A 72,089-nucleotide genomic window follows, 5' to 3' on the forward strand; every position below is an offset into this window, starting at 1 on the left:
GTATTAATTTTAGGTAAAAGTGTAATTTTGCTCCTGTAGTATACTCAATTTATTACTCTCGTTCCTATCATATTTTCACACCAATTTAACTCTAGAAGTTACTCAATTGCATCATTCTATATCCTACCCTTATCTTAAAACTTTAAATTATAAACCCTAAATCATAACCCTATAACCTTTAAATCATAAACCTCAAACCCTAACTTAGAATTTTAAGTTAGAAACAATATATAAAATTATGTAATTAAATAAATTTGAGGGTTAAATTGATACGAAAATATAATAAGAGTAAAAATGATAAATTAGATATATTACAGGACAAATGTGACCCTTAAGCCTTAATTTTATTAAATATATATTTATCGATATTTTTTATAAATAAAAATATTTTTTATTAATCTAAAAAGAAAAGAAAAGAAAAGAAAAAGCCCATGGCGGTCAATAATTGAAAGAGAGTAGTCGAACTTGTGGGCAACGATGCCTTTTGACTAAAAGAAATTTCTATTATTGGTGCACCAAAACAGAACACAGAAGCTTACTGAAAAAAAAATCGAGGAGGAAATAATTTTAATTTAAAAAAATCAAATTGGAATATTTTCTTGGATTTCACTTTTTGTTTCTTTATAATCTCTTTCGTTGTTTCCACAAAAGAAAAAGATCCCGAAATTTTTCTCGTTTCACTCTTTTGATCGTCGTCGTCATTTGTTTTGAAATCGAACTATTTTTTTTAAAACCGGACAAATTTGCTTTGGTTTATGCCCAGAAATTAAACTTTTGTTCCTCATTGTGTGGTTTTTGATTGTTGTGATCAAAAGTAAGATACGGTTTCACAAAATTCTGTGCCGCATCCACGGATGCAAGATAATCGGCAAGTTCAGAACAATGTTGTGTCGAATCAATCCGCTGATAACGTTGAAGGTAGCACCGATTCTTTCTGCGCTTTTTGTTACTTCAAACCATACACAGATCTGATGCCGCTTCATACCTTTCCCCGTTATTTTTATATTTTAGAATTCCTTTGTTGTGATCAATTTCCATTGTGATCAAAGCTTTTAAATTCTCTTGGAAACGGTAAGTTTCTATTCAATAAATAAAATAAGCAACTTCGTATATTTTAATTTGTAAGCTGTTGTTCTTTAATTGGAGCTTCTACAATTGTTTTTATTTTCTTTCTTTTTTGTTGTAAACTGTAGTAGACAATGGTCATAGATTTTGTTTCAAAGTTCGTTACTTCAATTCTTAAATAGGATCAAGTTCTTTACATGCATTGAGATATTCTAATTTTGATTAGTTTCGAGATCTTTTTTTCTCTCTATGTTTTCAGAAGTTATTTTGCGGTTGAAATTTAATGATAATAATCAAGAGGTGGGTGTTTCAGACTCAGGCTCGTATCCTGATCGTCCTGGTGAACCGGATTGTTCTTATTATTTAAGGACTGGATCATGTGGTTATGGAAGTAATTGTCGTTTCAATCATCCGGCTTATGATACTCAGGTAATGAAGTCTTTGTTCATCTTTTTGAATTGAATTGCATTTACTGACAGATTATTTCAATATCAAAAGCCCTTGGATTCAGATTCTTATATACATAGATATTGCTCTACTGATGTATTGGTTGAATATGTTATTTTTTGGTGCAGGGTGGCCAATATCAGGAAGAACTCCCTTTAAGAGCTGGACAGCCAGACTGTGGGGTATTATTACTTTCTCACTTAAGATCAGTGATCTAAATTGCCTTTTCTGGTAGATGTTTGTGTTGCTATTTTTTGCTGGGGTATGTATCTCTCTCTCTCTCTAAGAAAAGGGAAGACACCTAATGTGGTTGTTTATGCAAATAGATGTTATTTAATTAGGAACATTTTTTTGGGAAATGAATATTGCATGGATAATCGTTCACTTGAACTGTGGAATACATAGCATGCATGTTATTGTGTACATGTGCAAGACTGTTAACATGATATGTGGCCATGGAGTTTTCTGATTGTGCTAGTCATCATTTTGCTGTTGTTTCTATTTTGGGTGGTGTAGTGTTAATGCAGATGTTTTACCAGTGGACAACAGGGACTATGATCTTCTTAATCTAACTAGTGTGCTAATGTTTCCTTTTAACCTGGTGAAGTGATGCAGAACTCTTTTTTCTTTCTTCTAAAGAAAACTGATGTTGTAGCTCAGGGTCATCGTTGATATGTTTGATATAGTGTTAAACTGTTTAGACATTATGTCTAAGCTCTCTCTCTCTCTGTCTTTTGTTTTTTGTTTTATATATTTTTTGTGATCAAGACTATCAAAGCATTTGTTTTAGAAAGCTTTTAATTTAGAAGTTTTCATTAACCTCCTCTGCAGTACTTTTTAAAGACAGGAGCTTGCAAATATGGATCCACATGTAAATATCATCATCCGAAGGACAGAAATGGAGCTGGACCTGTTACATTTAACATTCTTGGTCTTCCTATGCGTCAGGTTCTTTCTTTCTCTCTCCTTTGATGTGCTCACCTGACTTTATGTAGTCTCATGCTAGCTTTATATTTTTCAGGATGAAAAATCATGTCCTTATTTCATGAGGACCAGATCATGTAAATTTGGAGTTGCATGCAAGTTCCATCATCCCCAGCCTACTTCACCTGGGGCTGGCTTACCTGTAAATGGACCTGCGGGATCATCAGTTTTGCCACCGACAGGTGTGCCGTATGCTGGTGGATTACCCACATGGTCATTACCTAGGGCACCTTTTGTTTCTGGCCCACATTTACAAACCCAAAGATACATGCCTGTTGTTGTTTCTCCTCAAAACATAATTCATGCTAATGGCTGGAGCACCTACATGGTAAGTGAATGTTTCTTTTGTTGAGTAATGTTTATCAGAACTTCAGGCTTCAAAATAATGCAGTCAATAAAATCAATTTCTGCAAGGTGCCGTTATTCTAGGTTTTCCTTTTTCCATTATTTGACGGTGTAAAATGAAAAGTATATTGGACGGACTTCTGAAATTGTGAAATTTAAATGTTTCACTTGTCCTAAAGCAAGCTCCATAAAGTTCTCTGCAAGTGTAAACATTGTATTGATCTCCTTGACTTTCAATTCGATTTAACTTTAGATTGCTAAATTAAATGTTGTGTTTCCAAACACTGGATATGAGAATAATGCAAACCTTGGCATTTTTTAAAATGAAGTTGTACTGTCTTGATTATTAAGACCTGAAGATCGGTCCTATTGATTTTTCTGCTTTTGCTATGTTTTTTTGAAAGACTCGTTATATGTGTTTCTTCTTATCAGCTGACATCATTTAATAGTGTTCTGTTTTTAGTGTTCATGATGTTGCTACATCCCATATCCATAACATTTAAAAATGTCTTGTCAGTTGGCTACGAATGGTGCTAGTTAATGACTTGTTCAAACCGGAAGTGAATGTCATTAAGATGTTATGATAAAAATTACCTGGTCTCGATTCCATTCTTTTATATGAATTCACTTACTATTAGAAAATTTTCTTTTCATAATTGTAAGTGTTAGACACCTTAGATGTCTTCATCTTTGTTTACTTGTTGCTTGAGCTGCTTATTGGAGAAGTTCAGAGGGCATGTTTTCTTTATATATGAAATGTATACTTAAAATGATCAACTTTGTTTCAAGTATCTATTATCCAAAACAAACTTAATTGTGTCTTAAATGTGTTACTATATGTTTATTTTCAGAAAAATAAAAGAGTGCGTTGCTATGTATTCTGCAAATTTGTGTTTCCATATTTTATGCACATGTCTATCACCACAAAGTCACATAGATGCGACTCATGGTAGCTTTGCATATTTCATGTACATATCTGACAGTTCCCTGCATCTGCAATGCTTCACACTGCATATTTTTTTATTATTTATTTATCTCTTTTATATGAAAAGAAAAATTGTTCATGGGTAGTTCTTGCCGATTGGAATTTCTTTCCTTATTTTGCCACATTTTATTTTTCTTCGTTACTAATTTAACTCCGATCAGGGAAATATGAGTCCCGTATCTTCTGCTGGTGTTCTTGGATCCAATTATGCTTACAACTCGACGAATCCCGCAGAGTCTGGTTCTAGTGGACAGATGCTCTTGTCATTCACATCTGCTTCTAACTATCCTGAAAGACCTGATCAACCAGAGTGTAGGTATTATATGAACAACGGCACTTGCAAATACGGATCTGATTGCAAGTACCATCATCCAAAGGAAAGGGTTGCAGATTCAGCCATTAATAGTATTGGCTCTCTTGGGCTTCCTTCGAGACCTGTAAGTTTCGTGTCCATTCGGGTTAAACAGGAATTCATGTGCCCATTTCCATTTTATTCACTGTTCACTCTTGCCAAATATTATTTGATTTGTAGTTCTTTTGTATGTAGGGGCAAGCTGTATGTTATAGCTACAGTATGTACGGACTGTGCAAGTACGGGCCAACTTGCAGATTCGATCACCCTTTTGTAGGATATCCTTATAATTATGCTCCAACCCTTCCTTTACCTGTGTTCGATACGTCTCTCCTAGCATATCAAAGAATGTCTCCAGCAGTCCATTTGTCCGAAGCTCCTCCGCCATCAAGACTTCCCGATTGGGCACGAAACACCAACACCGTAAGCAAGAAACGTCAGAACTTGGAAACTAAGAATTCAGATGATCCATCCGAACAGGTTGCTTCTCCACCAAATTCATTGCAGACTTCTTCGAAAACCTCACAAGATTAAAACTGAGTCGATCCATGTCTTGATCATCTTTTTTAACTTGTTTTGTTTTGTTAATTCGGAACCTTGCAAGAAGACTTCCATGATACTGTACCTCCTTCACCCCCTTTCACCTGTGATCCGACAGTGTTGTAGGTTTTCATTTCCTTGAATATTTGAAATGTGCAAAATTCTGGGGGACAGAAGGCATTTTTTGTTTTTGTGGTGAATAAAACGCAGGTGAAAAGTTGTAAGATCCTTTTATCTCTTGGAGTTTATAATCGTCTCATGTTTGATGCTTTATGTTAGTAGACTATCCATATTGTCTACAAGTAATTAGTGTTCTAATGATTTTTTTAAATTATTTATATTAGATCATGCCATACCACCCGTATATAAATATTTATAAAATATTTATGTAATGGGAATATATATTTTCTAAAATAAATAGATATTTAGAATGAAAATATATATTTTTAACTTAAGTGATAATAACTTTAATTGTAAAATATGCCCATGACCACTTAACTAATAGGGGATTATATTTTGATCACTGCTTTTTCTATTTTGCCACTAAGATCATTTAACTATTCAAACGTTATCAATTAAGTAACATGCCATTATTATTTGATAGAATAACTAACACGATAGTTAAAAATATTGATATATTTATACATTTGGTCTTCATTATTTACACATCTAATCAACTATCATCGATTTTAAAAAAATTATGTTTCAATCACTTATGTTATAAATTCATTATATTATTAATTATATGGTCTTCATTATTTACACTAACAATAGAAACAGAACTTGGCTGAGTTTTGGCTTCAAGAAGGAGCTTTACTGGTAACAGAGATTAACGGTTCAATAATCAATATATAATGAACCGATAACGTAAGTTACTGAAACATAATTCTTTTAAAATCAATGATCAAAATTAAACAAACCAAAAATAAAAGACACCATCAATATTGTTTAGCCTTTAATTTAGTTTTATTTTTATGACTTTTATTAATTATATATAAGATTTTATATAAACCATTTTAAAAAGTAATATCCTTATGCAACCGTAAAACCATCAAATCATGTTGTAAAAATTACTCCAGATTAAACCCTAGCTCACAGTTCATCGATGCAGGCAACACAATGGTTCCTTCTTCCAATTCTTCGACTCCTTTAACCATTTCCTTATCTGGGTCTTCCTTCTTTTCTTCTACACCATACCCATCTTCTCGATTTTTCAATAGATCCGATTTTTGTTGGTTTCGCAGTTTCTCTGCTTCTTCTTCTTCTTCTTCTTCTTCTTCTTCTCCTTCTTCTTCTTCTTCTTCTTCTTCTTCTTCTTCTTCACGGGTAAATGTGAGTCGAAAGCATATTTCAGAGATTACCAATTTGATAAGAAGGGGCGATAACGATTTAGAATCCAAGATGGATGCCATGAATGTACGTCTTTCCGAGGTATCATTGAACATCATTTTTGGAACTTTAAATTACCAGAAAGTTTCTGCATTGCGTTTCTTTGATTGGATTCGACACTCCCATCCCGCGTTTTATCAGAACTCTGACATGATTTTCAAACCAAAACAAAATCAGTAGTGTACATGATTTTCAAACCATGGCTAAAAACACAATCTTTTTTGGCGAAATTATGGAACTTAATGTGGTCAAGATGTGCATGAGTGATGAAAACGAAATTCTGGTGAACAGCACGAGAGGGGCACCTCCCAATGTCAAAAGCAGACTTCAATTCAATAACATTTCAGGTCAATCCTAAATATGCTTTTGCATCCGCCGATGATGGTAGGTGATCACTGCTGTGGATTTCCATACACTTACTCTCTGTTTTTTTTTTTTGTATTTTATTTTTGGGTCAATCTTACACCTGGAATTTATGTTTTAAAAATTGTTATGGACTTGGCCATGTTTATAACACCCTTCATACACGGGTTTTTTAGGTCCTATACGACAGGCATAAAATATAATTGAAAAAATAAGATTGTCAGATTTTTAATTTAAGATCTATCATATTTACTAAAGTATTTAAGGAATTCGTTACAACGAGATGACGAGTTTGTTTAAATAATATTTTTTATTTAAACTCGTTACTTCGAGGTGAAGAGTTTTAATAAAATATAAAATTTTTATTAATTTTTATCACATCGAGTAAAAGTTTAAAAAAAAATATTTTTTATTAAAACTCATCACTTCGATATAATAAATTTTCATGCAATATAATAAATATCGTAGATCCCAAATTAAAAATTTTACAATCTTATTTGTCTAATTATATTTTTGGGCTGACGTATTGGGAAAAAACCCTTCATACACGTCTTACAAAAGCTTTGCTCAATGCACTTCTAGGCCCAAAACGGGCATTGACTCAATACTAGGGTTGGCAGCCCTAGGACCGAATGTGAATGTGATATGTCCTCATATTTAATTTACTCTTAGTACGGACGCACAACTTAATAGGTGTCAAATGAATCCTATTATTTTAGAAAAATAATTTAATTTAATTTAATATATAAAAAATATAAAAAATTTGTATACCAATTTTTTTCTTTCTAAAAAGTAATTAAATTTTAAACTTTATTATTAAATTTCTGAATCTATCACGACTCTTAATGTATAGCTATATCTCTCTCTACAAAAGTAAACGGTGCTACTGACCAAAAAACCAAAGATGCCTAACACGTCATCTTATAAGAAAACATGCTGGCTTATTTATATAGCTTGGTCTTGATTACATTGTTTTTTAAAATCTTTGTGTTTCTGTATAGGCTATAAGAGTATGAGCCCTGTAAGTTACAGTGGCCTTACATTATATCATGATGCATACTTATGTCTTTGTAGATGTGTATTTTCAAACTACGTGACACCAAATCTCATTTTTAGTGCCTTTATGTGTGTCTTGGATATGTATTGAGTAGATGACATTGTTTTCTTTCTTTTACTATATCTATAGGTATATTTATGTTATGAATACATATAAAATAATAAGATTATTCGTTTGACACTCAACTCATTAGTTCAACGTTCAGGATGTGTTTACGTTCATAAATACTTGGGAGCGGTTCAAGAAATACTATCATTGTATGTCAAATTCCAATAACTGATCTTTTAAAGTACATCTTTGATTTATATAGAGAGCATATATATTATAAACTCTATATCATATTCTAGTCGTAACTCTATTTTAATAAAACGATGACATAACACGATATACTAATAATTTTAGATCTCATAACTTGTATAATTATCCAACTCGATCCAAATTCGAAATAATTCATCAAACGATAGAGTTAGGCTCTAAATTTCTAATACTTCTATTTTTTCCCTCTCACTTTTTCACTTTTATCTCGATTTATCCCAAAAATTGTCATGTCTCACGGTCAATCACTATCATCGGAGCATCAAATATGCCCCACCACCGTAATGACCATTACCTCCACGGCCAGCATAAAAGGACGAGGATCGTCCTTCACTATGCCCAGGGGCGGATGCACTAAGCCCCATAGGGGCTAAGTGCATCCCCTTATTTAGGAAAAAAGTGAAATTTAGTATAACATGTTAAAGAAAAATGGAAAAAAATTAAAAATTTTGCATCCCCATTATTTTTAAGAAAAGAAATTAAAATTTTAGACCCCATTTATAAATTTCTAAATCCGCCACTGACTACGCCATAAACGATATTGTATTTCTCACTATTTTGGAGACCTCAAGAGTGATATATCAAATTATTGTGCACCGAAAATAGAGATGCTATTAAATAGTAGTTAATTATTTGTGTCATTAAATTCTGGAGCTAACAAACTACTTATTTAATGATAAATAATTTGTTAAATTTTCAAAAGTTCAACTATATTTCAAGTTTATATAATTTTATATATTTGAGATTTATTTTATTTTCCATTTTACTTTTATGAATCGACCTCTTAATAATCATGTAATAAAAAAAATTAATGTTACAATAGACTTGACTTTAATACAAAATAATAATACTACCAATTCAATTTGAACTTAATAATTAAAAAATCGATAAATTATTTCTTGAGAATAAAAATAGAAGAATTAAATTTCACATGCACAACAAGTACAATGATCTAGAGCACATTTTTAATTTTTTAATTTTATATATTCAATTTTTTAATTTAATTTCATATGCAGTTAAATATATATAAATATAAATATATATTAAATTTAAAATCTATTAATGTCATAATCAATATGTGCATGTGAACTTCAAACTTTAATATTTAAGTGCCCAACCATTGCGCCTTTATAAGTCGGTTGGTGTGAATGGATGTATTATATTTTGCCCGCATATTTACTTCTGAAAAATAAATCAACTGGACTAGGAATTTACTTTTTAATCTCGGTGCTGACACACGACAAGAATATACTTTTTTAACTTCATTAAAAAGGGGAATCAAGCCAGTTAAAATCCAGCATTACTAAATAATAAAGCTACTTGCATATTTGGTTTGTAATTAAGGAAAAGGTTTAATATATAAAAAATAAGTGCATGCCTGGAAACATGTTTTGATGATTAAAGAATTTTTTTAATTAAAAAGTATGTGTCTAATGTTCTTTCCGTTACACTTTTAAGAATAATACGTTAAATTTTATCGTTAAAGGACACGTGTCATCCTCATATTTTTTTTTGAAAAATTATTTTAAAAAAGAAACTAAAACTAAAATTATTATTATTATTATTTTTAAAAAGTCCCTATGTTTTCATTCTTTTCACAAATCAACCCAAATACTCCAAAAACCCTAACCCAAATTTCGAAGAACTCCACCCATCGATGGCGAAACCCACTACCAACCATCCCTAACTCAAAGTCCAGTGAAGCCCATCCCCCATCTTCAACCGATTTGCAAGACATTGTTTCTAGTTTTGTTCGTGACTTATAGCGATTTGAGGCTGATTTTTTACCGATGATCGATTTAAGGGTGATGACAAGGGACTTGACAGCTGTGGAGCCCGATGATCGATGGGTATGCGGCCTACGACCGATTTAAAATGTGATTTTAATCATATTCCAGTTAGTATGCTAATGTCTATCTCATATAACTGTTAATTTTTAACGGAAAAAACAAGTTTGTAAGGTATGAATAGTCAACTTGATAATATTATAACTTTTAGTAGTTAGAGGACTCAACAAAATATTACCCTATAATCCAGGGATCATTTCGTAACTTTCAATAGTTATGAGACAAAAAAAATAACATCCTATAGTCGAAGAATCATTTCGTAACTTTCAATAGTTATGAGACAAAAAAATAACACCCTATAGTCGAAGAATTATTTCGTAACTTTCAATAGTTATGAGATCAAAAAAATAACACCCTATAATCGAAGAATCATTTGTAAACTTTACCCTTTGATTAAATAGCTTGTCCTCTCGTTTTAAATTTTTCAGTTTAACCATCAGTATCCGATCTCTTGATTTGTTTATATCGATCGATGTATATATTATTTATTGTGTACTATTTTAAAAATATAACACTTTTCATTTAAATTATTAGAATATTTTTTAATTAATTAATTTTATTTATAACGTTAACATTTGAGTAGATGAAGTTACCTAAAAGATTCAATACCTCATTTTATTAAATAATTTTATAAATAATATACAAAATTTAAAATAGATTTTACGTGATACCATTTAAACTTACATGAGCTGGCATGAACCAACCACTCAATATATAAACATACATATATTGTATTCGACGCTTAAAATTATGAAAAACAACAACGGGAAACGCTAGCTCGTCATCTTCTTGGGAACACCCTTCTTCTCTTTTTCCCAGCTAGCTTCCTGCCCTTTATCATTTCATCTCCTTCTTTTGCGTTAAGTCCTCTTCAACAACAAAAATTCAATCAACCCCTCTCTTCTATTTCCTTGAAACCCGACAAGTTATGAGGAAGAGGAAGAAACACGATGTGCTCTTCAACAGTGATTTCTGGAAATGCAATCCGAGTTTCTCAAGCTTTTTTCTTCTCTTACGGAAACGTACTAAGGATGATCACGACCGGCCACTCGTAGGGCGGGCGTAAGGTTCGGGTTTCTTTTCGGCGGCGTACATGGGAAAGCCAGGCATCTCTTTCTTTCATGCTGTTTTCTGGGTTTGCTTCCAACTTTCTTTCCTCCAATTTTTACCTCATCATGAGAATTTAAAATATATATATGTAACCCTTGTTCTTAATATATTAAGCAAATTCATATTTTTGCATCCACATTCGTACATGATTGCAATTATAAAATTATATACTCTAACCAACTGATATTTATTCTCTGACATTAGATGGTATAAATTAGCACAAACAGTATCTTTTTAGTACGTTGGCTAACGAAATTGAAATTGGGTGAATGAAATAGTTTATGTTTCTAAAAAATGCAAAATAGTATGCCCTGCAGCTCCTAATAACGTAATTGGTTGGTTGATACAGTGTTTAAATCAAAGCTGACGATAATTTAATCAAAGTCGGTACAGTTCATCAGCGGCGGCGTCGCTTTCACTGCTAATTAATTCAACCTTTACCCACCTTAATTAATTAACATAAGCAGCCCCTTTTTATTAATATATTTGTATTTCTTTTAAATTTGAACTTAAATTATAAAAATATAATAGAAAGAGTAGATTATTATATATTGTCATTAACTAGGTTTGATAGGTACATTTAATTTCCATCTTGGGGTCCTGTTCATAGGTACATTAATTAAGCTGTAGGTATCTAGAAAATTATTTCTCCATCTCCGTATTGGTTTCCCTATGAACTAGTTTATTATATTGATAACAAATAAATCTAAAATACAAAATTGCCTATGTACAAAATTTAAAATAAAAAATTTATTTACAGATACAGAACTTTTGCTTTGACATTTTTAATTGTGGCGTTGTTCTGATAGGCGCACTGTAAACAATATTTGTTTACGTGTGAGAGTGTCGGATCCTATCAGAACAAGACTGCTTGCATTGCGCCCGAGGATCAATTTCTTTGACTTTAAATATCTCATGTTCATTTATCCCTATGATTGTATTTAGAAAAAATAACTGACCAAAAATACCTTATAATATATGATTTTAATTAACTTGTTTTGGATTTACCAAAATGACCAACTAAATCACAATGCGATCGATAATTCACAACGCGATCTCCGGTATCGCAAATCAGTTTCCAGATTCGCAACGCGAACTTGGACTATCGCAATGCGAACTTGGACTATCGCAATGCGATTTACATATTCGCATTGCGATAGTCCAAGTTCGCATTGCAATAGTCCAAGTTCGCATTGCGATAGTCGAAGTTCGCGTTGCGAATCTGAAAACTGATTTGCGATATCGGAGATCGCGTTGCGAATTATCGATCGCATTGCGATTTAGTTGGTCATTTTGGAAAATCTAAAAAAAGTTGGTTAAAATCTTATATTATAAGGCATTTTTGGTCAGTGAGATTATTTTCTCTTGTATTTATATATATATATATATATATATATATATATATATATATATAAACGAGCCGAGTCGAGCTAGAATATTGCTGAGTTTAACTCGACTCGAAAACTATGAAATGCAGCTCGATTCGACACGAAAACTCGCGAGCTTAAAATTATAAAATCTTAATATATTATATTTTTGAGCTATTCACGAATTTTTCGAGTCGAGTATCAAGTAGCTCGTTTCGGCTCGTTAAGAATTCGAGTCGAGCTCGAGTCGAGTCCATTCGGTCCGAGTATTTATCGAGCCTTGACCGAGTTGATCTCGAGTAGCTCTCGATCTGTCTCATCTCATTTACAACCCTAATCTTCATAAAAATAAATTAAATTATTTTCATAAAACAGGTTTAGAATAGATGTTATATTGTAATCATTTTAAATTAATAAGAAAAAATTAATATATAAATAATCACGTTTGATTAATATAATTATTTTTTGATAAATTATATATAAGATCACTCAATTATGAGTTTAATGATATATATATATATATATATATATGAACTTTTTAAAAGTTATAAATAGATTAATTAATTAAAATATTATTACAAATAAATTATTGATTGTTAAATATTAAACGAGAATAATGGTATGATTTGATATAATAATAATTTTAATCTTTAAAATTTATATTGTATATCAATTTGATTCTAATTTAAAATAGTTTATTAACTTTGTCAATTAAGTAGTCTTCGTAATAAATGAATTGTTATTGTTCATTAAGGAACCGGTTCGAACACCATAGATGCTAAAGACGTGAGCGTTTAATGTCGAAAGTTTGAGAATTTTCTTTGAACAAATACTATCTTGTACTAACCCAGATTAATAAAATAATAGTTTATTGACTTTAACATTTCATATTTAAAACTTTCACCATTGAAGTCTTTGTATTTATTTTAAATTACTTGTTATTCTTCCATAAATATTATATTACTATTATGTTACTTTTTTGTATAATAATTTAATAATAACTTGTTAGTATTTTATGATTGAATAGAAGTATTCAACTATTGCTTTGATTTGATGTGCTGGCTTATTTTGATAGTATTAAAAAATTAATAAATCGATAAAATTTTAAAATATAAAAAGTTATATTTTATTGAATTATTTCAAATTACGACTAAATTAATAATTTGTATAAGTTTTAAGGACTGAAATTATTAGTGTATTAGGTCACATTATGCATATGTTTTAGTTTTAATTTATAATTATAATTTAATTGAATAGTATATTTATAATTTTTTTAGAAAATAATAAATTTTATTTATCAGTAATCTTTAGAGTATGTGATTAAAAATTCTCAATTCACGCTTTTTTTTTATAGGTTGTGCATTTAATATTTATAATTAAATAATGTTAAAAAAATAATAAAACTTTTATTATTGAACTTATAATTAAGTAATTTGATCACAATTTTCGTTTATTACTCTAGCGACCAGAGTTTTGATGTGCACACTAATATTCTATCCGGGAGCTTCACGGAGAACAATATGCAAGAATGACCCACGACTACCTTTATCCTGAAGCCAAACTACAAACTCATTCCAATCACGTCTGCATAGTCCATCCTCCAATCCGTAGGACCATCCCCCCGCACAGCCTGCACAAATTCACAATTTAAAAACAAGTGATTCCTATCCTCCTCCACGCCCCTATCACACATCACACAAGCATGACAAACTTGCATTCCCCACATCCTCAACCTCGCTTTGGTAGACAATCGATCATCCATAGCCAACCAAGCGATGTAGCTATGCCTTGGACTAGTCAATTCACCCCAAACCACCTTGTGCCAAAACCCAACTTCCCTCCTACCACGGAACAACTCCCAAGCCTCCCTAACTGAATACGGCCCTAAAGGGCCCTCCATATAAAGAAAGCTAATCTCGAAGCTTCAAAAGCTTCCTCCAAACCCAACTATGGCCTTGGCGCAATTGAGATTGCCACACGCACACCCCCTTTAAAACATAAGAGTGAATACACGCAACCCATATTGAGTTAGCCCAAATCAACAACTGCCAAAGATTTCGCATCATACAAGCTTTATTCCAAGCTGTTAACTCCTTGATCCCCAAGCCCCCTCCTCTTTCGGGTGGCACACAACTTCTCAACTCACCCTCGCACCCCTCGCATCTCCCTCCTTCCCCTTCCAAAGAAAAGTGTTGCAAAGTTGAGAGACCTTCTTTAACCGACCGCTTAAAATAAACGGTATAATAACCCTCTATGAACAATCAATCCGGACTATTTAAGAAAAAAAATTAAATAACTTATTAAAAACGATATATAAAAATAATTAAATTATATATATCATTACCACTTTCTTTAATATATGTGTAATTATATATATTATAACAAAATTTTATGTAATTACATAATTTAACAACTAGATAAAATATTCAATGTGATACAATTTTATATAGTTGAATACTTTTATTCAGTCATAAAATAGTAACAAGTTATTGTTAAATTATTAAATTATATTCTATCATTGTCTTGTACTAACCACGTATTAATAAAAAAAATTAGTTTATTAACTTAGAGTGATTTTATATATATAATTGATTTGTCATGGTTATTTTTGGACGCCTTTTAAATGTGAAGCCATGATTGGTTGGTTTCGATTTGGATTGAATAATTAGAAATGTTTGATGTTGTTTATATAGTGGTTGATTTCCTTACTATACATGAACTTGCATTAAATTTTAACTATTACGTACTACAATGAACTTTATTTTTTTTAGGGGTATGTACAACAACAACAACAAAACCTTATTCTCATATGCAATGGAATAAGGGGGAGATAGGGTAGTAGGTTGCCCCCAACGTCAGGTTGAGAGCAACTTCTGTGAAAGACTTCCGACAATAATAAAGATAAAATACAATGCATGTATAAATAAATAAATAAATAAATAAATACATAATTGAAACAATCTTCATATGCAGTTTTCATATGCTCGTCTGTAATGGGGTAATCCCTGCAAATAAATCCCTGCGTAAAAATTTGTGCATATTACAGAAAACGTAAGATCCAACTAAAATTAAAAAGAGGAAACCTGATATATGCTTCCCCCTCTGAACATAAATTAAACTCGATGAAGTCCCCATCTTAGAGGAACAAGAGCCACCAGTGCCAAAACCAACTGACTCCATGTGCCCAAGTTCATAATCCTATGGGATGATGAAGTTGAAGGTGAAGAAGCAGTTCCCTTGGAGTCTGCTGATGGAGCATCTGCAACGGGGCTAATATCAGGGGCCGGGGGCAGGAGCAGGCATTGGAGGTACGTCCGTACCGAAGATCGCCTCCGGAAGAAGTGCCTTATCGACTTGATATATTGCTACAGGGCCAGTCGAGTGTACGGCGCTGGTGACTTTTGTTTTGCTCCATCCTGAATCGAGGTGCACAGTGCCGGAATTGTCTGTGAAATTCAAAGTGTACATGCCACCAGCAAGCGTACTAATAGGCCCTTTGCCGCTGAGGTCAGTGAAGTCTGCAAGGGAGTAGAATTTGGGCAGGGCATGGAAAAGAATGAGCGATTTAAGTTGGTCGTCACTGAGATTGGATAAAGAAGGCTTCTTGAGGGCCTTAAAGGCACTGTCCTTGGGTACGAAAATCGTAATGCCTTGTTCAGTGTTGTTGGCTTGGTTTTGGAAGGTATCCATGACTTTAGTGGATTCAAGATAGTTGAGGAAAGTGTGATATGGACCAGCCACAGAGAGCAGATAAGTGAGGTTTACATATACCGGTGCGGGTGCCGGTGCCGGTGCCGGTGTCGGACTCGGGCTCATCGTGGCAGGAGCCGGAGGACTAGCAGCTTGACCATATGCCAAGGAGGAACATAAGATCAACACAGAAAAACAAATCATAAGAATCCTGGAAAACTCCATTTTCACCCCAGAAATTTGGTTTTGCTTTAGGGGGTGACCAATCTCCAAATTCCTACAAGAATAAAATCTTTCACAATCATAGTTGCAGCTAAATGGTGAAAACCCCCATAAATCTACATTATGAACAAAACCAACAAGCAATTCCATCTTCTGTATAAACCAAGTAAGCATTATAAATAAAACCAAATCTACAACTCTCTGCAGGAATGTAAAGTAATTAAAAACCAGATCATGATTAGCTCATCCAACAAATCAAATAATGAACATTGACGTTTGGAGATTGAAAACCATAAACTGAATTTACATATATGGTCATTTGCTTGTTCTTGAGCTCCTTCAACAAATTACTACTTGAAACTTTAACAAAAGGAAAATTACAATGAGTGCTGACAAATGCAGGAAACTAACCTGACTAGAGGAACCCAAAGAGAAAGTTTGGTGCTTTGGGTACCAATGTAGCAGATTGAAATAATCTGAGAGAGAATATAAAGAGATTTCTTCTTCTTCTATGATATATAAAAATACAAACAAAGAAATAAAGTAAATTTGTCGATGGGTCTACGATCTGTGTTGGTTTTATCCATATATACCAATTCCTAAGATTTTCTACTAAATTAAATTCTTCTAATATTATTTACTGAAAATAATATTTATATATAGGATGATTCTGCCACGCTCAACAAATACAGTTGAGTATCACTATCGATGAATATCATTGAACACTATTAATTTAATTTATAAGAATTTAAAATTTTAAAAGACTCAATATATAATTATAATTTAGTTAAAATTTTAAAGGTAAATTATTCAAAATAAAATATTAATTACATTATTTTTATATTTTTTTTATAATAATTGAAAAACCCTAAATGGTTTTTCCTTATTAAAATAATTTAGCTTTAGATTTTAATTAATTTATAATTATACGTTAATTCCTTTAATATTTTATTTTTTTATAAATTAAATTAATGATGTTTAACGATGATCGTCATTAGTGATACTCATGGATGCTCGTCGAGTATGGTAGAATTTTCCTTTAATTGTGATTCCACTTCGTAGAAAGTGTGTTTCACTAGTTATGGCTTTGACTTACATGGCATAAATCGGTAAAAAGGATAATTATCGGTAATATCTATTAAACATGTAATGTAATATATGGATTTTAATTTCCTTCAATTGTATATATGAATTTCATGATTTGAAATATGATTTATCGGTATAATTATCGGTATTAATTCATTGATTAATTGATTTTGATCATATACCATAGAGATTCATTATGAGATAATTCATCCCAACTTCATTCATAAAGTTAAGATTAAAACCATATACTTCACTCCACTAAGCCAATTAATAATTAATGAAGGTCATGCGTCACACATTCATCAGATAAATATTTTTTTTAATGATCCGTTTATAAATGAGAATAAAATGAAACGTTAAGCACATATTTTAACAAAAACAAAATTTTAACCACTTAAAATTAATAAAAATAATATATGTTTTTTACGTTTATTGTATAATTAAGTCTTTAATTATTACAAAAGTTTGTGGTAATTTATATAATTATTAACATATGTGTTTACATAATTAGGTGGAATGTCAAATGCCACCAACTTGGTAATGCGGTCTTGTAATTCAACCCTGATTTTAACTAATAAAATCCTTTGGATTAACTTAATCAACAACTTGGAGTACGTGTTTGGTTATTGACAGCTCCTTCCCTCATAAATCTCAATTTTCATTCGTTACTCATAAAAGCCGTAGATGCAAAGCTTTAATCATGCCCAATCATAATCCATACGATTCTTTAAATTGATTCAAAGCTTATGCATAATAGGATTTACCAACTAATTAATCATATTATATAAAATAATAAAAATATATTATTAGTTCACCTGTTCAAAAGGGCATGTCCCCAATTTGCATACGCATTATGTTAAAATGAAATGTACTATATATATAATAGTAATAATAATAATAATAATGTAAAGAAGAATTTCCCACAAGCATTCTTTTATTGCTAGAAATAAATTTAATAACAAATGATTGATGCAAAGACAAGTATGGAACAAGAAGAATATGAAGAGATCAGCGTCATTACCAAATATGTTCCTAAAAATGGCTAACTCTGCCCTTAAATTGATAGCGAATATCTCACTCCAGAAGTAGCAGTTGAAAAAATGTCGACAGGCTTTTTTAGTGAATAAATATGATATAAAATAGGATAAGAAAAATTGAGTGAATGGAAGGGTGGTAGCCCAGTCTTTGCGGATGTCAAATGTATAGTTGATCTCCAAGGGGCACTTCTGGTCATCATCAATAAACTGAAACGAAACCTGCCAATTGATTCCATTACCCATTTTGACATGTATCAAAGACGTATGTTTTCTTTTTAATAAAAACATGGAGCTGGGAGTAACATAGTCTTGAATAATATAGCTACATCAATTAATTAATATACAATTCAGCATGGCCTTGTATCTCGCTAAACGTTGCCAAGCAATGCTATGTTGAAAGGTTTATATATCAAATTCAAACGATTACAATTTTTGTAAATTGAAAGGGTTTGTGGCAAGTATTCGGAAGATATGACGATGTGGTGGATTCGTTCATAGCGCGCAAACGGAGTAGAAAGGGGAAAAGGTTCGGCTTCATAAGATTCACGCAAAACTCCGATGCTAAAGAAGCCATGGAAAGATTGAATGGATATAATTTATATGGAACCAGGATATATCAGTTTCGATGGCTAAGTTTGGAGTAAGACAGTCGTTTTGGAGGAAGTCTCGGTCGGAGAATCGGAGACAGTCAGAAACCGACATAAGCATCAAAGGGAACATAACATCAACTGAAGGGAAGAGAATTTTAAACCATTTTGATCGAGGAAAAGAAGTGACTCAAACCAGCAAATGGAAAAAGGAAGAACCTAGCTCTCAGAATGTTAATAAGATAAGAAGAGTTGAAGGTTATGTTGAATTAGAGGAACTGTGGAAGCTTACAAGGTACTTGGTAGGAGAGATGGCAATAGTATATAGTGCGAGGAGTATTCAGTTGAGATTACATGAATGGGGTCTTGGCGAGATTAAAGTTAGAAGACTTCGTGGAAAAAACGTTCTTGACAGAAATTGAAGATGAAGAATTGTTTTTGCTTCTGGAAGATTTACAATGGTCTTACTTGAAGAAAATATTCAGTGAGGTTAGATTATGGTCAGAGAACTTAAATCAAATAGAAAGAGCAACATGGTTGGAAGTGGCTGGTATGCCATTGCACTTCTGGAACTGTGTTACCTTCAAGAGGGTGGCATAGCTTTGGGGTAAACTAGAAGCACTTGGAGAAAATACAGACCGTTCCAATGATAGTGAAAAGCTCAATATTCTAATACGAACAAATCATACGAGAAAAATTGATGAAATGGTTGAGATAGAAGTAGGAAACATAATATTTAATATTAGAGTGGTAGAAGTGGGGTTTTCAGAAACGCAGATCAATCCACAAACCATATATTTGCAGAAGGAAGGAAGGTGCACTGAGGGAACTCTCTATGAAAGCTCGTCCGATGCATCTTTGGAATCTGACCGAAAAAAAAATTCAGAGATAATAGCGGGAAGAACGAGACAAACGGAGGACAAATGGGAAGGAAACTAATAATGGGGGAGACATGAAGGAGCTGGATGATGTTAGGCATGTAGGGAATGGAGTGTTAAAGGATAGAGACGACTGCATTCAAAAAAGTTCCCATGATAAAGAAAAGAGCACGAGAACGACAAAATAAAATCTGATTTAAAGGAAAATGATAACAGCACGTTAAAGTTAATCAAAGAAAATTGGGTCAAAGTAGTGGTAGAATTACAAAATGTGCGTGTTAGACTGGTTGGAGAGAGTGAATTAATAGGGGTTTGTTATTCAAATGTGATTGGACTAGTTGGGGGAACTATGAAACTAACTTCTCGGGTTAGTGAAGATTTACATTGTATGGACCTTCAACTCTACAAGGTTTTAACGCAGATTCATTACATAGTGAGCCCTTCACCAAGAAATCATCTTGGGAAGAGTGTGGATATGGATATGTAAACAGAGTGGGGGATAATTTTGACCCCACGAAAGGGTGACTTTCTCCGTTTGTGTATTGCCTTGCTTGAAAGGAAGTCTTTTCATGGGTGTTTGGAACATCTCGATAGCCCAGGAGGTATTTTATACAAGATAAACAAAGTGGGAAGATTCTAATGAGTGGCTAACTCAAGTTTTGGGTGATGAGGCAAATGGTAGTAGTAGATTTGGCTGAACTAAAGGCTTGCGTTAGATTATAAGTTGTCTTGTTTTTGCTAGTTTGTTTTTTATGGTTTTAGGTTTTGTGGCTTCGAAATAATGGTGTTTAGGAGTCTCGTTTTTGTCATTTTTTTAGAGATTAATGGTCTTCTTGTCTTGTTGTTGTGTGTACTCTTTTCCTCCGTATAGGATTAAGGAGACTTTTAACGAGACACACAATTAGACTTAGGTGTATGATTTAAATCTATCTAATAAAATCTTTTGTCAAGCAAAATAAAAGAAAGAAAATCCGTGTTATGTTTTCCAAATTTTAAGAGATAAATTGACCAAACTTGCTAAGTTCAAGAGGAATTTGACTGAAAGAAAAGTTTAAGGGCCAATTTGATTAGACTTGTCAAGTTTAGGGATCAATTTGATTGTGGGGGGGGGGGGGAATTCAAGGGCAACTTGACCAAAGTTGCCAAGTTCGGTGGTCTATGTTTTAAAGAAAAATAAAATAAATGATTGATGCAGCCTAGAAAGAAGTTGGTTGAACAAACCTTTGATTTTGCAGTATATGATCCTCTAGCCAAAAAACCATAAGGGTCGGTGTAGTGGCGGATGCATTAAGGTCCCGTAGGGGTCAAGTGCATTCCATTATTTTGGAAAAGTGATTAAATTTAGCTTAATGTGTTAAGAAAAAAAGAAAAAATTACAATTTTTGTATACTTATTATTTTTAAGAAAAAAAATTAAAATTCTGGACCCTCATTTTTAAATTTCTGAATCTGCCACTGATCTGTGTATGACTTTTTTTTTATTTAATTAAAAAAAAACGATCTGTGATGGTTGTTAACTTCTTTCAATATTATTGACTATTAAACTATGATAATGCATTAGACTGGGGAATATTTGTCTATAACCCTATATTGTAAACAATTTTGAATTACTTCGATCGCATATTATTCGAAGGCAAAAATCCCCCCCCCCCCAATAAATAACAATATTCTAGTGCTTTCCTTGTGCTTTAAATATCAATATTTTAAGATCATAATTCTTACAATATTTTTAAATAAAATAGATTATTAAAGTAAAAAAAAAACCATTAATTTCAAAGCTTTACCTACCAGCATACAATCATAACCCAATCACTTAGCTCAAAGCATATCAATTGTGGCCTAATCTCAAGCTTGCGTTCATATATAGTCGCCATGGCCTTGTTATTGTGTTGGTATCGAGCCCTACATTCGTGCAACCAATAACCAGGCCCTACGAATTTGGATTTGGTTTGAAAACTTTGAATGACGATTCAACAATATTTTATGATCTAGGCATTCACACATAATCATATGATAGTTAATCATAGGCACACCATTCGTGAAAAAAAAAATTCAAGCTATATTTGGCTGCTCTTCTGTCATCCATGACAGCATCCTGGATAAACCGAGCATTTGGGAGGAGGAGGACGATGATGTTCGGAGGTTCACTTTTCTCCTTTGGTGCCCTTCTCAACGGCTTAGCTATAAACCTACTCATGCTTATTATTAGTCGGGTATTGCTAGGCTTTGGCATTGGATTTGCCAATCAGGTATACTTATCACCATATGTTTCGTTTGGATGTCATATATGTTTTTGTTTGTATATCTGAATTAATTTTATTTGCAGTCTGTTCCGATCTACTTATCCGAGATAGCTCCCTTTAAATACCGAGGAACATTGAACATTATGTTGCAATTGTCAATCACCATTGGAATATTAGTTGCCAACTTGTTGAACTACTTCACTGCTAAGATCGAAGGTGGCTGGGGTTGGTGAATAAGCTTGGGTGGAGCCATAGTCCCTGGTTTGATCTTTCTCTTTGGTTGTTTGTTCCTCTCCGACTCAACAAACTCGTTGCTTGAACGCAACAAATTGGAAGAGGCTAAAGATCTGCTGAGAAAGATCCGTGGCATCGAGAATGTTGATGAAGAGTTCAAAGTTTTGGCAAAGGCCAGTGAGGCAGCCAAGTTGGTTCAAAGCCCTTGGAGAGATATTATAAGCAGGAAATACAGGCCTCAGCTCACCATTGCTATCTTGATTACATTGTTCCAACAATTAACCGGAATGAACGTGTTCGTGTTTTATGCTCCTGTTTTGTTCAAGAGCATGGGATTTGGCAACAACGCTTCCCTTTTGTCCTCACTCATCACTAGCATTGTTAAGTTTTGTGCCACACTTGTTTCCGTTGCCACCGTCGACAAGTACGGAAGGAGGACTCTTTTCCTCTCCGGTGGCCTTCAAATGTTTATTTGCCAGGTAATTATGCCTATTTCAGTTCACCAGCATTTAAGCATCTTGATTTTGCTTACTTGATTCATTAAATTTTTTCTTTTTTTCTACTCGGCTTGTGATGACTATTTCAATTGCTTCCAAATTCGGTACGAGTGGGAATCCGGGTCAACTTCCGCTTTGGTTCTCAGTTATCGTTGTGGTAGCGATGTGTTTTTACATAGCCGGTTTTGCATATTCATGGGGTCCTTTGGGTTGGTTAGTTCCCAGTGAGATATTCCCGCTGCCCAAAGTATTACGGTCGCAATCAACATGATCTTCACATTCGCCATTGCTCAAGTCTTCACGGCAATGCTTTGCAACTTAAGTTTGGACTCCTTATCTTCTTTGCATGCTGTGTGGTGGGTATGAGCACTTTCATCTATAAGTTATGGCCCGAGACAAAAGGAGTCCCCATTGAAGAAATGACCATTGTTTGGAAGAATCACCCTTATTGGGGCAAGTATGTCGAAGATGGCAAATCTTTCCCAAGCCATGAAACGGACGCAAAAGTTTAATCTTCTTTTAGAATACTTAGATTAGATTATCGATCAAGTTCTTTCAGCTAATTGTTGTTTTTTATTTGATATTAGTTAGAACAATTTTTGTTTTTTCAATTCAAAGAACGTATTTACATTGAGCAGGTTCAAAACTTAATAGAAATTATGTAAAATGATTTGAAGAGGTGCAATTCAATTATTCGAGCACAATGTTTGTAGGGGTGTATGTGCATTTATTGTCAAATGATTAAAAAAATCTTTCAAATAGACACTACCCAATAATGGAACAAAATGGGATGAATAACAAAGCATACATTGCAAAATCTATTTACTTCATGTATGGCCATTCACACCACATGCATAATACACTTACCGCTATATCCCCTAAAAAGGTATCACCCTTAACCCCTTGCACTCTCAAACACTACATTCAATTCTCCAGAACAAAACCATTTTTCATATTAAGACTGGAGATGTGCAGAACTCACAGATCACTTTTGCATCCTAAGCTTGTCTTTAACCAAAACCAGTTTTCTAGGTAGCAATTCCTGAACCATGAGAAAAATCAAAATGTGTAAGTTCAATCTATGACCGTATTGGCGAAAATGAGCAAACAGAAAACTTTTTACATAACAATAAATCAGTAATCCAAACTCGAGAGCCTAAGTACTTTTACATAGTTCAGTCATAAAAGAACTTTGAAATGCCAACCAGGACTCTTGATATACACATTAGTAAATGAATGAATCATTTGATGAATATGTTCAAAGTTGTCTACCAGAAATTGTAACAGTAAACAACTATATTCGATTAATAAATGACTTGGTGATCATGCTCCTAGGCTGTCTATTAGCCTTAATAATAAACCTGGCAAGCACATCATGCAGCTACTGAGAAATGAAACATCATATAAAATAGGAATGTGCTGCCAAGTTTAAGAGCTATGCCCAACGAAAAATAGCTAGAAGATTCCTCATACGAATTTTTTTAAGTTATGTGCTACTAAACTCCAACGAACCTAAATAGTAAAGCATTTAGCAGGAATTTCCTCAAGTGAAAACTATAGAGATGTATCAGGACGCTCGTAACAAGACTTACCTATATTTGCTTGTCGCTTATTAACACTATAACCACCAACATAACCAGGAGAACTTTTACCCAAAACATCAGAAGTGGAACCGCCAAGTCCATAGCCAAAGGAACCAGAAACATCTGGCTCAGACGTTGACGATCGCCTAGTGGCATCCCCATAAACTGAAACACCACCATAAAGGTCTGCAAAGGCTCCATCGTAACCCCCATTTGATGTTGGCGCCAGGTTATTTCTTCCATGCCCTGTTGTCCCCAAACCGAAGCTGTTATCATTACTTCCATAGCCAAATTTAACACTATTGCTAGAAACATTATTCCCCTCACATTGACTGGATATTGTAGAACCCCAATTTATTCCACTGGTTCCAAAGTAATTTCCTCCAATACTCCCACTTCCAGATCCCATATATGCACCGGGACAAGAAACTTTTTTGTTATAATCATGTCCACCGTTTCCCCAAAGGTTTTGGGTAACTGAGCTGAAAAAGGAAGTATTACCTCCGCTACTTCCATCGTACCCAATAGGTCTACCAAATCTATTTGTATCACCAACATAGTAAGGGTTCAACCCCCGTCCATAGCTCATATTACTAAAGTTTGCACCATTTCCAAAAGTTTGATTTAACCCGGGTTCAATGTCCATGCCCATTCCATCACCAGAACCGAAAGGAGGAAACCCACTTCGGCCACTAGTAACCGGACTGAATCTTGCATCCATCCTAAGTCCATAGCCTTCAACATTGCTTGGACCATATCCCTGACTGTAGCCATTAAGGAAGCTGTTGATCCTATTCACATCATAGTTATATCCACAAAGGGGGCTATGATTGGGACTAGGTGATAACTCTTTGGGAATTGCTCGTTTAACCTCAACCATTTTACCATTCAGTTCATGAAAATTATTTAGCAACACCTTGTCCACTGCCTCTTCTGAATCATAAGTGATGAACCCAAAACCCCTAGGCCTTTGGGTGTTGTGATCATGCATCACCACAACATCTGTGATATTCCCGAACTGATCAAAATAATTCTTAAAATCACTTTCTGTAACTGTAGATGCTAAACCTCCTACAAAAATCTTTCTCGTGCTGCCTGGACCAGGTGAACCATGGATGCTACTAGTGCTTCTACTCATAATGCTCTGATCATCCCTGGGAACTGCCTTTTTTGCCTCAACCTGAGCATAAGTAACTCGGTGGTGAAAATAAAACTTAAACAACACAAACTCTTTGAGCTCAATACAAGTAACAATACTAATCAAAGAGAATATAAATCATAACCAACATCATTGCAAAGAAAAAAGATATATAAGAAGCGTTATTACTCAAGAATCAACTTTGAAATTTGGTTGGACAAGAAACCAGGATGATAGAAATTCCTAAGGAATTTAAGTTTCACCTCTAGCTTCAATAACCTAATAGCATTGATTAATAGTACATTGCACAACATAATCTAAAACAGTGTGCTTATAGATTAATAACCCACCATCCTGCCATCAATGCTGTGTTTCTCCTTGATGACTCTCTCAGCAACAGCCGGGTCTGCAAAAACAACGAAACCAAAACCACGAGCTCGTCCCGTTGCTCGATCCTTCATGATCACTGCCTCCATCACTTCACCAAAACTACTGAAATACTCCTTGAGACGCTCTTCATTTGTGTCCCAAGCTATCCCACCAATAAATAGCTTTCCATTCTCAAACATTTTTTTCTACATTAGTATCATAGAAAGTCAATTCATTATTGAATTCAATACAATACATAAAAAGATTAGTTTTCAACAATAAGAACAATAGACCGATCAAAAACCAATACCAACCCATTCCTTTTTAGGTGAATCAAATTAATAATAACACATCAAAGGTGTGCCTTTTATTGACTATACATAGCAATCCAATCATAATAATGAAGATACAATTCAATACCTTCATTTTAACAAGAATAATCCGATGCAAAAAAAGTTTTTTTCCTCTGTGGTTCAAAATTATAAAACAAACAGCTCTTTCCACGATCAATCAATCAACCAACCCAGAAATTAACTTCACCTGAACTCAGAAATGAAAAGGAAAAAACCAAAAAACAAAACCCAGATGGTTGATAAGTCGATACAGCTGCTGAAGTTTTGGGAAATTCAAGCAACAGATAAAACAAAACAAACTAAAACAAAAACTCAAATCCAGAATCAGATTCAGCAACAACAAAAAAATGACCCACCAATTAAAGGAAACCCCAAGTGCCAAATCTGACGAGGAAAACTAAGATCTGAGAGGAGGCACGATAAGAATAAGAACAGAGGAGGTTAATTTCATCCTCCTCTTCTACTTGCCTTCTCCCTTCAAATAAATATTCCCTTATAATGGTAGCCTTTTCTTTAAAATAATTCCAATCTTTCTTTTCTTTTATACCCAAAAATGCAAATTCAGTTACAAATATTTATACAAATTGGCAATGCGCAAGCTTTATTTAGGGAGGAAGATGAAGAATATAGAGATGTTTTGGAAAAATATATACTTATAAATAGAAAGAGACTCTAGAAAAAATGGAACACGACCCTTATTTTCTTCCTTAATTTGTCTTAAAACGAAAAGCTTGCTTTTAAGACAATTTTACGTAAAAATACGAACTATGTTTAAATATAAATTTTGATTGTTGAACAAAATATATTAAAAATAAGGGTAAATTACACCATTTTTCACTAAACTATTCTCTCTCTCCTATTTTCCTCACCCAAATTTCAATTTAATCAATTTGCTCACTGAACTTTACGATCGAACCATTTTGCTCACTCGACCGTTTTCTCTCTAACAACTGATGATGTGGCTTTTTTATTATTTAATATAAATTAATTAAAAAATAAAATAAAAACATAAAGTGGTCGGATTCCACCGCCGGCCACCGTCGACTGTCATATATGGTGGTCGTTCGGTCCTAAAATGGGATGGGTTGCTTCGCCTCAACACCTTTAGCCGACCTCCATTTTTTTGGAACTTGCTCCAAAGTCTACGAATTTGAGATTGAAAGTGAGGAAATTGAAATATTTCAGTCCAAATTCATGGGGTTTGGGATATTTTCCAGTAAAACAACCACTAGATTCGAACTCAGGGGGTCAAGACGAACCGACCATAAAATTTGGGACCGAACGGACACCATCAGCGGTCTACAGTGGCCGAAATGAAAATGACATAGTGGTCGGCGAAGAGAAAATGAATAAGAGAAGGAAAAAGGGTAAATTACACCATGAGTCGCTGAACTTTACTCTCTCCCCCTATTTTACTCACCGAAACGACATCGTTTTGGAGTATATTTGAGTTTTTCAAAATGGCGCGGTTATGATGTATGTGTCACGTCATAACATCGTTAAATAGTTAACGGCAGAGTGAGCAAAATGATTCAATCTGTAAAGTTCAATGAGTAAATTGATCAAATTGAAAATCGGATGAGGAAAATAAGAGAGAGAATAAAGTTCAACGAGGAATGGTGTAATTTACCCTAAAAATAATTATAACGTTAAATATATTTTTCTTAATTGGAAGGTGAAAAGGCAGTCAAAAATATGGTAAAAATAATTATAACATTTCATAATTAAAACCTTTATTTCTATACGTGAAAAATGTACTTCTTACTATTTATATTTTAATAAAACTTTAAATTTCATAAATTGAAATAGTTAATTAATTATAATTGTTTGACAGATTCAAATTAAGAATTAATCAATTAAAATTGGACCTACATAGTTTGTAAAGAGTGTAGGTTGATGTGTCAATCATTCGGACATGACGCACACCACGAATTAGGCCATTCACATAAGATAGTTCTTTAAATTACATCTCCATAATCTCAACAAATAAAAACTAGAAAGACCAACATCTGAATCTGATTTGGATCGCTTCAACCATAACTCATAAGCAATTGCTTCTTGATCAAGAAATGAACTCATATCGGCAATTTTCGTAACCTGCAGCAGGAATTATGGCGAACACAAGATCAGTCCAAAACAAGAGAATCAGTAATGATATGTCTAATTTCTAAAGCCCTGATTCATTTTCTAAACACCTCTCTTTTTTAAATCTTCCCAGGAGTTTTTATTTGTTTATTTGTTTGCTTTTCTTTTTAAATTGACCCAAAGTGGCACTGGCAGGCACCCACATGGATTATAATCCTGGTCTCTTAAACATGTTCATCTTCCTTTCTGCTTCAGCTAATACCCTAATGACTAATGCTTTGCTTTTTAGCATTGTTAAGACGCAAGTTGCTTCCTACATTGCGTGTACCCCAGCTAATGCCCACATGGCTTACCCTTCTACTTGCTAGGCACATGCATGCATGGAAATGGGATTTCCCCCCCAGAAGTTATTTTCCATGCAAAATAATAAAGGGGAAAAAATATAGCTAATCTAGGTAACTAAGCTTACTGGGATCGAGTTCTGTAATCATGGCAGCTCCTCTGAAGTTGCAAGATCCGCCCTTGTGTTTGAACTTCTGGAAGTAATCATTGAATGCATAGGAAGCATGGTTTCTCATGGTGTTGGGAAAACAACAAGCCTGATTCATCTGAATCTTACTGCAATCTGCACCGCCGCTCCCACAAGCCCAGTCCATGGCTGCCTTCAACTCATCGTCTGGGGTTTGCTCATCAGCTATGCACCACTGCTCAAACTCCCCGGCTGATCATATATATAGATCAAAGTTGAAAATCATGGCAATATCGGTCAAAAACATAAGTTATAGGTTAGCAGAAATGAAACCTGATTTTGGAGGGATTATTGATGAGTTGCAGAAGAAGCATTATCCTTAAGGCCAAGAAGATTGACATTATTTTCCTTCGAGTGGGATACAGAGAACTTGGAAAAGAAAACGGTTTGTACACCGACAAATCTCAAAACCCACAAGTAGTATCCCTTTCATATTGTATAATATATATACTGAAAAACCTAATGATAAAGTGTCAATGGTCATTCTAGGTTCGTCCCTTTGCAAAAATAAAAAGATGGTAATAGGAGCCATGTGAAGTGAATGGACGTATGGCCTTTTTTTAACCTTTTGCTTTGATAACAGAAATGTTGAGCAGTGCTCAATGGTGTCGATTAAAGTAGGATTTAAGAAATAGGTTTAATGTACGTATTTTCTATATAATATGGATCTTTGTGAAGACTAATGACAAATTACTAATATTGGCTTTTGCTTATACCAATTACAACAGTTCGGTACATCCTTACTATTGAAATTCTCTTTACAGGTAAAAGACAAGACTAAAGAATTGTCCACCAACCTTAAAATCTCAAAAACCCTTGGGGGAAAAATAATGGAACATATTCTCACCACTCAATAGTTAAAATTCTTACTTCAAAAACTTTAGGGAAAAAAAAGTGGTTGGGGAGGGGGGAGCATTAGCTTTAAACTAAGAAAAAGGAAATTGGTAATACCATATAGCAAGAGAAAGACCTGCAGATCCTTATCTTCACCAACGTTTAATGGTCAATAACAGTTACAAGCGAACTGGATCATTTATGCTCTCAACCCTAGCAAAACAGATGATACTATTGACGAGTTTTTCTTTTTCGACATCCTCAAACAGATTTACACTTTTTCAATTCTGGCCAATGATGTATCTTCTTGGTGCTCCCTCCCATTCAAACCTATTGGAGTTCCCAAAAATACTCTTAAGACTGGATTTTGAATGTCTTGGTTAGTTGGGTGGTTTACAAAAAAAGAAGATATCTGTCTCTGTTTCAGTAGTTACTGGGCCAGTTCATCTGTGCATGTTGAGGCTGCCGATAAACACCGGCAGCAGATCCCCCCATATTAACAGCTCCAGCCATAGTCTGAGCCCGTTGTAGAAGAGGATGAACAGCTGCGGCTGTTTCTGCTTGTGGATGATATATACCAGCAAATGAGCCAGGAACAACTTGTGTTGGAGCAAAAGTTACATTCTGACCCGGAGGGGCAAGATTATAGAATGAACTAGCTGGTAGGTTGGAAATATCTCGCCCAGGGGGAGAAATCCATACAGCTGAACCTTCACTCTGCAAGAAAGTAATATAGGTTAAAGAATCAATTTAGAAGGGAAAGTTGTTTGGAGAGAGAAAAGAACACATGATGTATTTTCAAGAATGTCAAAATCAAGAATGTCAAAATCCCAATGACATTCTCTTTACAAAACCTATGTTTATCCCTGATCAGAGCAGAGAATGCTTAAAGGAAAAAAGCAACTTTCTCATGTAGAAGCATAATAGACAAACAAATCAAGTGATGAGAACATGATCAGAGCATTGATAGGCAATCAATTAAGATGAACTTCATGCATCAATGTCCTTGGTCTAAAAAAGGATAGGAATTTATCTTGATTATGAAGCAGAAATTAAGGATCAACTACACCAAAGAGACTCCCTATACCGGAACAAACAGAAAAATGGCATTTACAAACTTCTTTTTGATAGAAAAGATAAGCTTTGTTAAAAACCACCTTCGTAACCGTCAAGCTACAAAGGTAGCTCAACGGACATTGGAAGGAAAAATTTACAAACTTCTCAAAACTGCAATGTTAGGAAATGGAAAAAAGAAGAGAAAAAAAACACTCAATGAGGGGCCCAATTCAAACACAAACAACATTTACCACTATCAATGAACTAATGGCCCCTAAATTTTCCTAAAAGTAAAAGAAAGGTATTAGTTTGTTTATCCTGTCTGCCATTACAAACACTTCACAAAGAACGCTCTAGATTGTTGTAAATACAAGCCACGACCAAAACTACTAGTTTTACATTATCGTCTTATTTTCTGCACTTAGCTCACTCGTACATTCTTGTCTTATTTTGCAAATTTAGTCCATATTATATGGCTGGTTCGCTAGTATCTACTATAATATAAAGATTGTGTCATACGATAGATGTGATCATTACTGGGGAAAGAAAACTAGAAAAAATTGGGACTTGAACCTACAAAATAATTGTTTCAAACATTCTCATATGTCACAAATAACTCTTTAAGAAATAAGACAAATAAATCACAGCAAGATGCAAAATGAGAATACGGTGTCAACCTGCTGCCCACTGGCGTACACATTGTTTTCCTTGAACTGAGCAGCACCAAGATCTTCATTTGTGGTTGAGTTTCCAGTCGTCGCAGCAGAACTTGGATTATAACCGGCTGGGGAGGAGCCATATGGTCCATAACCACTTGGCATTCCGATATGAGCAGAATTTGGTGTATTACTTCTGGGCTTAAATTGAGGAAGTGAAAATTTGACTCCTGTAGTTGGTGCTGCTGGTGCAGAAGGATAAACAGTACCAGCCTGAGGTTGATGAGGAAACACCCCGTTGTTTATAAATTGGTGGATCGCAGGAGAAGGAACATAAAAGGTGAGTAAAAGGGGGCATATTGAATGTAGTTTGGAGGATAATGTGGTAAATGCACCCCAGCTGCTGATCGGTAGACAGGGACTGGTTGCTGAGTCACAGCCATAGAACTTTGCATCATCCCAGCAGCTTGAGTCACTATTGGAGATGAACTTGTTGTAGTCAGTACCAAAGAGTTTCCACCCTGCCAAGAGAAGAAAATCAGCTCCAATATCCAACAGTTATTAAGACTGAAAGAAACTCTCTTACTACCCTAAAGTTTGATAAAAAAAACACTAACCGCCCAGATATATAATTTACCAAGTCAATTTCCCCAAATTATTTGCCTAGAGTAATCCTCTCCACTAACCATGTGAGGTTGAAAAAGTATCCCAGGACCAAATTGCAAGCAGGCAAAAGTCTAAAGCAAAGAAAATGTGTTGTCAACAATGTTACTAGAACACTGCCAACAACAGCTCTTCATATATAGCATGATATAACTTGCAAGCCTAAAAGGCTAAAACTAAGTAAATTAGAGAACAAAAAGCAATATTCTCATTCAACCAATAACAGATATATAACATATTCAACAAGTAGAAATTCAAGGTGCTTAATCATAATCTCTGCAAACCTCTTGAGGAGACTGAGAAGTCTGTGGAGGAAGAACTGCAACATTCCCATTGTACTTTGTAGCAACTCCAGAGGCAAAGGGAGAAACACGACCATCAGGATCAGCACTTGAACGGTAGAATTGGGCGTAATAAGCTGCAGGGTCAAATGGCTGAGGAACCTGATGATTGAAGTATTTAATAATGGAAGTAGTATTAGAGCCAACAATTGGCATAGTGCACTCGACTTTATTTAAACAATATTTCATATTATTGTAACCAGTAGAACGACCAAAAGTCCAAAACCAAATGCAAAATGAGAATATAAAAACCTGCAAATTCGAAATCTGATTCATTTATTTTATTATCTACATAAAAGTCGTGCTAAAATTTTTAAGTTTGAAAAAGTAATAGAAACCAAAAGAGCGACAAATAGTAATGAAAAGAACTGTGGAAATGGATGCTCACAACAAAGCTTGAAAGGCGAGGAACTTCACGTGCTTGAGATTCAGCATTTCCGAACGGTGCTAACATAGGAGGCACAATTCCAAAACTATAGCTAGGAGATGTTACTGCAGAGTGTTGATGGCTTCCAGAGAGCAATGCATTCTCCTGCTTGTTTTCATTATTCTCTGGAATGGAAGCAACATCACCATCACCAGACAAATTTCCAGGTGCATGAGTAGGTGATTGAGGACGATCAGTGCAATCTCCTTCCTCAGCAGTATCCAATGCATTTTGATTGCTGGAATCAACAATATAACAAGAAAATAACATGAGCCAAGTATGCAAAAGAGACCAAATAGTATCAAGATTATGATATCTAAAGAGGGTAGAGTTTCTTATTCTAGGGAAAAAAGTGGCCAACATTGCTAATAGAAAAGAATTAAAAGGTTACATCCATTGGAAACTCTTAACAAACCTTGAACCATGTTCCTCTGCAGTCTCATTTACATCTTGAGAAGCCTCAGACAAAGGTGTAGAACACTTATCACTCTCCTGACCACCAACATAGTTCAATGCTACTCCAAAACTAGCATCAAAACTTCCAAAACTCAGCTTAGTTCTTTCAGATTCCGGAACATGGATATGATTGGGAATTATTACATGTTGACGTTGTGGGAGATGTAATTCCTCCAACTTTTTCTGCAATTTTGAAGTGTCTACTTCTGAGTTGAGAACATTTGAAACAGGCGACAACTGAGCAACAGTTTCAAGTGAACCAGTAGGAACTTCAGATGCACCAGCCATTCCGGCACCTAGCCCAACATTAGAGGTTACTGGCTTTGGTTTCCACTCCTTGTTAGAACCAACTGTTGATGACACATAGGGAACTATTAATACTTATCTTTTGGAAGCCTTTTAACCAACTTAAGATAAGAACATAAAGTGGTTCAATGATTTGTCAGTATCAGCTTAAATAGGTTCCAAGACCACACATTTTCATTGAAGATTGTTCAACCATTGGTAAAAACATGAAAAATAAAAAACCAAGCAAACTTAAAGATACAATATATTAGCCATTTTATCCCTTCTAACGGTTAAGCTGACATTTAAGGTTCTACTTTTGTTGGCAAAGGAACCATCACCTATCCTACCAAGTTATAATGATGGTTTTCACCCAAAATTTACAATTAACCTACTATGGAATTTAGTATTGCTCAAAAGTTAAAAACAAAAAGGTTAATGATGCCCATTTAACAAAGATGGTTATATATTCCAATTATGATAAGGGGCAAACTAATGAGTCCAAACATTTTTCAAGCAAACATGTAATCAATAAAAATTTCCTACAGTAATAAAGCTACATAAATGCCATCTCCAAAATCCAATAGACCTTAATACCAAGGCTAGATCCAGAAAATATAGGCATCTATGTAGGATCCAGTTAAAACACGTTAGTACATCAATAGCTTCTCTCTCTTTTTGTCTGTGTATAAGGAGGGAAGGATTAGCGCACAAAATCCACAATATTTGTCCAGATTTGTGCAATAAGTTACATAAAATCAAACAAAAACACATCTCAAGCTATGTCACTTATTAACAAATACATAACAAAGTTATTAAAGAGCAATACGATATCCCAATTACCTTTCTGAGGGTCAATTATTTGTTGTGAGCGACCATTATAATTGGATGAAGGCCTAGTTGCAGAGGAACCATGGGTTGCTGTAGATGAAGGATGAAAAGACTCACCCAGCGGATGTTTTACGACTGCAGAGGATTTGCTAGGCATCTTTCCTTGCAGGAAAGAGGTACCAGGCTCAGTAGCAGCTATAAGCCAAAGAAAGAAATTAATCAGATTCGTAACTGAACAGAAAAAAAGTTGTTCAAAACAAATAGGGTCTCAAAGTTCTGACCAGATGCTAATTTGCTTTCAGTAGGAATAACTGCATTCCGTTCTGTAGAAGCTCGGTTGTTTCCTATTTCGTTTTTTATTGTGTCCAAAGAGCCAAAGAGACAAGAAACATTGGATGGAACTAATGCAGGCTCTGATGATGAGAAGTGTGCTAATTTGTTTTCGGTAGGAATAACTGTGTTTGGTTCTGTAGAAGCTTGGTTGTTTTCACCTTTGATGGTGTCTGAAGTGCCGAGGAGCTGAGGAAAATTGGATGGAACTAGTTCAGGTTCTGAAGACGAGAAGCAGATTGCTGATGAAGATGTTGGAGCAGTAGACATGAAGCAGTCACTAGAGCCTTCTGCTGGCTGCCCACTCATGTCCCCACTTCCAAATGCAATACCGGGCTTGTTTATTGCATCAACAGGGGATGGTGCACCCCTGTACTCACTGTTACCAACAGATGAATTTTCTTGAGGTGGATTAGCAGCTTTTCTTGCAGGCGCAGAAAAGGTTTCAGCCACAACACCAGTAGGACCATTGGCCATTGCAGATACAGGACTATAAAACATAAACTTGTAAATCAAACAAATTGCACTAAAGTGAAGCCATATTTTCAGAAATAGACAAAAAAAATTAAAATTATAAGATAGCAGATATGTAAATTACAGCCACCTTGCAATTTGAGTAGATTCCTTAGGTTTTGTCTCCTGCAAGGTTGACAAGGATTGATCACTACCTTTCTCTGCAACTTGATTCATTCCATTGTCCCTCCCAAGACCAGAACTTTTAGAAACAACGGTCTCTAATGAGATAAGCAGATGAGTACAAAAATTTTAATTAAAATATAGGAGAATATTTATCACATTAAAATAAGCACCGATTCACGACCATTTCATATATCAAACTCAAAGAATTGCAAAGTATAACACAATAGCACATCAACAACCACCATAGCAGCATGACGGGTTAGTTACCGAAACCATGTCAAGCACAACTCAAAAAATGAAAGAGTGTGGGTGAAGAGAAACGTGTTCAAAACAAAGTTTAACTTGTTCATTGACCTAGCAGTAAATTAGTCACATGGGTGAAACAAAAGCAAATTTATGAGGCACAGTCAACTAATAATTCAGAAGCCTGACAGTAGTAACTAAACAATCATCACAAACAAATTTCGGTTCTGAAATATCTGTTTACCAGCTGCGTAACGAGGAGGAAAATTCCCCCGGCCACCCCTAGTCCCCCTTCCCTGTGAACCAGGTCGCCACCGAGACTCTGCAGACTCTTTGTTGTTCAAATTCTGCAATAGCAAGTGACAATAGCACATTAACCACAAGGAATAACGAATCTCCCTGGTACCTTTTGAACTCTCTCTTCAAACTTCCGTCCTGCTGTTGTCAACCAACCCATACAACCCAACACTTCATACCCCAATTTATCCTGCCTACAGAGTGAACTTAAAAGGAAATGAAATTGACTATTGGTAAAACAAAAATGGGAGGTAGTTATCTATGCCTTTGGTCCTCTACCACTAAGAAAATTTGTGCTTGGCTTACTCATCATATAATACCATTGCAACTCTTCTAAACCAACATCAATAATAAGTAACATAGCAAAAACAGAAAAATGTTGAACTTATAGAAACCCAAAAAATAGTAAACACTTCAAATTTTGCTGTAGAATCACTTACCTCTTTTTTCCTGTCACGCTTTCTTTTGACTTCCCGAAAAGGATCTGGGGAACAATATACAAGTTTGTCATGTATTTGGAAGCAAAACAAAATGATAGTAAATTGGTTAGAAAGAATGCACCTAGTAATTGTAATATATGAGAAGCAAGTAATAAAATATAAACAAGAAAGTACCATATGCTAATAACTACATATATATTTCTTACAGATTTGCTAAAGACCAAGCCATAACTCGTATGAACTAAAGAAACATTAAGCTTGCATGAAAAAGGCCATAATATGATATCGGTGCTCAACTTGATATCAAACTGAAGTAACGACCAACATCTAAATATCAGAAAGCATAGAATAAGAACAAACAATAACACAAGATACAAGAATAACCTAAACCACTAATACTTCTCAGGGTTAATAAGCCACAGTTTGAGCAGATACATATCACCACATTAAACTTCCAAAAAACACTATATGTGGTATTGAATACTAAAAGCTTCACATAACAGGAATACAATCTTACAATTCATTAGAAAGCCAATTAGTGTTATGATAGTAAATGCCACATGTAGTAGCTATTTGCCTAAAAATAAAATATTTGAAGGGGAAAAAAAGAAAATGAGGATATTGAAAGCCAAAACCTTTTATTCCAATCTAATAACAGAAAAGGATGGATTTTTGAAAATGCAACAGAATCAAACTGTCTTATTTCATGAAATGAAGGCGGGAATTTTAAAAAAAATAGCTTCAAGAGGGTAAATTTTGCAGAAAATACGATAATTTAAAAAGCAATTTAATCAAAAAACTATTTCTAGAGCTAAGTTAAAAATTGGATAACAAAAATTCTGTAATTTGCAAAGGGAAATAAAAAAAACAAAGCTTGACATTTATATATGAATGAATCAACAAGAGAGAAAAGATTAATAAATATCAAATCAGGATTTAATATAACCCAATTAACAATGCAACCCATCAGAACCAAAATATCATACTACAGTCCCAAGCAATAACACCCAAATCACCAAAATGAAGTTAAAATCAAAGACAGACACAAAAAACATAGATCAAAATAAAACAACCCAAAAAAAATAATCATCCCCTGTCCAAGGAAGAAAAAATTACCCCATTGAAAAAATCCAAAAAGAAAACTAAAACTTCGCTAAAAAGGAAATTCAAACGAGAAGAGAAAGAGAAAAAAGGAAAACGTACCCTGAAGGAGGAGCCTCTGAGCGGTTTCATTGGGATCCATAGAACATTCTTTAAGCACTGCATAAATTTCATCTTCACTATGATTTCCCGTGATCTCTTTTATGTTTTGGATCGTTTTCCTCACACTGTTGGGGATTGATGAAACCCTAAACCCCCCACCGCTCATCTTCTCAGACAAATCGGTTTTTCCCCCTTTTTTTTCTTTCTTTCCCACTTTCCGCTTCAAACAAAGCGCTCCTTCCTTCCAATTACCTTTTCTATACCACTCTTAACTATACATTTTTTCTATATGATTAGTAAATAAATTAATAATAATAGTATTTATTTAGTGCTATTTTTAGTGTAAAAAATGAGGAGAGTGTATAGCTTCACAAAAACGCTTTTTTAATTGATTAAAGCAAGAGGAAGAAGAAAATGTTAGTGAGGAGCAACGTCCATATGTGGAGTGATAAGCTTTTCATTTTATTATTCTAATGTTCGTGTATGGCATAGGGATGCTGGATGAGTTTAGCAGTTCGAATTTGATTCGATTAAAATTGGATAAAAGTTTAATTTATATTGATTTAATTTGAGTTCGATTCGAGATCTTAATAAGCTGAGTCAAACAAAATTTAACTCGATTTGATAAATTTCCGAACAAATCGTTAATTTTTTAATAATTTTTTAGTAATCTTAAAAAATTATTTCATTAAAAATTACTAATTTACTAATAGATAATAAAAAAGATGATAAATTATTGATCTATTAATTTTTAATAAATAATTAAAAATACTAAATTATTAATTAATAATTATTATTTTACTATACACAAAATCACCTTAATTATTATTTTAATATATTTGTGGATTGTAATTTTGGTATTTAGAGTTTGAATTTGTTTCATACACTCTTTTGATAATTTTTGATTAAATTTATTAATTTATGTTTATATTAAGTTCTATAAATATTAGTAGAATTTATTTATATTTAAAAAAAATAAAAATCGGTGAGTTTAACGAGCAATGAGCTTAATGAGTCAAGCAACAAATTTTCTTAACAAGTAAAAGTCGAGTAATATTTTAACAAGTTTAACGAGCAATTAGTCAAATCGAGCAACAATTTTTTTAACTAACACGAGTTAAGCATCATCCAACTCGCGATCGGCTCATTCAACAAGCACCCATAATATGGTCATAATGTCTCTTTCTAATATTTTTTAGGGTTTTTATATAAATATCGGTATTTAATTTTTTTATTAATTAATTATAATTAGATATTATAAAAATATAATTATTGTTAATTTATATTTTTACTTATGAATTTTAAAATTTTAATTCTAATATTATTTACAAAACTTAGAATTTTATCTATGGACGGAGCCACGTGGTAAGTGGGTGTAAACAAACATCCTAATTTTTTTTTTAAATATATTTTTATATAAAACTATTAAAAATATAATTAATATCATTTTAATAAATTACTGATACCAAACCAATTAAAAAATAATTGAAATCCCTCAAAAAGATAACACTATATTTATCTCACCGCCATAAAAAAACATTTTATATAATTTTTTAATTATAACATCATAATTTGATTTTTTTTAACTATTAATCTTATCCTCTTTCAACAGATTAATTCTTAAGAGTATTTTTATAATTTTTATCTTATTTTTATTTCATACTTACTGGGTTTATTTACTTGCTCATATATAAATAAGGTCAATTATGCCATCATGACTGCAAATCATTATCAAATATTAATGATTTAACTAAATGTGGCATAAACCAATTGACTGTGTCAAATCACTTGGTAGACAGACACAGGAACATAAATAAGAAACAGATTATCAACTATTCTAGATCGATTGAATTATCGTTTAATAAATATTCGACTCAAATGAATTTAAGTTAAATTCGAGTTTATAACGAATTAAAATGAATTATTTAATATTCAAATCTAAAAAAATTTGAAAGCAGCTCGAAAAAAATTATATATTAAAATTTAATTAATAATATTCATTTATATGTTTATTGTTGAAATAAATGTAATAGAAGGTTTTTATGTATTTAATATTTATATTTGAGTTTGATTTTGAACTTCAATCGAGTTAAGTTCAATATTTTTTTAGTTCGAGCTTTAGTGAGTTTTTTCGAGCTTCAATTTATGATTTTCAAGTTCGAGTTAAATTTGAAAATTTTAGGCTAGTAAATTTTCAAATCGAGTCGACCTCATTTTAAATTTCGAAACGGAGGTTGACGATCATTCATAGAGAGATGCCAAGTGTCATTTAAGGAGATTTTAAGAAAAATAAAAGATTTTAAGGAATGTTTTATGAAATTTTGGGTTTTTGAAAATATTTTAATGCGATTATTTAAAATTTTGAGTCAACGTTTATATATTGATATGATCTATAGACGAACCCATTAGTATGTATAGTAGGACTTAATGAGTCAATTTTACGCTTAATTGGATGAGAACTATACTTTAATTAAGTAAAAATTGATTTTTAGATTAATAGATAAATTAATACTAAATCAATTAGAGCATTCTAGAAAAACAAGGGACAAAAAAACCTAGTTGTCTCTCATTTTTTTATCCTAATTTTCTTTTAATATTTTTGTGTCGTCTTTTTTTTTTGTTTAACTGACGGCAACGTCAATTTTATTATTAATTGCCGACCATCGAGATTATTAGTTCTCTTATTTTTATGTCATGTCATTTATTTCCTTTCTTTTAGTCTTTTTAATTTTGAATAAGAATCTATGTTCTTGTGACACATTTTTCTCTGCTCTTATGGCACGCATTTTCTCTGCTATTGTGGCATGATTCTTATGGTTTTTTGTAAGTTTTTCGCTTACCTTTGCGGTCATTTTATTATCGCACAAAAATCATCACGATATTTATTTTCTGATTGGATTGTTGATGATCACATATAATCAGATCCCTCTTTTGGTAAAAGGTTGTTTGCCTATGTAATCAGTAGTGAAATAGCCTGCCAGATTGTTTGGTTTGCTCTCTACTCCTTTATCACTTCGTTAACCATCTCGTTCGACAGAGATAATGAGTTTTATGAAAATTATTGGGTTTTGATTTGGTATTCTATTTTTCTTCGTATCTTTAGGTTTAATATTTTACTTTTATATGAGTATTTTAGTGATCTGTCTCTAAATTTTTCACATATTTTGATGCGTTGTAATACATAATTGCATCAATGTTAAATTGAGCTTGTCTCTAAGTTGGTTTATGAGAGACATAAGTTGAGCAAATGAGTTCACTTCCTTCCTCATTTGTATTTTTCGGTTATCTCTCTCATTTCTCTCATTTCTCTTTATTACCTTCAAAACTAAAAACTTTGGGGGATTCATGGAAGTTAATCTTCTTCATGATAATTCATAAGAACATTTTATAGTCTTATTAAGAAGAAACAAAAAAAATTAAAACTTTATATAATGTGAAATGTTGTCAGTTTCATGGTTAAGTTAATACTCACTTTCTACACTTCCATTTTATGTACGTGAGATATGGGACGAGACAGTTTTGGGTGACTTTTGATGGCCAAACCACCCCTATAAATACCCATTTAAGTCAAGGTCATTAAGCATTAAAAATAATTCATTCCAAATCACTATAGTTGAGAGCATTTGGAATTTATTCTATCCAGCTAGGTTTTGAGTGCTTTGAAGATCAATTGGCGGTTCTAGATTGAGGTGCTCGACAATGGTTCGTGGTGGTTCATGGTAGTCGACGGTGGTCCGACGTATTTGACAGGGGTGTAATCTAATCCCGGATTTCGACATAAGGTGTAGGCAATGGCGGGAGTTTATGTGTAGGCAATGGCTGGAGTTTATGTGCAGCCAAGTTCAAGGTGCTCGACAATGGTTTGTGGTGATTCACGGTGGTCGACGGTGGTCCGACGTATTTGAATATGGTGTAATCTAATCCCATATATCCAACATTAAGTGTAGACAATGATTTGATATATTTATAACGATTTTTTTTTCATTGCATTTATGCTCGATGCATGGATGCATGTATAACATGAAATATATTCTTCGAAGAACCTTAGATATTATCGAACTAAAGAATCATCAACATTCATCTTATATAAAAATTTCCAAAAAAATATCATTACTCATTCATCTTATATGAACACTCATTCATGCCGTATAAACACTCATCCTTTGAGTATTGATATTTAGGGTAAAGTATCAACGTTCAATGTAGTCCGAAAAAATTCTCTTGAAAAGGTTGATTATAATTTAGAGAAAATCGCCTCAGTGACCAAAAAAAAGTTATAATATACGATTTTAACCAACTTTTTTTGGATTTGCCAAAATGACCAACAAAATCGCAACGCGATCCCCAGAATCGCAAATCAGTTTCCAAAATCGCAACGCGATTCTTGAAAATCGCAATGCGATAGTACAAATTCGCATTGCGATTTTCCAAAATCGCAACGCGAATATGAAAATCACAACGCGAACACATAAATCGCAACTCGTATCCGTAAATCGCAACGTGTATCCGTAAATCGCAACGCGTATGGGTAAATCGCAATGCGTATCCGTATATCGCAACGCGTATCCGTAAATCGCAACGATAATACATAAAATCGCAACGCGTATCCGTAAATCGCAACGCGATATTTAAAGCGCCATTATATATAATACGCTACGCGTATTTTATTTCAAATTACAAAAACGAATATTAAGACAAAATCCCGTAATCGCAACTCATAACCTAAAACCTAAAATCACAACTCAGTCCCATCTCCATCTCTCACTCTCTATGGCGAAGAAATCCGTCCCCATCTCCGAAGATTTCCGTCCCCATCTCCGGCGAAATCCCTCACCCATTCACGGTCAGAAATCCCTCACAATATTCAGAAATGGAAAATCAACCTCCGAGGGTTAGTTTTTTTAATTATTTTATTTTGAAATGTTTGCATTATTGTAGGTTTTTCATATTGAAACTGATGATAAGTTTACTGGTCATTTCAATAATAGATTAACCATTTCACTTAGATTTCATTTCGCGTTACGATTCTGTCGTTGCGATTTTCATTTCGCGTTGCTATTCTCTCGTTGCGATTTTCAAGTTAGTATTTGCTTTGTCTGTTTTCTGTCTTTTGGTTGAAGTAATGCAATCCATTCAAGTTTCAATTTGCAGAAGAGTCGCAACGAGATAAATGAAAATCGCAACGAGAGAATGACTGTCGCAACGAGAGAAATGAAAATCGCAACGAGAGAATCGCAACGCGATATGAAATCGCAACGAGAGAATCGCAACGCGAAACCAAAATCGCATTGCGATTTCATTTCGCGTTGCGATTCTCTCGTTGCGATTTTCATTTCGCGTTGCGATTCTCTCGTTGCGATTGTCATTTCACGTTGCGATTCTCTCGTTGCGATTTTCATTTCAACCAAAAGACAAACAGTGTTGCAAATTTTAGTTTCAAGAATAAACTACTACTTTTTATGTTTATTGTTTTTGGTATATCTTCACAGTGTAGTTTTTGGTATATCTAACTTGGTATGTTTATTGTTTTTGTAGAAATTTTTTTCGGCTCAATTGACCTTGAGAAATAAAGTCAGCCTGGCCACTACAATTGCTTCGAAGCTTTCACCTGCTCAAAGACAATTGTTTGAGGAACCTGCTTCGGGCCATGGCTGAGAGTACATCATCCGGGTGGAGATGCTAATTTGACCCATTTGTGGCTTCAGACCATGACATCAAATCTACCTGACAGTATACAACGTGGTGAGGAAGAGATATGGTTTCATTTTCCACCAGCGTATACTTGTTTTGGGCGGAAGGAGTTCTGCTTAATCACTGGTCTACGATTCGGACACGATGATGTAGGCCGGTACACTCGTCATATCGCCCGCCCATCATGGTTATCCCGGGTTTTTCCGGATGAGTCAATGGAGAAGCCGAACCTACATGTCGACGACCTGAAGAAATTGTTTAATAAGAAAGCTGGTTTCACTCGGATGGATGACGTGTGTTTCCGAGTATGCCTTCTACTACTTGTGTATGCCCGGCTTTTAGGCAGGCAGAGCCAGACAACCTATTCATCGGGAGCTAATAATATTGGTAGAGGACCTGAATGCATGGAATCTGTTTCCATGGGGTTCGTATATGGAAAGCTACCTGGACTAAGTTGTCGTCTGCCTTTGATGACCGCAAAAGTTTGCGGGGCGATGGGTCCAAATACACTTTGTCAGGCTTTGTTTGGGCCTTTAAGGTAAGAATTTCTATATAATGTTTCTAAAATTATAATTAATTATTTAACAATTACTAATTTTGTTATTATATTGTTTGTAGATTTGGATATTCGAGGCTTTCCCCAGCATGCGTACATATGCAATAAAAACGTCAAATATATTCCCAGGGCTATTTCCTGGAAGAGGAAAACTCTGTTGGATTGGGAAGACTTATACCATATGCGACAATAAATAATGTAAGTTAACACAAATACTTTCATATAATATATAAACAAGTATTAATAGTAGAACGTTTAACTTTGTTTGAGTTTTTATATTTAGGAGGCCAACATTCCATTACAAAGACTGACACCCATGGAGGAAGAGCTTGCCACTGATTGGTGGCAAGCTAGTCAGAGTTTTTTTGATGGCACGGATGATGAGCAGCATCCACTTCCTCCAATTCGAGAGCCATCACCTCACCTAGCCATCACCGATCGCCGACTATACACCTCTAGAACGAGAGCCATCACCTATCCCGTCACATCATCGAGCCTCTTCTCCACCATCACCTCATGATAGGCGACCGGCAAAGATGCCACGACTCCTATCTCCCTGTTCTCCACCTCCACCTCAACGGGATGAGTCAAGGGAGTTACGTGATGAGGTCAATGCCTTGCGTGAGATCGGTACTCTACGCGATAACGATGGTGCAATGGCGTGGAGGTGTCAACTTTACGTGGTGAGTTGCCGCTCTACGTGAGATGATAGTATCGTTGCAGAATGAGGTTCATACTCTACGCAACGAGGTAAGTTTAAGATTTTCCATATTTAACTTAATGATAAATTTACTCGTAATTTCACTTAGATTAGCCATTCACTTAGATTGCTTAGTAAATTTATCGTTTCTGCCAATTCTGCTAAACTGTGTATTCTTTAACACTGTGAAATAGTATTTGTCTTTGTTTTGTCTTTTGGTTGAAAGTAATTTGTTCGGTTGCTGCCAATTCTGCTAAACTGTGTATTCTTTAACACTGTGAATAGTATTTGTCTTTGTTTTGTCTTTTGGTTGAAAGTAAATTTGTTCGGTTGCTGCCAATTCTGCTAAACTGTGTATTCTTTAACACTGTGAAATAGTATTTGTCTTTGTTTTGTCTTTTGGTTGAAAGTAATTTGTTCGGTTGCTGCCATTCTGCTAAACTGTGTATTCTTTAACACTGTGAAATAGTATTTGTCTTTGTTTGTCTTTTGGTTGAAAGTAAATTTGTTCGGTGCTGCCATTCTGCTAAACTGTGTATTCTTTAACACTGTGAAATAGTATTTGTCTTTGTTTTGTCTTTTGGTTGAAAGTAAATTTGTCGGTTGCTGCCAATTCTGCTAAACTGTGTATTCTTTAACACTGTGAAATAGTATTTGTCTTTGTTTTGTCTTTTGGTTGAAAGTAAATTTGTTCGGTTGCTGCCAATTCTGCTAAACTGGTATTCTTTAACACTGTGAAATAGTATTTGTCTTTGTTTTGTCTTTTGGTTGAAGTAATGCATCCATTCAAGTTTCAATTTGCAGAAGAAGAAATAGTTTACTTTCGCAACACGAAACTTAAAATCGCAACGCGAAACCAAATCGCAACGCGAAATAAAAATCGCAACGACAGAATCGCAACGCGAAACCAAATCGCAACGACAAGATCGCAACGCGAAACCAAAATCGCATTGCGATTTTCATTTCGCGTTGCGATTCTTTCGTTGCGATTTTCATTTCGCATTGCGATTCTGTCGTTGCGATTTTCATTTCGCGTTGCGATTTTGGTTTCGCGTTTCGATTTTAAGTTTTCGTGTGCGAAAGTAAACTATTTCTTCTTCTGCAAATTGAAACTTGAATGGATTGCATTACTTCAACCAATAGACAAAACAAAGACAAATACTAACTTCAGGGTATTAGTTTGAAACATATTTTTCTTTGTTATCTGATGCATTTTGTGAACTATGATAGAATAATGACTTGGGTTAATACAATGCAAGTTTGAAACTATTTGTCTTTGTTTTCACTGTTTAAATATCATGTCTGTTTATTACTGATTTTTGTATTTAATTATTTAGCGGCCCGATAGAGTGGAGCTTTACGTCGGGTTATGCTTGCACGACGGAGTTCACGCATCAGACAGCGTGCACGTGCTATTAAGTCTCCGTACACGTTACCGGCCAGTACCATACCGGTATCTGAAAGGAGAGGGAACAACTACCGGACACAATTCTGGATAACACCCTTTGGGCTAAGACCGCTGTTGATTTTTATCTACATGAGCAGAGCCAGGGGTGTTTCACTGACATATACAAGCTCACCGATGATATCTATTTGTTGCTTGATCGGTCTTGGTGGGGCGTATTATTAGAGGTCGAAGACAATGGCTATTTCGATGGGGGGTAAGTCTTATATTTTCTTATATTTCAATTTGATTAATTTTTTTTTTAAATTTATGTAAGTCACTAATATGTCTTTTTTTGTAAAACAGCATATCGATGCGTGGGTGACACGTCTTCTAATAATAAGAAAACTTAAGAAAAATAAAATACGATATACAATTATGCCGACGTCTTTTCACGCCGTTCACTTGAAGAATGCACGAGATGAATCATTTGATTTGGGCAATGGACAAGCTAAACTTTATCCTGCATGGTGGGAGGTCGATAAGGTTAGTATTATTTTAGATTGAGTTTAAAGGTTTTATGAAATAAGTGCGCAAAATGAATTATTACTTATGATTGCAGGTGTTTATCCCTGTTTTGGAACGTAAACATTGGATTCTCGTCGAGCTTCAGCTCCCATCCCTTAAGACAATAGTGTATGACAGCATGATAAATTACATATCATTGGCTGATTTAAGAGATGTTATTAAGGGATGGAGCTCTCATTTGGCTAAATTCTTGGATGCGATCAATTATTGGACTCGTTCTGGAAACAGAAGCCAAAGAAGCTCAATATTACAGTTATTAGAGACGAGACCGCGCCACAACAAACGAGCGAAGCCAGAGAGATTGTGGTCCTCGTATGCTTGGCGTTGGAGCGTTTGACGACGGGAAGCATCAAGTATCTACCTCCCACCGATAGAGATAGAGCTGCAGTAGGCTTGTGGTTTCGGCATTATATGGCTAAATCGATATACGAGACGTGCCTACCTGCATCCGCGTTATAAATGTCCATAAACAATTGGTAAGTTTATATACTTTTGGTTTGAAAATGTTTGGTTAAGTACCTAGAATTCAATAATTTGCTGTTTGTAGGTTTAGATGTGTAGAAAGTGTTGTTTGAGCAAATGTTTGGTTTCTGCAGGTTAATCTCAGAAGTGAACTGCGTGAAAATGATGTATGGCTACAAAAGTTGATTCAATAGTTTAATTGATTGTTTTTTGATGTTTAATTGATTTGTAAAAGTTGATTCAATAATAGATGATCGGAAATAAGAATTATTGCTTATTTTTTGATTGTTTAATTGATTTGTAAAAGATGATTTGTAAAGTTGATTTGTGTAATTGATGCGAACATAATTCTTATTTGTGCTTGTTTAATTGATTGAAATGTAATGGTTGATTTTGTTGATTTCAATCTGCTTATGTTGAAGGCAAAATGACTATCGCAATGCGAAATGAAAATCGCAATGCGAAATGAAAATCGCAACGAGAGAATCGCAATGCGTTTATAATTTCGCATTGCGATTCCCTCGTTGCGATTTTCATTTCGCATTGCGATTTTCATTTCGCATTGCGATTCTCTCTTTGCGATTTTCATTTCGCATTGCGATTTTCATTTCGCATTGCGATTCTCTCGTTGCGATTTTCTTTCGCATTGCGATTTTCATTTCGCATTGCGATTCTCTCGTTGTGATTTCATTTCGCATTGCGATTTTTCATTTCGCATTCTCTCGTTGCGATTTTCATTTCCGCATTGCGATTTTCATGTTGGGATTCATTTCGCGTTGCGATTGTAATTTCCGTGTTGCGATAGTCAAATGCATGCCTAATAGTGATAACAACTGAATAACAAGAGTTGGTTAAGTCAAAATGGTTGGCCTGAGTCATTAATTCAACTGAAAATGTTAAAAGTTCACACATAAAATCCACATAATACAACGTTTGCATTTAAAAATCACCTAAGTTAACAGTCCCAAAAGGTGAAGCCAATTGTGATTGGGATTTTAAAGATGATTGCCTTTTGCTTGACACCATATGAGCTTTGGATTTTGATGAGGATCCATATTTGGTAGAGGAAAAGATGATTTTGATGGCACTGGTGATCCACATGTCAACCTTGTATGACCACTTTCCTTGCACCGACTACATGTCGATCTCTTCTTCTCTTCACCCTTAGACGGTATACGATCGTGACTTTTGGTCGGCCAGGTAGCCTTCTGTCCATGGCTGGTGGCAAAACTGTTTGTAAGTCATCTGGTATGTCCCACTTAGAAGGATGTGGAATAGGGTAGACAATCTCGGCATAAGTCTGTCGATAAACTTCTGTAGTAGTAATCCATAACGTATGCGCTTGAATCATCTTGGTTTAAATGAAGAGCAACTTTTATAACATGGCCACACGGATAACCAGATGTTTGCCATTTCATACAACTACACGTCTTTGCATTTAGATCGACTAGCCCATTTAAGTTATTATCCAGTACTTGAAACAAAGTGTTTGAACATGGTTCAACTCTCCATGACGTTGACTTCACAACACGTTTCGTTATCTTTTTTCAGTCCATGGTGTAACACGATGTTCCAATGTTCCTGTAAATTTAATAAACAATACTTAGTAAAATATATAAATATGATAAGTTACGAATTCAAAGAATAATACCTGCATGGTTTCTTTTCTTGTAGTACCACTGAATAGAGGCTCGAAAAAACTCCATTAACATAGTAATTTCCGGGAATGACGACTTAGAGCGTTGATTGATTCTGCACTATTAGACGTCATGAAACCATATCTTGCTCCAAGTTGATGTACTCTTGACCATCTTTCAAACCCGACATCTTCTAGTGTTGAGCACACTGGGCAAACACGTCTTAAACAATTTATATGCTTATTGAAATCCACTTCCCGATAAGCTTTTACAGCCTTCCAGTATGTCCATTTGTGTTTTTTTATACCAGCAGACCTTGATTTTAGATTTCTATACAAATGAACACCACAAAGTCCATGAAAAGCATCTGGGAAACACCTTCTAACAACGTTGTCAATTGAGTTTGCCCTATCGGATATGATTGTCAGATTGCTAATAGGACCTATGCAATCCCTAAGATGCCCCATAAACCATGTCCATGAATCAGAGGTTTCAGATTTGCCAACCCCGTAAGCTATGGCAATATCCCATTGTTAGCATCCATGGCTACTGCTAATAAGTTACTCCAAGGTATCGACCTTTCAAATGTGCTCCGTCAACTATAATAACTGGGCGCATGCAAGTAATAAACGAACGAATCCACACATTTCGTATACAAAGCTATCTTCAAGTCTTCCTTTGTATCAAAACAATCATCTTTCTTGATACGAATAACTTTTGTGTAACTCAACTGCTTTCTTTACCAACTCTTCTTCCGGTATCTGAAGTAATTCTGGCATATTCCAGTTATACGCCCGTGGCATTTTCTTTTCTTCGGGGACTTTTTCTTCTTCTTTTTCTTCTTCAGGATTATATGAATTACAGAATGGATGTTCAACATGTTCATTCACAGTCGTAACTTCCTCCTCATTATCATCAACAATATATCTTCGGCAACGACTGTTTCATCATCAAATTCGGGTATTGACCAATATCAAAATCATTACACGCAGGGTCTGTTTCTTCTTCTGAAACATCATCAATCCGTGTACTGACCATATCAAAGTCTGGATATTGACCAAGACCAAATTTTGAATACTGACTTACTCACAATTTTTTCTGTCTCATCATCGTCTAACTGGTCAATACGAAACCGGAATTTGGTGGTGCTGAAAGTTGATTGGGATTTGGATTAGAGAAAGGTTGTGGGTTTTGAAAAACTTTGTTGATTACTACCCGCTACTGACCCAACATACTACTTCTAGGTTCAACAACATACACATCTTGTGAAACCCTAAGCAATGAATCGTTCAACATCTTCATTGTCGGTTAACAATAAACTTTACCATTTCTCTGATAAGATAGCCTAAATCCACTTAGGGGCTAAATTCAATTTGAAACACGTAGCATTAGAGTTTCATAAGTTAACTTTTGTAAAGACAATTTTAGAAGATTCATGGGTAAAGGCATATATTTAAAACACCAGAACATTATCCCATGACCCTCCAAAACACAAATCCAAACATGATCAACATTAGATTTCATGGTTGTAAATTAATTTACTAAACAGACGCTGCGAAACAAAACCTGTTGCCGGATTGGGAAGGATGTCGTTGGATATAGGAACGGATGTCGCCGAGAGAGTGATAGATGGAGATGGAATGAGTTGCGATTTAGGGATTAGTTTGATTTCAGTTTATATACCCAAAATTTCAGTGTTGTGATTTAGATTCTCGTTGCGATTTACGGATTATCGTTGCGATTTACAGATTCTCGTTGCGATTTACGTATTATCGTTGCGATTTACGGATACGCGTTGCGATATACGGATACGCATTGCGATTTACCCATACGCGTTGCGATTTACGGATACACGTTGCGATTTACGGATACGAGTTGCGATTTATGTTCGCGTTGCGATTTTCATATTCGCGTTGCGATTTTGGAAAATCGCAATGCGAATTTGTACTATCGCATTGCGATTTTCAAGAATCGCGTTGCGATTTTGGAAACTGATTTGCGATTCTGGGGATCGCGTTGCGATTTTTATTTCGCGTTGCGATTTTGTTGGTCATTTTGACAAATCCAAAAAAAGTTGGTTAAAATCGTATATTATAACTTTTTTTTGGTCACTGAGGCGATTTTCTCTATAATTTATCCCTTACATTTGATTATTAAAAATTATATAAACTAATATCAAATTAGAGTCCTTATTTTTTTTTTAATTTTATCTGTTTTTTATAATTAATTATATTTTATTTTTATGATTAATTACAATTTATCCCTTATTTAAAAATATATATAATTTATCCCTCTGGTTGGTATTTTATTTACTACATTTTAAAACTTTATGATGTCGTGTACAGTAGTAGATTAACGACATGATTATTTCATGGAGTAATGTCTTATCCAATAGCAACATGTGTTATGCATATTCGATAAGGACGGAGAAACGTGGGACGCGTCATTTTTTTATTCCATTTTATTTTATAAATAGTTAAACCCTACTTAATATATTGTTTTCGTAGATATAAATTAAATATATTTATAAAATTACGTAAATTATAATAAAAAAACATAAATAAAATATTGATGGTATAATTTAGTTTGAGATGAATATATTAAATTGGTTTTGTTTGTTTGAACATAAAATTATATCTAACGATCGTATGAAGAATGATGAATTGGAAATGATGAAAAGTTTAAAACTAAAGGAAAGAAGATAATGCACGAACCAACTTACATCGGTGGTTAAAAGAGTCGTTGTTGTTTATAGATATCATATGTTCGAGCACTAACAACTATAACAGGGTGATTGAGCGTTTATTGTTAAATGATTGAGAGTATTTAAAACATATACTACTTTGTAATTACTTTAGCTTAATAAAAAAAGGAAAGAGAATAATATACAAGTTTATTTTTCAATGATATTCAGTTGCTTATATATTAACTCCTAGTAGTGGTATTATATTTAATGATGAATTTATAAATTTAAAAATAAAGATAAAAAATCTAATACACTATTTAAAAAAATAGGTATATAAATTTATTTATATTTTTCACTTATTTTTATAAATTAAACTAAATTTAGAAGTATTTTAAAAATAATGAGCATGTATTTGTTTCTATCACGTCAGATTTTAGGTCATGATGTCTATATGTAAGTTAATAAGATAAATCTATATAATTATTATATAATAAATTTAATTTTAATAAGTCACATGAATATACTAATGATTATATCAAGAGAAAATAACTTCTCAAAGATATAAAGTCCCAAACTATATTTGGTGAAATATTTTTCGAAAATACTTTGAAATCTATAATAAATAAAAAATGACAAAGAAAAGGAAATTTGTAAATTTATTTTAAATAAAAGTATAATAAAAAATAATATATAATTATAAAATCTTATTAAAATAAAAGTGTAATTTTGAAATATAAAAACTAGTTATAAAATTTAAAGGGGTATTTTAGTAAATATACAAAGTTGGTGGGGGCAAGTTTACCTAAATTTGATATAAAGAAAATTATTAGAAAACCGCTCCACCTTTGATACAAGATCAGGACAGACTGAAACTCGACTTCAGATTCCTTTGGAAAATATCATTCATTAGTCATTACAAATTATTGAGGGATGTGCCAACTTCAGTATACATGTGGGTATATTATTTAATATAATTGTTTTATAATATAATTAAGGGAAAATTATGCGTTTAGTACTTAAACTATTAATTTTAGTTTGTTTTAACATCTAAACTTTTAACTTTTTAAAAATCATGCCTAAAGTTTGATTTTTGTTTCATTTTAGTAGTTTTATTCAAAATTTAGCGTTAAATTTTGGATAAAATTAAAAGTTTAAATATTAAAATAGACAAAAACTTATAATTTATGTGTTAAGTTTCTAATGACATGTTACCAAAAATTACAAAATATGTATGATTTTGAAAAAATTAAAAGCTTATATACTAAAACAGACCAAAATTAATAACTTAGATACTACATACATAGTTTACCCTATAATTAAATAAGAGTAAATATATTAATAATTAGGTGAATGTGAATCATAATATATGATATGTGTGCATTATTTGTAAGCTAAAAGCTACGTGGCTATTTAAAAGACGTCGTCACCTATGCCACGTGTCACGGACCGGCACATGATTCCTAAGAAAATTATACAAAGCGTGATATAACTCTCCGCTGTGTACCTCCTCCCATGGTGGTTCTTTTTTTACTTCCAAAACTGCCATCCAGCAAAATCAGGGTGACCACTTCAAAGTGCATTAATCTGTCGTTTTGTTCAAGCTTGAATACCCTTTTGGGAAGAATATCGGTTACGTCAACTTATCCTTCTCCTTGTCCTTTTTTCCCCATTTTTTATTACGTTATTTTGGTATATTTATACATTCCAATTTCCCCTTGCTTTATGCTTCTCACACCTTCTCCCCAAGTCCAGTGTAGCGTCGAAGGTAAATCTGAAGCAGCTTACTTGGTTCATCAATATTCTCTGTATATTCTCATTTCTAGATTATTTTGTTCCTACTGTTATTCTTTTTGGTTGATTAAGTTTTGCTAATAGACATATCGAGGTGACGACTTCATTTATATTTTGTCTGGTTCTTTTGATGATTTCCGGATCTGGGTTTTGATTTTGCTTATTTGCTTCGAAAATAATAACAAGTTGGGGTTTAATCAAGGCTTTATTATCTTAATTCTCTGTCAGATACGCTTGTTTCAATATAGACAAATGGTTGGCTTGCTTCTATTTCTGGTTCTTGTCTTCTTCGTCTTTTTTATCAATGATTCAGGATTCTCCCTTTGGCCAGTCCTTTTTATTTTGGGTTTATGAAATTTGACTTATGCCATATGGTTTCCATGTTCAGGACTATAGAGGTTGTCAAGATCAGTATACCTTTAAGTTAGTCATGAATAGTTAAACATCAAGAGGTTTTTTATGTTGGGCAGATCTTATGTTTGCGAAACTTAATTCAGTGGTAATTGAACGTTAATCAGGTTGCTTTAACTCTTTTTTTTCTGTGTTTTAGGGCATTATCAGGTCTGCCTTGTAAGGGAATTTCATAGGCTTTTAATATAAACATTCAGAATGGAGAATACTGAAGCAACAAGCCTTGCCGAATCCTTGACACAAAAAATAGATGACAAAGATTATTTGTCATCATTTATGAATAGCTATGGAACATATGGGATTGTGGGTGCTGCTGCTATTGCTGTGATTATACCTGTATTGTTTTCCACCCTTCTCATGGGAAAAAAGAAGGGGGAAAAAAGAGGAGTTCCAGTTGAAGTGGGCGGTGAACCAGGTTATGCTGTGCGCAATGCTCGAATTCCTCAGTTGGTTCAGTTTCCTTGGGAAGGGGCCAATACAATAGCTGCACTTTTCGAGCAATGTTGTAAGAAGTATTCACAAAATCCATGTTTGGGAACAAGAAAAGTAATTAAGAAGGACTTTGTTACTGCTAGTGATGGAAGGAAGTTTGAGAAGCTACACCTAGGGGATTATGAATGGCAAACCTATGGACAGGTTTATCAACGTGCCTGCCATTTTTCATCCGGGCTTGTAAATTTTGGTCATAATGTTGATACTCGTGTTGCAATTTTTTCTGAAACTCGAGCAGAGTGGCAAATTGCCTTTCAGGTATTGCTATGATCCTTCAATTTCACACTTTTTTCCAATTGAAGTTTTTGATGCAATGGCATATTTCTTTCTTGACTTCCAGGGTTGCCTCAGGCAGAATATAACAGTTGTCACTATTTATGCTTCACTAGGTGAAGATGCCTTGATCCATTCGCTGAATGAGGTGAGAAATTTATCACGTTTGTTTATTTTCTGACCCTAAATTATTCAGCCAGAAATGGTTTATTGAATGTACAATGTGATTATATGGTTACAATATTGTCTTCTTCCCCACTTTTGTCTTTCTTTTGTCCTCATTCAATGTTTTAAAATTATGACAGACCCAGGTATCAACCTTGATCTGTGAATCGAAGCTGTTAAAAAAGTTGGTTGCAATACATCCAAGCCTGAAAACGATCACAAATATCATCTACTTCGAAGATGATGAGAATGCAAATATTTCTGGTTTACTTGGAAGCATGGATGGCTGGAATGTTTCTTCTTTTCATGAAATTGAATTGCTTGGAGAAAGAGCACCTGTTCCTCCTAGTCCACCCTCTAAGGATAGTGTAGCTGTTATAATGTATACAAGCGGCAGTACGGGTCTGCCAAAGGTTCACTACTAAATTTAGTTCCTTATTTTTCATGTGCAGTATTTTGTTTATTTGTGCAAGCTTAGGTACCCACCTAGCACAATGCTAGCAAATTTGCTAATTGGCCTAGGTTGGAATGGCCAGAATCTGTGGATTTACCCTTATATAGTATTGCATGCTGAAAGACAATATAGGGTTTGTATATCTTTATATGACTTACTTGAAAGTGAAGAGGAATAAAATGAACACAGTTCTAATATAATTTACATGTCTACATACCATTATTCGAATTATGACTAAGAAATTATATTCTCCTGATAAATCGTCTTGTACAACTAAGAAACTGCTTGTTCCCTGGTTGTTATTTGTTTATAAAGGCTAACCTGATGTACTTTTTAATGAGTTAGGGTGTCATGATAACTCATGGGAACATTGTAGCCATTGCTGCAGCGGTTATGACTATTATCAGAGGAATAGGAACAAATGATGTATACTTGGCATATTTGCCCTTAGCTCATGTTTTGGAACTGGCAGCTGAGGTAGGTTCATATCCAGTTTTTGTTTCCTATAAATGGCATCAAGATTATTCTTATGGTTTGTATGTTCTGCAGTCGGTGATGCTGGGTGCAGGTACTGCAATTGGCTATGGTTCAGCTTTGACACTAACAGATACTTCTAGTAAAATCATGAGAGGGACCAAGGGAGATGCTTCTGTACTGAAACCCACTCTCATGGCAGCCGTTCCTGCTATTTTGGATCGTATTCGGGATGGAGTTCTGAAAAAGGTACGTGCTGGTTTGACTTTCTTGTAGGGGAAATGGCTGGAATTGTATTTAGGGGTCGATTTTTTTAGCAATCCTAGTGGTTGATATTGTATATGTAGAGCTCAAAATAGCAATGGACCTAAAATATCAATAGACCAGATCTAATTATATATTAATAATTGATATTGCATATGTAAAAATTAAAAAATATTTAATAAGAATTAAAGACTCGCAAAAAAAGGTCTAATTACACCAAAATAACAACAGGACAATAATGAATGAGACTAAACTGAAAATGTCAATAAATTGTCAAAATACAAATTTTATAGAGGGCCAAGTGAAAAAGATGAAGGGTCAAAACATAGTTTATACTATTGTTCAGTGAAGACCCTGCCTTTTCCTTTAGATATTCCTTGCTCTTTGCTAATTCTTGTACATGTTAAGCAGGCATTCATGCTATGTTAAGTTTCATATAGGGGATAGCAATGAACTACCCTTTTACTAATTGGTCCTATTTTATGTAGGTCGAGGGTACCGGAGGATTAGCAAAGAAACTTTTTGATATTGCTTATAAACGGCGACTGCAAGCTATAGAAGGAAGCTGGTTTGGTGCTTGGGGACTTGAGAAATGGTTTTGGGATGTTATGGTTTTTAAAAAGGTACGTGCTGCACTTGGAGGTCACATTCGACTCATACTCTCTGGTGGAGCTCCTTTGTCTGGAAATTCCCAACGCTTCATCAACATTTGCATGGGGTAATTATTCTCTTCCCCTGACTTACCATATAGTTCGATAAAAATTAGTCTCTCTCATTTCTTTTGGTGCTGATTCCAACCAGTTGGTTCATAAAATATTATCGATAAATTAGTTTTCTCACATTGACTTTGGTCTTGTAAATTGCTTAAATAATCTAATGTTAGTTTTCTTAGTAAAATTCTATTTTCATGTCTTATTTCTTCACTAGAGCCCCCGTATCTCAAGGATATGGCTTGACAGAAACATGTGCTGGATCTGCTTTTACCGAGTGGGATGAGACAACTGTGGGCCGAGTTGGTCCACCCGTTCCTTGTTGTTACATTAAGGTATCCACATAACATAAGAGAATCGAGTAAGCTTTCACTTACAGTTTTGTTTGTTTTCTGAAGACGTGTTATACAAGTGTTTATTGCTGCGAGAACATTCTGCTTGTACCTTAAGCCCTCGAATCCTTGGGAGTATTTTGTAATGAAAAGAAATGATGAAAGTACTAGAGAGTCATGCCGGTATTTATTCTAGATTTATAATGTAAACTTTTATAATTGAATTACTTTTGCAGCTTGTTAACTGGGAAGAAGGTGGGTATTCAATATCCGACAAACCGATGCCTCGAGGAGAGATTGTTGTTGGGGGATTTAGTGTAACTACTGGCTATTTCAACAATCCTGAGAAAACTGATGAAGTTTACAAGGTGGAGTTCGTGCTTTGTATTTGTAGTGGGCAAGTAGTTTTGCGTATACATGCAACTAAGTCTCATGGTCTGCAAGTATCAATTAATACCAACTATGATTCGTTTTCACAAAACCTGCAGGTTGATGAGAGGGGCATGCGCTGGTTTTACACCGGAGATGTCGGACAATTTCATCCTGATGGATCCCTTGAGATTATTGATAGGAAAAAGGACATTGTTAAACTTCAACATGGAGAGTATATCTCTCTCGGAAAGGTGATTATAAAATTAATCCCAATACTTATTTGTGGATACAGGATCGGATGCTTAATTTTTTTGAAATGCTGATTGCAGGTTGAGGCAGCATTGATGTCCAGCAAATATGTTGACAATTTGATGGTACATGCGGATCCCTTTCACAGCTATTGTGTGGCCTTGATTGTTCCGTCACGAGAGGTTCTTGAGAAGTGGGCTGAAGAAGCTGGTATAGAGTACAAAAATTTCCCAGAACTGTGTGACAAAGCTGAGACTGTTGGTGAGGTCCAAAAATCCCTTTCAAAGGTCGGTTCATTTTCCTTCTAAGTTTGAAATCAGAAATTAAACACTTTTAGGAAGTCTTTATCATTATACACAATTTGATCTTCTCATCAGGACCACAAGGTTATTAATAATGCGCACATGTCCTGCATATATTATCCAGTTTTCGATGTATGTTTTTTATCGAATTTTCAAAGTTTTTATGCATAATAGGGTATCGGATATTAGTGTCGGGGGTGGATATATTTAATGAATATGAAAAGCAAGGAGGTATTATAGCTATAGGTGGTCACCAATGGGAGGTATTTGTGCAAGTGCAGGTGGCAAAGGATGCAAAACTGGACAAATTTGAAGTGCCTGCAAAGATTAAACTGGTGGCGGATCCATGGACACCTGAGTCGGGGTTGGTCACAGCTGCTCTCAAAATAAAGAGGGAGCAGATCAAGGCAAAGTACAAAGATGAACTCCAACAGATGTATCACTAAAAACAGAATAAATGCATCATGAACTTTGGTATGCAACACTTCTTAGTGAAATCTGTAGTGTAAGCTTTTATGTATGTTTAGACCAAAAAGGGCAGATTTTTGCGTTGATTGCTACGGGAGACTCGGCGGCGTGACGGGATTAATAGCAACGGAGGCAGGGTGGCGGTGGAATCCACACCGTCGTCTCTAATGTTCCTTTGCAAGCCCCTCAACGTTTGATTAATCGTGGCCTTTTCCTACTTACTTTCATCTTGTAATTTTTTATTGATATAATAAATAAATAAAATGAAGTTAAAAATTGATTTATGTCATATCTTAATATAATTAATATATAATGCGATTATTGGAAATTAAATAAGGCTCTATATTTATTTATTTTTCTTTAGCTAATTCATTTAATGTGACATATTTATTTATATAAGCAGCCTTTAAGACAATTTTTCAAAGGTATGCCTAATGTGACATATTTTTACCTTTGAAAATTATCAGTGACACGAAAATTATCAATTCAAATATAATTTAAAACGAATGTTAGTTCTAAAAATAATTTTTGTTAAGTGATATTTCAATTAAAAAATCTCTTACACGATCAAGTACTTTCTTAATAAATTTTTTATATTGTTATTATTACAAAACTTAATAATATTTTTTATTTAATAAAATTTAAAATTGCTTTTTACATGAAAATATAAATAAATAGTAATTTCCATTATTAATTACAATTATTGCAAAACTTTAATTATGTCTTTTTCTTTAATAAAAATATAATTTTATATTAAAGAATATAAAAAATACAGACTGTAATATCACACACCCATTAAATACTATTAACATCGTTTACTTTTCATGAAAATTATCGTTTTTATTTTATTAATAATAATATTAATTCTACCCCATCCCATTTTGCTGATCGGCGATCGACGGAATCCCTATTCCCCGCCGCCGATTTAATTCTCAAAATCCCTTATCTGAATCCCTAATTTGTTGCTTCACTCAGTTCAGTGTACACCCTTCAACACAAAAATAGAAAAACAAATCTGATTTTTTTGTTTCCCTTTTATCCGTACTGAGATCCAGAACTTAGGTCAAAATCTTGATTTTTGCAAGCTGTAAAGGGCACGTGGCGATCTGGATCTTGCTTCACTTCTCAAATCTAGGTGAGTTCATTTTCTTCCCTAGTATAGTTCATGGGGAAATGTTTACTTGTAAACACTTCAAATTTTTAGAAACCTTTGACTATTTTGTAGAAACTATGGATCGGACTACTTGAATTTAAGTATTTTTGATCTGTTGAACTTGGATCCGTTTACTTTTTTGTCATTTAGCTTTGAAATTACTGTGATCTAGGTTTTCTAGTTCTGCAATTTAGCTGCTTTTTTTTTTGTTCAAATGGGTTTCTTTTAATTGAGGAAATGATGAGAAAAGAAAGGAAATTAACCCGCAAGGTTTACATGTTTTTGGTTCTAAAATAAGTTATAACCTAATAATGCTTGGATGTGGTTAATTTTGATAGATTTAGCTCAAAATATCACATTTCTCTTGTCTTTCTGTGGGTTTTCCGAAATCAAATACAGCAGAAAGAGTTATTTTGAATCCAAGGATTAGTAGTTATTATTAATTAAGGGTTTTTAAAAATTGCATGAATTAATGTATTAGTATTTTACTTAGAAAAACGAAGCTTGATTTTGGGAAAGAACTAACTGCTTTCCTGTTGACCGTATGCAGAAAAGATGATATGGTTGAATATGTCAGTTCAGTCTTAAAAGTTAAGCATATTGGGAGGCATATGACAACTTTTGTTTGAGAGTTTGGTTTTGAAATTTGCCTAAATTTTTTGAATGGAATCGAACAAAGAGGGCCCTTAAGGCAAAAGAGATCGCGGAGAAGCGATTTTGTGAAAGAGACTTTGCTGGTGCTAAGACCTATGCCTTAAAGGCTAAATCACTGTATCCTGGATTGGAAGGTATATCACAGATGGTATCCACATTCGAAGTGCATGCTGCCTCTGAGGCTAAGTGTAATGGCGAAACCGATTATTATTCAATTCTTGGGTTGAAGCCTACAACAGATAGAGAAGCTGTGAAGAAACAGTACAGAAAGTTGGCAGTGTTACTCCATCCTGATAAGAATAAATGTGTGGGAGCCGATGGGGCATTCAAACTCGTATCCGTAGCGTGGACTTTTCTGTCTGATAGAATCAAGAAAAGTTCGCATGATATCAAGAGAAACAAACAGATGCCTTCGGGAGTGGTTCAAACTTCAACATATGCTGCTGGGGTAACATGTGTTAATGCAACCTCACAAAGTAGACTTGATACTTTTTGGACTGTATGCACATCTTGTAAAATTCAGTATGAATATCTTCGGAAATACGTGAATAAGAGACTTTCATGTAAGAACTGCCGTGGTACGTTCATTGCTGTTGAAACTGGATCAGCCCCTGTGAACGGTTCTTTCCCGTATTGTCCTTGGTCATATATGCCAAGTAATGGATATGAAAGTCATGGAAATGGGGTCACATATGTCCCAACAAATGCTACTTTTTTTACTGGAAATGGGGTCTCAGGTTATCATTCTGGCCATGGCTACGAGTATGTTCCTAACATTCAATGGAGCTCGTTCTCTGGAACTTCTACCGCGGTTGTGAGTCATAATAAAGTATCAGCTGTTTCCACTGATGCCATTTATCAGAGCAATGGAGATGCTAGAGTAGCAGGCTCGAAGGTGAAATCCGGTGCCAATGGAAAACCCTCGAAAAGCTTTGCCACTCAGTCAACTCCAAGTTTGTTCAATGGCTATGATGAATCTTTTGGATCTAAGCCCAGTAATGTTGAAAAGAAAAGGAAGGTTATTAATGATCTCGAATATAGAAATGGATTTGAAGACAAGGGATTAAAATCTTCAGAAGCAGGATTAGCAAATGGAATCGGGAATGAACCTTATCCAAAGCTTTCCAGCCTCAGTGAACCCCATAATAGGCGGTGCTTATTGACACCGGCATTTGATGTCAGAAAATTGTTAATTGACAAGTCGAGGACTGAAATACGGAAGAAATTGGAAGAGATTAAGTTCTCTTCGGAGGCAGCTACAGCTTCAGTAGTAAAATTAGGCGCTAAAGAAGATGGTCAATCACTAGCAGCTGGAAAGGGTCTCAAGAGGACAAATTTAGTTGTTTCTGCTTATCAATCAGAATCAAATAAAGGTGCATCTGTCTCAATTACAGTTCCTGACCCCGACTTTCATGATTTCGACAAAGATAGATCAGAGGAATGCTTCAAACCAAAGCAAATATGGGCCCTTTATGACGAAGACGACGGAATGCCTCGTTTGTATTGTTTGATTCGCCAGGTTATCTCCGAAAAACCTTTCAAGATTCACATCACTTACCTGAACTGCAAAACTGATAATGAATTCGGGTCAGTGAATTGGGTGGACTCTGGGTTTACTAAATCTTGTGGACACTTCAGGGCATGGAGTTCCGACATTATTGATCAAGTAAACATTTTCTCTCATCTTCTGAGAGGACAAAAGGCTGGAAGGGGAGGTTGCATTCGCATATTCCCGAAAAAAGGAGATGTATGGGCTGTTTATCGGAATTGGTCACCTGATTGGAACAGGTCAACACCGGCCGATGTGAGGCACCAATATGAGATGGTGGAGGTGCTTGAGGATTACTCCGAAGAACTTGGAGTTTGGGTTACTCCCCTCATCAAATTGATTGGTTTCAAGACGGTGTATCAGAGAAACACAGACAAGGATGCAGTTAGATGGATCCCGAGGAAAGAGATGTTTCGGCTTTCACACCAGGTTCCAGCTTGGTTACTTGAAGGAGCATCCGGTGATTTGCCTGATCGATGTTGGGATTTAGACCCGGCTGCAACTCCAGAGGAGCTTCTTCATGCTACATCGGAAGCTAAAGCATAACATAACCCAGCCATTCAAGAAACAAGCATGATTAGTTTGCCCATTGATTTACCATTCTTACACAACATTTAGATTGACTGCAAACATTTCGCACATGGCATGGTAACCATCTTCCGCCGGTGTAAAACATTAACTCCCGATGGATTTTGAGGATGTAATATTACTGGGTTTGGTTTGGTTACTTAAGGCAGGAAGATTTTTGGACTAAAGTGCATTGAATTACTAAAGGTCTTGTTTTGGTTCGCGTCCCTCTGCTCTGCTGAAATTTGAAATTTCCATCAACTTTGATTTGATCAAAAGTATTTTGGATGAGGAAATGTAATATTATTATCTTTAGAAATATGATTTTGTTTAAATGTAATATTACTTTTAGAAATGCAACACTATTTGGTAAATTACTAGAAATATTTAATCTTTACAATGGATCTTTCTTACTCCCAAATACAACACTATTTTCTTTAAATAGAGTGATAATATTATAATTATATTTAAGTTCGAGTCCATTCAACCCTATTTTTGTTTTCTTTAATTTCCACAGATAACTTTTAATAAATATATTGTTAATAGTTAACCAAGTGATAGACTTGGCCCAACGGGTAGTGCAATAACATAACGCTCCACTCGTCCTGGATTCAATTCATAATCTGACTGGTGAATCATATTAAATTAAAAATGAAAATAAATAAAAATATATAAATAAAAAATGAGAACTAAACCTATAATCATTTAAATTTATTATCGAAATTAGAATATTAAAATTTGTGATCTCTCTCATTAACAAATGAAGAGAAGTATCAACATGAGACGTCTCAAGTTTCATTGATGTGTTTGAAGTATGACTAGGCCACAAGCTTGTTCACCTACCGTGCGAGCTTAGTCCAAGAGAGAGTGATGAATCCCGATGATAAATTCGCGGCCGCCGTCGACCTCATAGTGTCGTAACCCGTGTTCCTTTCTCCTCTCTCTTTTCTCTATCCTTGTGCAGCTGTCTAAACCTTTCCTGCAAAAGAGCAATTGAGGAACTAACAATAGGAGAATGAGATGATCATAGTAATGAGGGTAGGTCAAATGGTTTCAGGTGATGTAAGAGAATGGGGGTGTTGTACAACTAAATCCAAGAAGATGAGGTGATGAGGAGGGTACATGTATGGAATGATTTTCAGTCTCCTCTCTCTTTTCTCTATCCTTGTGCAGCTGTCTAAACCTTTCCTGCAAAAGAGCAATTGAGGAACTAACAATAGGAGAATGAGATGATCATATAGTTAATGAGGGTGTAGGTCAAATGGTTTCAGGTGATGTAAGAGAATGGGGGTGTTGTACAACTAAATCCAAGAAGATGAGGTGATGAGGAGGGTACATGTATGGAATGATTTTCAGAGTTATGATGTTGGTGTTGATCAATAACTTTTCATGTTTATCAAGGAGAAAAAAAATGCCCGAATAAACACACACATGCTTTTAAAAAATTGATGAACAACAATATAAAATTTTCCATAAAAACATGTTGCTATACGACATTTTGTTCATCAGCCCCCAAACGCAAACAAGAAGGTAAAGCCAGAATCATAGTATCATGATGTCTTTGAAAGGAATGCCCTTGCGTAATGTGAGCTACATGTGATAGCAAGTATAGATAAGGTTGTAAATGAACTTGATGTTCGATGAACAATTCGTGAATTATTCGTATAATTTTTATTTATTAAGCTACATAAACGAGCATGAACAAAATAAGCTCATTTATCCAATTCTCCTTTTCTCTTGTTCTTTTACGTTTTAAATATTGATGAGGATAAGGAGTTTAAACTATGAAACCTAAAGAAATTAAGGACTAGTGATATAACTCCACATTTGTTTTTTGAATAAATGAAAATATTATTCTATCCAAAGAACCATCCCTGTACAATCATCAATATCATCTAGCCAATCAAAAAATAGAAAGACAAAAAAACCCAACATAACTGAAGTGTTCCAAAGGAACAACAAACCAAATATAACAGCCCACCAAACCAAATTACCTTTGAACTTATCCCCCATTCAGCAGCAAAACCAGCAGAGGGAGGGGAGACCTTCACACAGCCTTTTAACCTCAGACCAACAGTGCCTTTGATCGACCGGACAGTTTCATCAACCATTCTCGGAGAAGCCCCATGATACCTACTATTTCTCTTTCGTCAGATATGATACATATAAATGCACCAAACTAAATGGATAACTGTAGCTCGCAACGATTTCCCTTTGCCATTGTCATGTACCCAAAAAAACCATATCACCCAACTAGAACCAGTTCTGCTAGTATGGCAAGCCTGCACAACCAAATCCCACACAGCCATCGAAAACCCACACTCAACAAACAAATGGTCCCTTGTTTCAATCCCCCCATCACAGAAAACACAGAACAAGTCAAAATGACCCCCCCCTCCCAATTAGTCCAAAACTGTTAACCAAGCAATAAAAGAATGTCGAGGAATCGATAATCCCCCAAATAATTTTAAACCAAGGGACCCTTACCTGCTTATGCTGAAGGATATCCCAAACTTTCTTAGCTTTAAACTCACCATCAGGAGCCCCAACCATCATGAACTCATCTCGCAGCTTCGTAAGTTTTCGCCAGGCACAACTATGGCTGCTCCTCCCTTGCATCTGGCAAAGTGAGCATCCCCTTAAAACGCAACTTTCAATCCAAGCCACCCAAAGAGAACATGCTTTAATAAGAACGAGCCATAAACACCGCATTATACAAGCTCTATTCCAAATTCGGAAGTTCTTCAAACCAAGCCTACCTTCACACTTTAGACGACAAACCTTCTCCCAACTTATCCGAGCACCCCTAGCCGATCCCTTTGAGCCCTTCCAAAGAAAGGCATTACACAACCTCTCAATCTGCTTAAGAACCTTTGAAAGCAAAATGTTTAATTCCACATTTTGACCGATGTGTTCCCGATTGTTTAATTTAGTTAATTTGTGGTAAGTAAGATAGTATTTGTTCAAAGATAACTCTCAACCATTTGATATTAAACACTAAAAATAAACTAATGAACACGAACACAGTCTTGTTTATTCAAGTTTGGTTCGTTTACACCCCAAAATATATAGATGGTCATAGGTCAGGGTGAGTCAATTTGACCTACTCAAACCCGACCCAAAAGTTAAACCTCTCCATTTGCACTCGATTTGATTTAGATTTAGGAGGGTCTCACTCAAGCTGAAACTTGATTCAATTTCTTAGGCCAAAATCTGATCCCAACTCAATCCGACCTGGCTTATATATATAATTTATTTAAATTAAATAAATAACTAATTGAAAAAAATAAAAAAAAATTATTATAATTATCTCTAAATATATTTAAAAAGTTGTAATATTACGTTAAATTATTATTATTTCATCCTAAACACAATAAAAAAAAAGTCTATTCAATTCTATTTAATTGAAGTCGTCGAATTTAAATGAAATGATCATCCTAAGTGAATATTACATTAATACTAATAGACATAGTGAGCATATCTTAAAGTTAAGAAATTGATTTATAATTTATAACTTAAGGGTAAACTACATCAGATATCATCAAACTTTAGACATTATTTATACTATTGAACTTTTAATTTTATCAATTATAACATTGAATTTTAATTTTCGTTTTAATTATTACATTAAACTGTTAATAGCATGATGACGTGGATGGCAACTACCGACGTGGACAATGTCTGTTGACTTACACACCTCAACAGAATGATGTTATTTTGATCTGGATGTTAAAGATTTATCGATCTAGTGGTATAATTGAAACAAAAATAAAAATCAGTGCCATGATTGATAAAATTAAAACTTTAATGGTATAAATGATACAATGCCTAAAGATAAGTGGTATCTGATATAGTTTACCCGTATCATAATAATTGACGCTACTACATTCCTTGTACCATATTTATATCTTATTTTCCTACTTTGACTTTTTTATTTTTATTTGATTAAAAGTAGACATCCGGGAAGCAACGCGGGCAGCCTTACATCATACGACGCTTGGAATCAAAGAAGGCCAAATTCCTCATTTCCTCCAACGGTACGGTACTCTGACTTTGTTCCATCTCATCTCTCCGATCGGACCTCTCCACCTGCCTGTGTTTATGGTATTATCTTTCCTTTCATTTTTACTCTTTTTTGAAGTTACAGGGTTTTCTTTCAGGAGTTTAATTTAATTTTGAGTTTTCTTCCTTGTTTGATTAGCGAAATAAGATGGTTGGCGGTATTACTTTTATGTTTCTGCACTACTCAAGCCTTTCTTTGTTGATTGAATTTTTCTAGCTGGGGTTGACTCAGATTAGGGTTTTGACCATCTGTGCCGCATAATTGACTGTACGAGAGCAGAAGAATTGTTGTTTGAAGGAACGAATTTTGAAAGAGCAGTGCTTGGATATTGGTATGGATTTGGAATTTTTTATTTCGATCCTTTGTCAACTGAATTCTGATCACAGATTAAATATGGATAAATAAATAAAACCTTATGTTTTTCTGGTTTTTTTTGGGGGGGGGGGGGGGGGTTGCGGACTGTTTTAATGTAGTTTTTTTTTGTGCTTAATTGTATGACCTTAGTTTTACGTGGAACAATTATATTGGAATATAATTACTTTTTCAATTGTTAATCATGTCTTCATCTTGAACAATTACGATATTGTTTCCACTAATTGCTTTAAATTTTAAAGAAATTCTTGAAGGGTTACAAAAGAAAATAGCAAAAATAGGAACTTTAATAGAAAGAGGCTCAGTTTATATTATAATCTTTGCTGGATGATGAGGGATACTTAGAGTTGCTTTTATTTGCAGAGTAATCGAGACTATTGATGGGAACATCATCTGGTTCTAAATTAACCACCACCTATGTCGAAGATGTTGCCCCCACGTCAACAACAACAGCCAGGGAGCTTACAGACTTCATTGTCCTTAGCCCCGCAGATCCTCACATGTCGCGTAATGCTCAAGATCCCAGGTTTAACTCAGACAACATTCATGAGTCTCCTGCCGAGTGCTAGCTCACGAGAGACTTGGCCCACTGCTGATGCTGTCATAGCAGAGAAGATGGTAAATGGGAAAATTGAAAATGATAACACTGAGCAGTCTGTTATTCGTCGTCTTTCTAGTGCTGATAAGATAATCCTCCGGGACATTGCAAGAGAAAGAATTGATGTTATCTCTGAAAAGATGCATCGCCTACCTGATGAGTTCTAAATGAGCTAAAGAATCAACTCAGAATATTCTGGAAGGCAATGGTGGTTCACAGAGCCGGGAGGAATTTTTGATTCTTCAGAATTTGTTCAAAACAGATCTGATTTAACAGAAATACATTGATTAGAGCACACCGGGTGAGCTTGAGATCCGTTGCAATAAATATGGGAATTCAGGCATTCTTGCATCCTAATATCAGTTTATCCCAAACCTCTCTCATCGAGGTTTTTGTGTACAAAAGATGCAGAAATATTACATGCCAAAACCAGCTACCTGCAGATGACTGTGCCTGTGGAATATGTGCCAATAGGAGTGGATTTTGCAATCTTTGCATGTGTGTTATCTGCAACAAGTTTGATTTTGAAGTAAATACGTGTCGCTGGATTGGTTGCGATTTCTGTTCCCATTGGACTCATACAGATTGCGCCATACGTGATGGTCAAATTTGTATGGGCCCTTCTGCTAAAGTGGAGCAGGTCTTTCTGAAATGGTTTTCCACTGCCGAGCTTGCAATCAAACATCTGAGCTGCTGGGTTGGGTTAAAGATGTCTTCCAACATTGTGCTGCAGCCTGGGATAGGGAGGCTCTCATGAGAGAACTTGATTTTGTCTCTGGGATTTTTCGTGGCAGTGATGATCCCAGAGGGAAGAAACTCTTTCTGAAGTGTGAGGATCTTTAGAAAAAATGAGGGGTGGACTAGCAGAATCGACAGCTTGCGGATCATATTAATATTTTCCAAGGTACATGTTCTAATTATTTCCTGCAAACTATCGGTGAAAAATGTGTGAGGATGAAAGTTTTACGCTCAGGTGTTTTTGTGGCGCTTTTTTTTGTTTTGTTTCTGTTTCAATGGCATTTAATGAACACGAGAATTATTTTCGTACTTAATTCCGAAAGAAGTAGGGAAGCCAAACCAGTTGCCATAATCATTTTCATCATCACCTTCTGGTGATCCAGCATTGCCACAGGTGAGCATGATTTAAGGTCCAAACAAAAACACCTCTCTAAACTAGGATTTTATTAGAGCCTGATGGCAGCTATCATTACAATGTGAAAGTTATTTAAAATGGATTATTTATAATGCTTTTTATACAGCGTCTGCTGTTTTTCCCCCCTCTGGTTTTCTGTCGACTTAATGGTTTCATTTTTTGGGTCCAAGATGCAAAGTTTTCCGCTGCTTTGATATGTGTGGTTCTTGCTGCATTTATCCATGTCCTTTTTGAGTTTCCCCCCCCTTCCTTCTAATCATTGTTACTCCCTCTTTAGAGCTTGATATGGAATCTTCAAAAGCCTGGATAATGGGGAAGATGGGGAGTTGGGAGCACCCCAAGAGGCATGCAATCGAATCACAGATGTAGTGCAGGAAGCCATAAGGAAGATAGATATGGTGGCTGATGAGAAGTTGAGGATGTTCAAGAAAGCTCGCTTGGCTCTTGATGCTTGTGAGCGGGAGCTCGAGGACAAAGCCAAAGAAGTAGCAGAACTAAAGCTGGAGAGGCAGAAAAAGAAGGTGCAGATAGAAGAGCTGGAGAAAATCGTAAGGCTTAAACACGCAGAGGCCGATATGTTCCAGCTCAAGGCCAATGAGCAAAACAAGAGGCCGAGAACTTCAGAGTATCGCTCTTGCTAAGTCCGATAATCAGAGGAAGAGTATACTAGCAGCTACCTAAAACTCGCTTGAGCGAGGCAGAGGCTGAGAAGAAGTATTGTTTGAAAAGATAAAGCTTCAGGAGAGCTCACGGGCATCTCAGAGCAGCAATGGAGGTGACCCTTCACATCACAGATGTCGACCTATTCGAAAATCCGCGATCTTCTCCATGGATACAATGTCCCCTCTAAAGCAGACTCTCAGCCAAACGAGCGGCGTAGTTTCAGAACAAATCCCTAAAGAACTCCGGATAGTATGTATTTATTGAAGCAAGCTGCTTTATTGGTATGGTGTAAGATTTGCTACTTAAATTTAGCCATGTCCTTGAACTTTGAATCAACCTCAGTTAACTTCTTATCCTTATAGAATGCCAATAATTTATGTAGAACCTAAATTAACAAAATTAATTAATTAAAATGGTATCTTCTTTCTGATTATATTTATAATAATATTATTTGGGTATACATTGCTTATTATACTAACAATTGTAATTGTCATCCCAAAAAAAATACATTTAAAAGCAAACATGTGCCTTTGAAGAATATAATGCTAACCTAAATTATTTGTTTAATGCAAAATTGCAAAGAAATATCCAATTTTTTGTATAACCACGTTATTCGATAGATTAATCGATTATGAGATAATCTTTTTAACTCAATTTGTTTCATTCTCAAATAATCATGATTTGAATTCTTAACCTTATTTAAAGAATCTGACACTTATTCTCATTAGATCAATTAGTTGTCAAAGAAATACCATCTTTAATTCTCATCTAAAACAAAATTAGTACAAATTAAGCAACACGCCACCTAATCTCAAATCTTACCCGTCCACGTAACCTTATCAATCCACGTGTAATAATCAGAATCAACAGCATTGCGCGCCAATTTCAAGCAGTACATACCGATATGGTCACTGAAATTGAGATAAAATCTTAGTAAACCCCAGATCACGCACTGTTAAAGACTGAGGGGGGAATATTGGGTTATCAATTTCTTTATCAAGTTCCCAAATCATTTGCTGCATCTAGTTTGATGATCTATCAACCCTGATCTGCAAAGCGTTAATCTTTTTACTGAATCTGCATTTTAAGTGATCTGGGTACTTCTGTTGTGGCCTTAATAAGTAGATTTCGTTCATAAGAATGTTGGGTTGTTCTGGGTTATCAAGAACTACAATCTTTAGGGCAGAGAATCTAGGGCATAACGCTTTACATGCGATTGCCAATCTTTGTTTCACTATATTTGTAATAGGCGTACTAGTTTTCACTATTATAGCTGCTGCTTCTGAGCCATGGGACCCACTTTTCCACCCTTCAACAAAGATCACAATTTTCCTCACTTCCACATCAAGTGCCACATTTCAGTCGGATAGCACGGTTGTTAGAACCGGAGAGGATTTTACGGCTGCCAACCAGACTGCATTTTCCACTTTTATCAATGTGACGGATGTAGTAGAAACCAAGGATGCGAGTGCGGATGAAATTAGCTTGTCAGATGTGAGTCTGATTCGATCGGACCAATTGATTGTAGGAGCCTGAAGTCTTCCATTTAATGATGAAAGTGCTGATTGAGCGTTTTAAGGATATCCACTATTATCGGTTTGGGAAACGACTCCTGGCCCCAATCGGTTTGGGAAACCGACTCCTGGCCCAAGGAGAATACTTGTGACATGGCATGGGAGTTTAGGCCTAAGGGAGAAGACAACTGCTTTTTATAAGGATTATAGGCGCTTTGTTGTTAAAAGATTGAAGAATTGTAAGCTCAGCGTGGTCAGTATTGGGGATTATCATTCAGGTGTGAATGCAAGGAAGAAGCATAAGAATCAAAAGCCTGGGTTTGAGAAGTCACCTAGCGGGCAGGAGCAAGGTGGTGTGTCTTTTCCTGTTGTTGGGGAAACAGTAAATGATTCGCTTCCAGTGGTAGAATCTGAAAATGCATTCAGTAGTGGTAAGTACTTGATTTATGTGGGAGGTGGAGATAGGTGCAAGAACATGGACCATTATCTGTGGAGTTTCTTGTGTGCATTGGGTGAAGCACAGTATCTGAATCGCACTCTGGTTATGGATTTGACAATTTGTTTGTCTTCAGTTTACACATTGTCGAATCAGGACGAGGAAGGGAAGGACTTCAGGTTTTACTTCGATTTCGAGCATCTGAAGGAGACAGCATCAGTGTTGGATCAGCGGCAGTTTTGGGAAGATTGGAACAAATGGCAAAGACAAGATGGATTGAGTCTTTATCTTGTCGAGGATTTTAAGGTGACACCGATGAGACTTTCTGAGGTGAGAGACTCTTTGATTGTGAGAAGGTTTGGACCTGTGGAGCCAGATAATTACTGGTACAGGGTTTGCGAAGGAGATACGGAATCTGTTGTTCGAAGGCCATGGCATCTGGTATGGAAATCAAGAAGGTTGATGGAAATAGTGTCGGCAATTTCAATTTCATCAAGGTGAACTGGGATTATGACTCTGTTCACATCGTGAGAGGCGAGAAAGCGATGAACAGGGAATGTGGCCTAATCTTGCACAAGATACCTCGCCGGATGCCCTTATCTCAACTTTGCAGGATAAGATTGAAGATGGGAGGAGTGTGTATTGCAACAAATGAACCTGACATATCTTTCTTGATCCTTTGAAAGACAAATTTTCCATCCATTTCCTTAGTGACTATCAGGATCTTTGGAATGAAAACAGTGAGTGGTTATTCCGAGACAAAAGAAACTTAACAGTGGAATTCCGGTTGAATTTGATGGTTACATGAGGGCCTCCGTGATACAGAAGTTTTCGTGAGAGGCAGGAAGCAGATTGAAACTTTCAATGATCTCACCAATGATTGCAAAGATGGTGTTAACACCTGCAATACTGCAGCCAGTAATCCCCAAATACATGAGGTCCGAGACTGTTGCACATTTTGGTACTCCCTCACATTTTAGCTATTGTCTTGCCTGGTAGTTTGTCATTGAGTGGCATTTTTTCAACTCTACTTGTAATTGAATTTTGGCTATCAATGTTACACGACATCATTTTGAGTTTCTAAGAGTAACTATCTTTGATCTGATGCTCATATTGTTGTCACGTCTTGTGGTGAATTTGCTTTTCAAATGATGTGTGCCAGAGCCACAGCCCTGAAATTAATATATTTGATCATCAAGCAGTATCTTAGTGAATCCCACAAATATCTCAAAAAGGAAATCTTTTTTATTTTGAGTCATTGTTAAGTCAAATTCCAACAGTTACATGCTAACTTTTGATACCTTTGGTCAAGTACCATGGGGAACAAAATTGAAAACTTAGCAAAGAAATGCATGAATGATCATCAAAGATAGGGACCACATCAAAACATTATTTTGGTGCTTAAAGTTAGCCAATCAATTATGTATTCCTCTTCAACCTCTTGGTGTGGTTTGAGTGTATGTAAAAACTCAGGTGCAATGGTCAAAACTAAATCCAATGGAGATTTGC

The 72,089-nt window shown here is 34.8% G+C and overlaps 5 protein-coding genes and 5 pseudogenes across 6 annotated transcripts; 6 read left to right on the top strand and 4 right to left on the bottom strand.

Moving 5' to 3' along the window:
* The first annotated feature begins 567 nt into the window (after positions 1 to 567).
* Positions 568 to 4,934, top strand: LOC120120970 (zinc finger CCCH domain-containing protein 3-like). 2 transcript variants are annotated; one of them, XM_039140459.1, is made up of 7 exons: positions 568 to 918; positions 1,325 to 1,494; positions 1,641 to 1,694; positions 2,344 to 2,460; positions 2,534 to 2,824; positions 3,988 to 4,263; positions 4,374 to 4,934. In XM_039140459.1, the coding sequence occupies exons 1-7, from the start codon at positions 855 to 857 to the stop codon at positions 4,710 to 4,712; spliced, it is 1,311 nt and encodes a 436-aa protein (XP_038996390.1). In that variant the 5' UTR covers positions 568 to 854; the 3' UTR covers positions 4,713 to 4,934. The 2 variants fall into 2 exon arrangements, with proteins under 2 accessions (XP_038996390.1, XP_038996391.1); XM_039140460.1 differs by lacking the exon at positions 1,641 to 1,694.
* Positions 4,935 to 15,279: 10,345 nt separating this feature from the next.
* On the bottom strand, positions 15,280 to 16,621 carry LOC120121104 (annotated as a pseudogene).
* Positions 16,622 to 18,826: 2,205 nt separating this feature from the next.
* LOC120121105 lies at positions 18,827 to 23,151 on the top strand (annotated as a pseudogene).
* A 279-nt stretch (positions 23,152 to 23,430) lies between these two features.
* On the bottom strand, positions 23,431 to 26,709 carry LOC120120975 (heterogeneous nuclear ribonucleoprotein 1-like). The gene is made up of 4 exons (XM_039140465.1): positions 26,439 to 26,709; positions 25,711 to 25,935; positions 24,232 to 25,402; positions 23,431 to 23,681 (listed from the first exon to the last, which is right to left on the bottom strand). The coding sequence occupies exons 2-4, from the start codon at positions 25,927 to 25,929 to the stop codon at positions 23,668 to 23,670; spliced, it is 1,404 nt and encodes a 467-aa protein (XP_038996396.1). The 5' UTR covers positions 25,930 to 25,935; positions 26,439 to 26,709; the 3' UTR covers positions 23,431 to 23,667.
* Positions 26,710 to 28,071: 1,362 nt separating this feature from the next.
* Positions 28,072 to 29,434, bottom strand: LOC120121106 (glucan endo-1,3-beta-glucosidase 4-like). The gene is made up of 3 exons (XM_039140565.1): positions 29,413 to 29,434; positions 28,637 to 28,888; positions 28,072 to 28,179 (listed from the first exon to the last, which is right to left on the bottom strand). Exons 1-3 carry the CDS (start codon positions 29,432 to 29,434, stop codon positions 28,145 to 28,147), a joined length of 309 nt encoding a protein of 102 aa, XP_038996496.1. The 3' UTR covers positions 28,072 to 28,144.
* Positions 29,435 to 29,616: 182 nt separating this feature from the next.
* On the bottom strand, positions 29,617 to 37,734 carry LOC120120973 (annotated as a pseudogene).
* Positions 37,735 to 53,442: 15,708 nt separating this feature from the next.
* Positions 53,443 to 57,919, top strand: LOC120120976 (long chain acyl-CoA synthetase 8-like). The gene is made up of 11 exons (XM_039140466.1): positions 53,443 to 54,053; positions 54,136 to 54,216; positions 54,374 to 54,646; positions 55,033 to 55,164; positions 55,237 to 55,410; positions 55,914 to 56,143; positions 56,353 to 56,470; positions 56,704 to 56,835; positions 56,956 to 57,090; positions 57,169 to 57,375; positions 57,672 to 57,919. Exons 1-11 carry the CDS (start codon positions 53,502 to 53,504, stop codon positions 57,834 to 57,836), a joined length of 2,199 nt encoding a protein of 732 aa, XP_038996397.1. The 5' UTR covers positions 53,443 to 53,501; the 3' UTR covers positions 57,837 to 57,919.
* Positions 57,920 to 58,717: 798 nt separating this feature from the next.
* Positions 58,718 to 61,973, top strand: LOC120120977. Its single transcript, XM_039140467.1, has 2 exons — positions 58,718 to 58,993; positions 59,562 to 61,973. Exon 2 carries the CDS (start codon positions 59,811 to 59,813, stop codon positions 61,758 to 61,760), a length of 1,950 nt encoding a protein of 649 aa, XP_038996398.1. The 5' UTR covers positions 58,718 to 58,993; positions 59,562 to 59,810; the 3' UTR covers positions 61,761 to 61,973.
* Positions 61,974 to 66,596: 4,623 nt separating this feature from the next.
* On the top strand, positions 66,597 to 68,989 carry LOC120121084 (annotated as a pseudogene).
* A 648-nt stretch (positions 68,990 to 69,637) lies between these two features.
* LOC120121089 lies at positions 69,638 to 71,597 on the top strand (annotated as a pseudogene).
* The last annotated feature ends 492 nt before the right edge of the window (positions 71,598 to 72,089 follow it).

Source organism: Hibiscus syriacus, unplaced genomic scaffold, assembly GCF_006381635.1.
Source record: "Hibiscus syriacus cultivar Baekdansim isolate YM2019G1 unplaced genomic scaffold, ASM638163v2 tig00110356_pilon, whole genome shotgun sequence".
NCBI lineage: Eukaryota > Viridiplantae > Streptophyta > Magnoliopsida > Malvales > Malvaceae > Hibiscus > Hibiscus syriacus.

Bases quoted from the DNA above. Each gene is read 5' to 3' on its own strand.
- LOC120120975 (XM_039140465.1), bottom strand. From the start codon at position 25,929: ATGTTTGAGAATGGAAAGCTATTTATTGGTGGGATAGCTTGGGACACA. The intron at 25,403-25,710 runs GTGGGTTATTAA...ACTTATGCTCAG, and splicing joins ACAGCATTGATGGCAGGATG to GTTGAGGCAAAAAAGGCAGT.
- LOC120121106 (XM_039140565.1), bottom strand. From the start codon at position 29,434: ATGTACCGAACTGTTGTAATTG. The intron at 28,889-29,412 runs GTATAAGCAAAA...ATATATGATCAG, and splicing joins GTACCGAACTGTTGTAATTG to CCGGGGAGTTTGAGCAGTGG. The intron at 28,180-28,636 runs GTAAGCTTAGTT...TTCCTGCTGCAG, and splicing joins GATTACAGAACTCGATCCCA to GTTACGAAAATTGCCGATAT.
- LOC120120970 (XM_039140459.1), top strand. From the start codon at position 855: ATGCAAGATAATCGGCAAGTTCAGAACAATGTTGTGTCGAATCAATCC. The intron at 919-1,324 runs GTAGCACCGATT...CTATGTTTTCAG, and splicing joins ATCCGCTGATAACGTTGAAG to AAGTTATTTTGCGGTTGAAA. The intron at 1,495-1,640 runs GTAATGAAGTCT...TTTTTGGTGCAG, and splicing joins ATCCGGCTTATGATACTCAG to GGTGGCCAATATCAGGAAGA.
- LOC120120977 (XM_039140467.1), top strand. From the start codon at position 59,811: ATGGTATCCACATTCGAAGTGCATGCTGCCTCTGAGGCTAAGTGTAAT.
- LOC120120976 (XM_039140466.1), top strand. From the start codon at position 53,502: ATGGAGAATACTGAAGCAACAAGCCTTGCCGAATCCTTGACACAAAAA. The intron at 54,647-55,032 runs GTTCACTACTAA...TTAATGAGTTAG, and splicing joins GCAGTACGGGTCTGCCAAAG to GGTGTCATGATAACTCATGG. The intron at 57,091-57,168 runs GTGATTATAAAA...TGCTGATTGCAG, and splicing joins AGTATATCTCTCTCGGAAAG to GTTGAGGCAGCATTGATGTC.